Below are 51,924 nucleotides of genomic sequence, written 5' to 3' on the forward strand. Positions count from 1 at the left end.
ATGTACTCTGGATGAATATGTACATGGAAGTTAAAATCAAATATTTTGAAAGATCAGCTTATTATCTGACATTAAAGAGAAGGCGGAGATATTGAACTGACAGTTATGGACAAAGCTGCAAATCAAACCAAACTTTTGTTTCTGTGAGGAAAAGGTACAGTAGTTAAGGTTTTCCAGGCCTGACGGATAGAGGTAGGTAGCATTGGGCCCCAATCAGGGCCAGAAACCTGAGAAAACACGCACACACCGATTACCCTAACCCTCCAGAAAGCAAAATATATATGAATGTATAAACAAACCCATGTGCAGGCACATAAACAGTATACATCTATACAAAAACCATGCGTGGTTACCCAGCAACACAGTCTGTCTTGTGTGCTCTCTTACATTTGAATATCTGAGCTGATTTAACCAAAGCCAATCAGCCACTTAGGTGTCTGTCTGATCGCCAAACTCTCCAGTGACTAATATGCTACACTTCAGGTGTCTGCACTGCAGGTAAACAGTGGTTTTGATAGTAGAAAGTACTGAACAGTGTGTTTTGTGATAGCACTTTTTGTAAGAACCTGAATAACTGTGTTTTTTGTTTTAAAACTGTGTTTAAAGGCTGATAGGCCACAAAGCTGTGTGTTGCAAGTTAAGTCAGCACCAGAACAAACACGCTTTGGCTATTAGTGACTTTGCAGCCGTCAAACTGATGTTGACTACAAGTACACGGTGTTCTGGTACCTGGCTGGTTTTATGATGTTGAAAGTCACATTCAGTGTTGTGCAAACAGTGAGAGGCTTTTAAATCCAAGTAACTACTCCAGGATTCATGTTTATGTTAGTAAAAAGGTGAACGCTTTTGTGAGTGCGACGGTCACTGTGAGACATCAATGTGCTGCTTATGTCTACAACATTTAAAGTGAAGAAGCTAACTAGGTAGTGATCAAAACGTGATGATTGTAAATTTTATCATGTGCGAGGCTTCTTTCATCATATTGTGCAAAAACAGCTTAACATAACTGTGACAAGGAGGAAAAGTAGTGTTTTCTGTGATAAAGTCAAGAGTAAATAGGCAAGTAACAAGTCATAATGAATACTATTAACTGTTATAACTTTGACACCAGTGTCTGCGATCAAACTACAGATAAAAACTCACACAGTATTTATGCTGATAAATATTTCCATAATGCTTGTGCAATGACACCAACATCTGCTTGCTAGAGCAAACTAAGTGAGCCATTTCCTAAAAAAACAAAAGGCACGAAGGCGCTAGCTTCAAAAGTAGCTACAAGGCTCGCTCAGGTCCACCAAGATTACATCTAAACCTATGCTGCTACGTTTAGACAAATAGTTACAGAAAAGAGCCCAAGACACAAAGATCACCCAATAATTAATACACACACAATAATCTATAAACATAAACCTGGCAAAAGAGGAAGTGTAAGTGTAAGCTCGAAGGCGTTTCATGTTAAAACAATAAAGATTTAAAGTAGCTGCAGATTAACTTTGCAGCCAATTCCACTACAATAACAGCTGATCATAGCTGGCAATTAAAACCAGGTTAAATACAATTAACAGATACAGAGACTTTGGTATGTAGAGAAGACCTTTCACATACCAACCACTGAAGACCTTTGTATGTGGACACTAATATTCAGTGTCATGCTCTTGTGTGTACATTATACATGCCAACTCTAAATAGGCCAATCACTGGCAGAGAGAGACACATCCGACCTTCAGAAAAACGGTGTGGATTGTACTCCTTTACCCTGTCAATAAAACCTGCTCTTCCCAGAACATGCCAAAGGTTAAATAGATGCAGGTTCCTAATGCATCAACATACTCCGTCCCTCCTCAGAAGGTCAGTCTCTTAGCAGTGATGAACTCCTCCAGTTGAACCTTGCCGCTGCCCATGAGGCCAAAAGCTGGATACATTGTTCCTGAACAATCCACCTGCCTCTCATAAAGGCACCTCATGGTGTCGGCATCGTAAAAATACACCCGGCATGCGTCATAATCTAGACAGACACCCAAACGCTGTGGCATGGGAAGCACGCGGTTGCAAGGGTCAACGGACGCTGCATTTGCAGTCGAAGAGGATGAAGAAGCCTTGGGGATGAAGAGTTTGCCCATGCCCAGGGTGAGGAGGGTGAAGGGCTGGGAGAGCTCATAGCATGCGTCCTCGCTGCCGCTGTCATGCCCACTATCATGGTCATACCTGAGGAGGAGGAAGAGGAGGGGGTGAGAGTTTGCTAGTTTGTATCAGATGTTTTAAAACCACGTCAAATCCAAACAGAAAGCGACAGAAAGTGATAAACTGCCCCAATTCGACCAAAGTGTATGAGGAGTGAGTTTTGTTAATTCAGGCTACACCTAATGATTACTTTCATTATCTGCTGATTGTTTTCTACATTAATCATTAAGTTTATAAAATGTCAGAAAATAGAGAAAAGGGCCCATCATGTTGGAATTTGGAGAGTCAAGTTAACTTTCCAACATAAAAAAAACAGACTGACATTACTTATACTTAACTATTCCTCTCAAACAAGGATTTTTCAAGCATTTTCACATACTAAAACGTCAAATGACTAGTTGAATGTTGCCTGGTGCACCTTGCATGCATTGTGTAATTACCATAGAATTAAATTTATTTGTGTAATTAATGTGCTCCTTTACATGCTTTTCCATGAGCTGATCCAGTGAGAAAGGCAGGCTTTGTCTGTGAGTAAGCTCTTTACGAGTTTACACCGGCTCTCTTACATCACAGGATTAGGTATGACTCAAACACACTTATCGCTGCACTGAGATTGTTTGCGTCTGTGTGTGTGTGTGTTGCAGTCAGGTATGTAAAAGTAAAGATAAACAGATTGATTTTACAATTTAATTTCAGTTCCATCGAATATCTATTGAATATGGACAAAGTGTAAATGATAGCTGTGTGTTATGTACATAGACGTGTGCTTGCACTTACCTTGGGCTGCTGGTATCTCTGGGATTGTGAAACCATTCAAGCAGCTTTGAGTCAGAGGCCACTCCAACTTTAACCATGTAGGAGTATGGTTCCACCTTGAAAGCCCAATAGTGTCTGCAAAACAAATTCCAATGTTTTTAAATGCAGGACTGGAAATTATGATGACCCATTGATACTCAATTTCTGATTTGTCCCCCAACATCTCCTCATAGTGATTCACGAACTATCACTCTGTCTAAATGGAGGCTGATAAAGATGGAACAGAAATAATCCTACCAGCTTGTGCTCAAAAATAAAGTTCCATCTCTGCTCCCTCACTCTTGAATATTTTATATCCAGACAGCATGAGATATTGATAGTCTAATGAGTAAGATACCTGGAGGCTTCCACATTGTGTGCTACACTGCCTATGTTTTGTCATTTTCCCTAGATTTAACTCTAAATATCTAATGTGTGTACAGCTCATACCCCTTTCCTTTAGAGAAAATCTTACATTGAGGCTCACTTCCCAGCAATAATTTGCTATGTAGCAAATTATGTATGCTGCTGGATACAAACTCTTTGTACAAGGTCCAAGTGTTGTCAGTTTTTGGCATACCTTCCCTGAGAGATGCCCGTGTCCCCAATTATGTAGTCTAGTCCAATGTAGCTGCCTGTCTGCACACGTTCTGCTGCAAGCAGGAAGGCCATGCCTGCTACGTTCTCCACAGTGTCCCGCCGCTTGTTTAGAATGAGCCGCTCCGTACTGAAGCCACATTTGTCGCTGAACAGGAAGCCAAAAGCTGCATGTGAAGAGATTGGTGGGAGACAAAACAGAGGAAGGTGGAGGAGAGGAGGATAACAAGACAGGTTAAACAGATTAAGTTTAGAAGAAAACACATATTGTGAGCACACACATCTTGTACGAAAGGCAGCAGTTTATTCCCTAACAGAGGGAACAGGCATGGAACTGGGTAGGTGACAAGAGCTGACACATGAGGGCGCTATAGTACAATCTTAAAGCGCTACACAAAGACCTACTTGCTTTCATCATCACACCATTAAGTATAACAGCCGAATGAAATTTCTTATGTGCAGCTGCCATTCATATTCCTCATCTGCATGCAAGCAAATGCATTCTTTAAATAGTTTATAGGCCAAAGGCCACAATTACCATAATCCAGGATACATACAGGGTGACATGATTATGCCTGTTCACTCAACCATCCCATGCAAGCTGAGATCTACGCTGGGGAAGACCAGTTCATTTGCATGTGTCTGGGGAGGTCCTTCAAACTAGGCCATGATAATGATAATAGCATAAGCCTGCCTAAAGGGTGAACAGACAAGTTATGTAGTTATGTAGTAGGGATACAGTGCTGAAAGCTATCATATCATGCTAAATTGGAAGCCTAAAATCTAATACCAAACGAGGTGCCAAACAGGAGTCATTTTATTCATCTTGGCACATATAAGTTTGTATTCTCTAATGTGGAAATTTGGTTTTAATTGTTCTTGTTCAGAGATACCAGTTGTGTCCACTGTTCATCGAAAATAAATGGGTCTTCTCTTTGGAATTGGTTTCCTGTGACATTTGCTATGTACTGTGAATGAATGCAAGTAAAATTGACGCAGCAGTCTGCAACTGTGTCCCCTCATGCTTCGTCATGAGTAGCAGTGTGTGTATGTGCGCAAATGCATGTTTTGTCCTCTGCGTTTCATTCCGGCCTGAAATTTCACCCCATTACTGACGCACAGTGAATCCATCCACTCAGTCTTACACAAACCAGAGAGCACAGGAATGTGGAAGCTCCAATCACAACACAAATGACAAGGCTTGTGCAGGACACAAATCAAAGCACAGCCACATCAGATCAGGGGGTGACATGTCATGTATGCATGTGTCCAACAGACTGATTTTGATGCAGCCTCCTGCCATGGGAGGGGAAAGAAATAAGAGTGTCAAAATTAAGTGACACTGCAACGCCTCTGCAAAGCTCAGACTTGAGCTCAGACATGCAATACATATAATCAGCACAAGCAGTCCAAAGCTAAGAGAATGCAATGATTTCCAAGCAGAATATAAATCAAAGTGAGGAGGATACCGTTTGAATTCAAGTTCAGCAGATGGTTGGGGATGACGATCGTTTTTAATGAATTCCACCTTGTGTCTGTCAGGCAGGCTTAAAAAGCCAGCAACATATACAACTGCAGGTTTCTTTTCCAAGCTGTAAAAACACCCTCCACTCCCACGCACTAACAGACAAAAGCTATATTGGTTTCAGCCATCTGAAACATAAAAACCATTCCCATGGTGATGAACTTAAACACCATTTGTGCTACATTACCTTGATTGTACATACTACAAGAGAATTCAAAATTTAAAAAACAGTGAAGCATCTGTCATCTGATAATCTTCCTAAAAAAAAACAAATTTAGCCTTATGCAAAAAACTCAGACCTGCTCTGAGAAGTAAAAAGGGGATAGAGCTTAGCTGTTCCCTTGGACAAAAGAGGCCCAATAACTGGGGCTCTGATAGTCAGAAGCTTAATCCTGTACATAATAACAATTCAATTAATTAATGCACTGTGTGACAGCGTCACCACACTTCTCAGGCTTACCAGGTGCAGGTGGTGTGTGAAAGGTGACCTCAGGGCTGTGGGGGCTGAACATGGAGTTCCTGCAGCTTCGGACCCTGAAGGAGTACAGGCTGTTGGGCTCCAGGTCGCACACTACAGTGCTGGGACCATACACCCTGTCCGTAGCCCTCCAGACCCCACTGTCCTCACCGTCCTCCTGGGACGGGGACTGGCTCGGGCCCCCGAGTCTGGGGAAAAAAGAAGATTAAAGTCAAGCCAGTTTTTTCAGCACATACCTATAGCTGGTCTGTGGATCTCTTCTCTTGTCGTTATTTCTATGTACGTTTGCACCCACCTGCGGTATTCAAGCACATGGTGATCTGTGGGCAGGTGGTCATCAGACAGCCTCCAGCAGATCGAGGCCTCGTTATAGACTCTGCTGTTGGACAAGTCAATCAGAGGAGGGTCTGGAACTGGAGAGGAGTAAGAAGAATGAAGCATGAAGTAAAGAAAGCCAAGATAACAGGTTAGTAAAACATAAACCAGAGATGGCAAGACTGTCAACATAGGTCATCCTCAAATTTATTATCAGTTTTAATAAGTAAACAAGCAGACCTCGTCTTTTCAGTTGTGTGCGACAGTAAATTCCAGTAAAATCTCTTGTGCCTTAATAATGCTTAGCAAAGTACTTTAGCTCAATAACGTGGGTTTAAGCAAATGCGTAAGTGTGGCAAAGATTAGATTTGTCAGGATCAGGACTGTCCACTCGGGACAATGGACAAGACTGTCTTGCATAATGGAGCCTGTTAAGAGGTTTTACATAGACTCACTGCCAGGAAATGCACTTTGTAAAGCACCCCCACCACCCCCACCACCTCTCTCTTCCTCTCTCCCACTTTCAGCTTCATTTTCCCTTCTTCAAATCTCTTTACCATGGCCTCTTCTGACACCTTCACACAACTTTCTCAACACATTTGTCTCCTCTAGGTGGTTGTTAAGATTTCCTGTGAAGCATCAACGTGTCGATCTCTGACTTTACATTCATCTCCATGCCAAAAGCACCACTTCCCATCCATTCTCTCACTTATGTCAACAGCATCGACTCTGTATCGATTCTGTTCGCCTGCCTAAAGCTCATTTTTCTCCAGAAGCAGAATCACATTACTATAACCATGTAGGTCACTGACTTTTCTCTCTAAGATCAAGGAATTCTTCTCCACACTTGATTCACTCTCCCTGTGAGAATTCGCCTCCTGATCTCCTTTGTAATACTCCCCTCACTCTAGTTCTCTACCCTTTCTCAGGCTTTAGACATTCCCAATCTCTCTTTTCTAAAGTGCTTTTCCTGTATAGACGGATTCCCCTCGCTGACCAGTGTCACCGCTGCCGCCAAGCTTTCTGAGCCTCCAAAGTCACTTGGCTAATCAATCTCCAAAGTCTTTTTTCTCCCAGGCACAGCTCTCCTTCATGAGCTTGTGTCCTCTTACAGCCCTATGCCTTTTCATTTACAACTACATGTGCAGATACATTACAGAGAGTACATTATTAGATAATGCAGGATGGATGACCTTTCTGTTGCCATGCCTGAACTTTGCATCGTCATTTTTTTATGGTGCCTTTTAGCATTTTGCAAGGGAGAATGTCTTATAAACCAACTCTGGCATTCTTTCCTCCTTAACTGATGCAACAACACAATTACACCTACCCCTCATGTTAGAGTAGTAGTACATACAGGCATTCTTAATGAGAAGCCAACCAGCCGCTACACTGACTAAATAAGTTTTCATTTTTTCACCTGTTTCCAACAGATGGACCAACAGGCAAAAAACAAACGGGGCAGTCAGCCATCCAACACAGCAGGCAGCAGTCACCAGAGTTCAGCCACTCAGAGAAAAAAGAAGCACTATTGATCACGTACAGGAAAGCCTGCTGCCAGACAGACGGCAGCGAGGCCAAGTTACACTGCAGGGAACTGCTTTGTCTCATGTCCATTTTCATTCCACTACTCCTCTACAAATGTGAGAGGACTTTCAGCTCGTCATTTCCTTATAACAGCACAGGATGAAGTGTGTTTTAGCAGATTATATCTTGAAGAGGATGTTTATTAAATTAAAATTTTGGACTTCAAGTGAAAATAGTTGAGAAAGGTACTGTTCTCAGCCTGACATTTTGAGGAAACTCAAATTTGAAATGGAAGACAAATGAGCATTCACACTTGACAACACAGTCTTTCACAGTCTCTCGAGAAGCAGAGCATGAGGTCAAAACCCGCAGTAGGACCACAGCTGGGTTAACACAGGAGAGCACAAACAGGCCGTTATCCAAGAGGGGAAGATATGACTAGAAAAACATAGACAAGCTATAGGCAATGAGGAAAATCCAATACATATAGCAACAAGATGGCTGGCAATCATATTTCAAACTTGATATAAAAGGATATTATCGTTTTCTATAACTGTTGAGCAGACAAGTTACACAAGTTTTTTTTAAAACATCCTTATAACTAAACATAAATGCATTTTCAGTTTCCTGTATAATGGAGGGACAGTATCAGAGCTGAGGGGCACTATCCAGAGATACTATAGTGGTGCTTCACTGCTGCATCATCTGCCAAGACTTCAATTTAATTACTGCAGTATATAAATGCCCTTACAGCTTCTTTTCTCTCTCTGAGCTCAGACTAAGAGCATCATTAACTCCCACGGGCCACTTAGATTAAAGACACACATCAGTGACTGCCACCCAACTGCTGATTGCAGCACTTTCCCAAAAGGATGCAGCAGTGATTCGTTTAGGTTACATTTCTAGATGAAAAACCCATTTTCTCCAGTGTAGGGATTACAGGAGAGTCTAAAGAAGAAACACAATGAATGTTCAGTCATTTTAAAACTGTTCAGACTGAAAGCCTAAAATGAGGACTGAGTCAATTATCTTTTTGATATGTTTTTCTCAGGGTAATGTTTGTCACAGTGTAGTGTTTATCCAAAAAGAAAACTGCAGAATAGACAATGGAACTATAAAATGATTTGGGGATTTGGGACAAGCAGATTTATTTCCTCTGAAACATCTTCACAAAATAAAAGTGTTTGGTTTGCATTTAACATCTACATTAGTTCTTCTCATCTGCAGTATTTATGCCTCAAAACTGTTAATGACATAAACCAACACCACAAAAAAATGACGGAAACACTGCAATTCATTCATTTTCTTTTTTTTTTCCAGGTAAAAAGTGCAAGTCCTGTTCATAATATGAATCAGAATCAAATTGTTTGTTTTAAACCAAATTAGCAAAAACATCAAACTGTAAATGAACATCAAGGCACGAAAACATCAACAATAGTTATTTCTAATCATTTTATTTTTTTGCATTTCATCACAGATGGTGAAATCAGGATGATTCATCTCCTTCAATGTTTTTTCACAGCTTTCAAAATGGTTGCTCAATCTTTGTTTGTTTTAAACAATGTTATCTTTGCACAGCGTATGTTCAATTGTTGTGTCCTACTTTTTATTAAGTGTGCCCTGTGAATAGTTGCTGCTCCGATGACTGAATTTTCCCAGAAGGATCTTCAAAGACAAATGTTCACAACTACAGAACTCCTTCTGTAAAACGTGACTTCAAGTGAGGGCTTGCAACATAAACACATTTTATCCATTTGTAAGTATCCAATGTTGAACACACTAGTTTGAAAGCATTTCCTCCATCGAACTATCAACTTGACAGCATATTTAATGATTATCCAACTGTTTCTTCTTTTTGAGTCATACAGAAAGTGGTCCACTAGTCTAGACGGAGCCAACCGTAGCCTCTGAGATAAATCTCACATCACTGATTTTAAACAAGCCAACAGGGCTGCTCTCCAGCGCAGCAACAGAAGCCCACAGTCACAAACTTATGTCACTTGCAGCTTTGTTTGTCACCAACAGTCACTGAGACAACTGTCAGTTGTTTAGTTGCGTCCACTTAGAGGGATAATGGCTCCCTGCCAAGAGACCACAGCTTTGTCTACAATGTCACCAACGTTTAATCCCTCAATAATTTTAACATTTTTTGAAGGCTAAGCTCTGGAAGCACAGCTGCCACTCAGATCTAAACCATTTACTTTGTATTGACACTGACCAGCTTGTCATTTACACGGGGCTCCTTTTTCCAGGATGCCCCCAAACCTCAGACACCAGTCAACAGTCTCTGGCTAACTACGACTGAAAGAAATACCACAACTAACTGTCACTATCTGCAATAATGACGTCACTGACACACATAATGGTGTCAGGTTAGACACGAGCCACACTAAAGGCATTTGAAACAAGCCTCGGCCAGACGCAGCCAGATGTCACGATCCATCAGTCAGTTGTAACTTTGTCTCTCAATCCAATCATCCCGCAGTTAGGAAGGAATGTGAGTAAAGTGGATCCAATATAAACACCACACTCTGCTTCTGTTAATGCAACAACGAGCATAATTGCAGTAAGATATGTAGAATATATAAATGGACTTTTAGCCATATGAACTGACATTAATCTGACAATGATTATCCAAGTTTTGCAACACGCACATCAATCCAGCTGCTTTATGACTGACGTTGCCTCTAACTCAGTGACCCTCTTGTGATTATTTATACTTCTTTATTAGACATTTTTGCAACCTGCTCAACTATCTGCAGACTTTTGACCTTTGCTCTTGGAACCTTTCATTGATCATTTGTTGTTATGTTTGATAACATGTTTTGAACCTACTAAGTTCAGTTCTGTATAGCTCTTTGACATTTTCGAAGAAATGGTTGACAAGCTCTTTTTCAGCAAATCTTGGGAATGTAGAGCTGCAAAGGTTTGTGTTTTAAAAATAATTGCTTCTGCGCTTTGACAGTAAAGTGCTGCAATATAAAATCGGACACATGCATATTCCTGTTGGCCGGGAGTCTATATGTGTGTATCCTTTCATCCCTGGGAAACTTCTACCTGAGCAGTCCTCTATAGAAGAAGCCTTTGTAAATCAGCAGACTAGAAAAGCTTCACAGAGCAGTAAATTCCACCATGAGCATATCCAGGGTTGTTTATCCAATTTAGATTCCCACAGATGACCTCTGCCCTCAGCTCACAGGGCTGTACATGTACAGCTTACTCTGACCAGGTCTTGTTTTGAAGAAGCAGGTTATGTTGTTTGACTTTTTAAAGCGGCAAAGCTCTGCGTTGTAAAGAAAGTTTTGCCATGGATACATGAACAAAAGATCGACTTCATCTTCATATTTTGTTGACATGAACTAATGGTCACTTTTTCCAGCCACTTGTGGACAATGCTCTCATTGCAGCTTGTCCTTTAACACAGAGTATCTGTGAGTGATGCATGGAAACACTGCAGTGGAACAATGTATGAGAACAGAGAACCCCTTAAAAACAGGGCCGTCACAAAACAGCCTGAAAACATGTAAACATGTCATGATTCAAATTGCTCTTTCGCTCACTTTTAACTCACACCATTTAAAATACCATTGAAATAAATCGGTTGTACCTCCACCAAAGCACATCTCTTTGAGCAGAGTTTCTTCTCTGGATGTGTCCAGCACAAACTCATCGAAGCAGGGGTCAGCTGAAGGGTGGAAGGTCCTCAGAGACTCTGTGGCCTTCTGGATCCTGACAACATACAAGGCAGACATAATATTGAAATCTTTATTAATGGAGGTGTAGCTTGATTAGCATGAAGTTAGACAAAATAGGATCACTCTTCACTGCAGGCATTCATTTCTTCTCACTTAATCTATCTTGTACTCTGGGGTTATTTAGTTAGTTATATCTATATTTATATTGTTTCTTTCTTATGTTCATAAGTTAAAAAGAGGATTAAAAATCAAGTCTTTGTTGACAGTAGAAAACTGTACAGGCCACGGTATCATGCTCTCAAGAGTGAAAAGGTTTGCTGATTATCCAAAGCTGCTAATGGAGATCAATTAGTCGGCTCAGAGCAGAAGACACTCCAATACACAGCATTGACTGGACACTGGGGCATAAGACTCTCCTTAGCTGCCCTTGAGTGTGGTAACCTCTGTGCACGTGGCTTTGTGTGTTCCTGACACACTCCAGTCACCCAAACACATAATCAGATTGATGCTCTTAACACTAAAATAAACAGACCAAACCCCACTCCCGTAAAATGAGTCATAATAGACCTGAAGTCTGTGACTGCACAGATAATCAGGTTTAGTTCCGTTCTGTTATTTGTTACATGATTGATATCTGGTAATCATTACTAAAACTGCTTAATTATTAATTTCACAGTTTACAGGCAGGATGTTCGTGGTGAAAGCTGTGAATAACAATTCCTGTCAGGCCTGGAGCAGCATCCGGTTATTAGGTTGAAGGAGGACAACTTCAAGACACCAGAGAGATGCTTAAGTGCACTGTTCGACTATTCCACTCTAGATTATTGTGATTCCCATCACCACTGATGAGTACTTTGAGATTTGAAGTGTTATTTTACAGAAGTAGTAATGTATTTACAGATATCCTGGTATGTTTTTTGAAATCGGCCATCAATAATGTCTATGAAAGATACTGTACTGATGCTAGCCTTTAGCTTGTTTTTGCTTAGTTTCAAAAAGCTCTACCCTCTGTCACATGAACTTAAGCAGGTTGATTTATGTAGATCATTAATGCAGTGCCAGAAATGCCTACACATCGGAAATGACCAATTCATCAGCAAAGTATTAATTCAAGTGTAAATATTGTGAAAATGATTGTCAGTATCGCCCAGCTCTACCTGACGTGTAGCTGCTTTGCAGTCTGTACAAAGCAGGACTGATCCGTCTCTTTCAGCACCTCCTGAGCATAGCCCACTAGACCACTGTTCTCCAGCATGCCCTGGTACTCCTCCACCTGGGAAACATTTATAAAAAGTCAGGGTATCGTAGCAATTTGTAATTCCCATCATTAAAACTTTGTATTGAACAGCATCCTCAGAAAAACATAACATAAAGTTGTTCAATTGCTTTCACCTCTAATCAGACATATCAAGGAGCTGATTAAGGAAGTACTTAGTGCCAGTGTGGGTTATTTTTCTGCAAGTAAAAATATGATGAATAAAAGGAAGCACGCATTTATGTAGAGGATAGACATTAAATTCAGTGCTGGTATCTCATACCTGGGCCTTGAGGTGGTCCAGGCGGCGGTTTCGAGAATGTTCGATGGACTTCAGCATCTCTGATTTCCTCTCCTGCAGAGTCTCAAACAGACGCTCAAAGTGCTCATTGGCTCGACGCTCTGCAAGCTGGCCATTTTCCTTTAAGAAGAAGATACTTTTGTTATTAAATAGTACAAAGCAAATAAAAACGTTCTTTTCATAATTTCTGTCTCCTTGTTTTCCACCCTTACAAGAGTATTGAGGCAAGAGTCACAGTTTTATTGTATTCAACTATGATTTTGTTGCCTAAAACTTACTGTACGTCATCCCCATTTTTAGGTAGTAGAAGTTTAAAAGTTCACAATACACAACTTAAGTATATAGATAGAGAGAAAGAATAATGGACCAAAAAAAGTGTATAGAACATATAAAGACACACACACACACACACACACACACACACACACACACACACACACACACACACACACACACACACACACACACACACACACACACACACACACACACACACACACACACACACACACACACACCTCTTATAAAACACCAAACGCGTAGGCACGTTTGAACACTACCCACATAAGACCAGCATCAAAGTGGAGGGGAACAGGCTCAGAGGCTGAAACTCAGACATGCATGAGGGAAACTTGCAGGCAAATCTTGTGTTTCCTTGTTTGTGTGGTTTGCATGCTGTTTGTTTAGTGACCTTCCTTATTTGTACACAGACAATGTGCAATTGTTCCTGAACTTCACCGACTGGTTTCGTGAAAGCTATATAAATATTTGTATTCTGTATGAAAAGAGTTTGTACAGGAATTAACACATATGGTCATTTTGCTTACTGGAACAAACGAATCAACTATATTTCATGGGAGTTGTGATTTACCATTTTTCCCCACAGCATTAGGAAAGACTTTAGGAGCTGTTAATACAGGGAGTTAAATACCAGAAGGCGTGCGTCTAAAACTGGAAAATGAAAGTGAAAATAAATAAAAACATTTAAAAAGAAAATATGCAAGAGATTACTGAAGAAAATGGCTTCAAGATACACTAAATCCAGTCCTTTTGCCTGTTGACTGATGAGTTAAATGCTTAGTTAAATACAAGGTGTGAATTTTAATACTAAACATAAAGAAAACACAAAAATGACGATTAAAAAAAAAGGGGAGAAAGGACAATAAATGTGAAAATACAATGAAAACGCTGTAAAAGTTTTAGAGTAGAGTGAAAAAGGATGTTGGAGTTGCAGCAGCGTGAGCAGCTCTCTCACCTCGGTTTGATTGATGAGCAGATCAAGCTCAGTAATCTGAGTCCTGACCTGGTCCTCTTTGCTGATGAGGTAATGGATACTCTTGGCCAGCTTCTCCTGGTGAGAGAAAAGATCAGCAGCATTTACGGTCTGTTTCATGAGGTCTTGAAACACTGAAGCACGTCCACGTCGACACAGCACTAAGATGACAAATAAGATACAACTTGCACAACAGAAGGGATATCTGCCCTTAACACAACAACAAAATGTGCCACTTTAAGGAATAGCTTTATCATTTTATACTCATGTGCTCACATTCCCAAGCATCAGCTCTGACATGGATCACAAACTTTTCCTCTCATCTTATAATATCAACAACTGCAACCTAAAGTATTGATAAAAACATCTGGACATGTGCAGAGTGTACTGTGTGCCCCTCTGTGACGCAGCAGTGTGACGCAGTGTGTTTCAGTAGATGCAGCATGTCAAACAACATTCGCTATAGTATCACAACGATATGACAGCGCATTATTGTTCGAAGTAATTGAAACCCACACTACTTCCTGGCTGACGCAGGTTTCCGGGACCGTTCCGGATATCTGATACGTCTTCCAACAATTTGAAGATACAATGCACACAACATCATATGGAACAAATGGTCTCATTAAATATTAAAGCACTATAGTGTTTGTGTCAACACAGACCAGCAGATTGTATTTCACACAGATTCTGCCTCGACTTGCTGAATCACTTAGTATCATGTCCACTAAAGCTGGAGTGTTCATGCCAACAAGATTAAATTACTATTCGATATATTTCACATAAAACCTATTCTGTTTAAGGTTTGATGTTCTTTTGCGTTGCCTAGTGCTGCCATAACAACCAAACAGACCTAAAACAACATCTCCTGACATTTTTGTCTCCACATAAGCTTTTCCAAACACTCAAACTGATTGAAATTAATTCCACTGGGTGGCAAAAACCTGATGACCACACGCAAGACCAATTAGATTTAACCCAGCATGGGTTTCAGTTTCCAAACAAAGAGATCTGGAGCATGCCAGCACAGGTACAGGTCAGACATTAATATTACAGCAGGAGATGAGAGATTCAAGGATCAGTCAGTTGGTGGTACAGCACAACAAAAAACCTTCTCTAGATAGTGAATGGGAAGACATTACTCATCAAAAGGCTTTTACTCAGTTTCATGTTATTAAATGCAGTTCTGTAAATCTGGTGACATTAGGCTGAGCTTCTGAGAACCAATCTGCCTGGAAGGGATCCTTTTGTAACTAAAGATATTAATCAGATATTTTAAAAGAGGGGGTTTAGCATCATATGACGACAAAGCCTTGTATACTGTACATTTTAAAACCTCCTGAGTACCATAATAAAAAACAGTTGTTATTGGCCATTTCAGTGTAAAAACATCAATAATTGCTTGGCCATGACTTTATTTCAAGTCTTTGTGAATAGTGGCAATGTGTTTAAGCTCATTTTAATCCTTTGAATGTGGTACCTTGAGGATCTTGTAGGCACTGCTCATGGAAGTCACTTTGTGGTTGGCGTGAGATCCTCCCAGCTTGCACAAGTGACACACGGGTCGTCTGCAGACCTCACAGTACATGTTCACCTTCTCCATCTCGTGCTCTGGACACATGAGCACCTGAGATATTTAACAGAACAACAATGAGTTAAGAATCACGGACAAAATACACACACACACATACACACTGAATATCAACAGCCTTTTAACTGTACAGCGATCAAAAACAAGCTCAAGTGAAACAGGAAGATGACCTCAACTAAAAAAGCATCCAGACAGCTCTCTATGAGCCACTTCCTGAAGTGTCTGAGAATAGAATTTAAATCAGCACTTTTTTACTGCCAAGATCCTCATTAGAATTTATCCGAGACAGCATTTAGATGTTCGATCAACAAAAGGGATTGGAAAGAGCAATCCAACATATTAAAAAAAGCTAGTAACTAAAGTTTCCAACAAGACTTAGTACTATAAGATCAATGAATCAGATTTCCAATCAATTCAGCAAACACAGGACAAGATGTAGAGAAAAATGTAACATATAGTGTATATATCCCTCAAAGTGGGAACATCTGCGTGAATGTTTCTATTGAATGATTTAAGCTATTAAGTCGACTAATCAGAGGGACTACCATTAATGAGACAGCAATTTATAATCAGAAACACCAGATAGTGACAGATTTCCAGCTGCTTCCTTTCACCTTCAACATCTGATTCCTTGGCAAACATTTCAGCATTAAATCATTTAAAGACTGAGCCATCAGTAAAATCTATACATGCTAATGTTTATTTTTGACTCATGTGACAAGTTATCTCCTGACAGATGTTCATAGTCCAACTGAACTGAAAATTGTGTTTAGGTGTCTTTGAGTTTTTAAGAAATAAATAGAGAAAATGAAGCCTTCCCCAGGCAGAGCGGTACTTACCTTGGGCCTAAAATTCGTGGTGGGACCGACGTACTCATGCTGAGCTTTGGGCGTGCCCCAGGGATGGTGCAGCTTGAAGCACTCATTACAGTAGCTAGCCTTGCAGTCCATACAGCTCTTTGTGGCCTCCTGCAGCTGTGGAGGCTTACAGATGTTACACATAATTGCGACGGCTGCGCGGGCAGCCTGGCGGTAGCGCTCGACGATGTTCTCCAGGGTGAAGTTACGGAACAACATGCTGATGCCGCGCTCACCGAGGTCGATGTCATGCTGGCAGCCCGGGCACGGGATGGTGGTGACCCGGGGAGTCACAGACCCTCTGCGCCACCCCGGGGACGAGATGGAGCCTGGAGGAGAGCGAAAGAGGACAAGTGAGAAAAGATTGTGTGTAATGTAGATTCATGCCCTTGGGTCACCCAGTTTCCAGTCTTGTCTGAGGCCTTATTTTGACATGTGAACAACAATGTCCTTTAACTTCAGATTACACTGAAGGAATAGTTTCCCAGAGAGTCAAATAGGGGCTTTGAAAAATGTGAACCCCCGTTTGTGTTCGACAGATTCTGGGCCGACATTCACAAAAGCAGCATTACGTCATCTGCATGAGTTGCCAAGTATGATCTTTGATAACACACATGGAAATATAATCAAGCCTTCACAAATAGGGCCTCAGTACGTCACCCTTTGTGCTTTATTTCCACAATGACCACTACTCCATAAGGACATGGATATATGGAGCAAAACATCAATACAGGCAATGTATCGAGCAGTCGTCATACAGGGAAATAAAGAGAGACTTTCCAAGAGCACTGGGGCAGATTGAAGAGTGATGAGATATAGGATAGTCATGGGGAGGATGGCATCCTTGGAGAGAGCACATTGTCTGTATGAGAGATCAATTTTACACTGCAAGTCAGTCAACATTTACCACGGGAGTGAAGAGTATTTAAGTGCTAACAATGATCGGGACGAAAGGAAATAATTGTAATTATAATAATTAAATGATAAATCAAGCAATGTAACTGAATTACACAGGGTGAAGTAGAACTTAACCAAAGTTTGAAATAAAAATGTCCTGCAATTGAACTTTAATATCACATGTCCAGTTCAATGCATCAGCACTTATTTTCAAGACAACAAAACTCCTCTTAAAGCAACACTGCTTTCAAGAGTTTCTCACAACATTGTGCTGGTTACTGATGCAGCAGCATCGTAACAAGGCAGCAACATGAGGAGGAATAGTTACATCACAGGTCACATCACAAACGCAAGCAATGGGGACCGCAAAACACTGTCATCACACACTAAAAACAAAGCCAGCAAACTGAAGTCACTACACAGCAAAATAAATGACAAATATTGCTTCACGTTTTTGGGGAACAGGGGAAGCGAGGAGTGCTGGATTTATCTCAGTGTGAAAGCCAGAATTTCCACTTCGTTTCCGAGGACCTGAAAATTAAATCAAACACTCCTCAGGTAAGCGAAATACAGGAAAACTGTTTAACTGAACTTTTGCAACAACAACAAAAAAAAAGGTGCAGCTGAGGGAAAAGCAGTGGCAGGACAGCGAACATATAAACTGTGTGATATGTGTAGCCATGTGCATGCCGTGTGACGTGAGCAGAGCTGAAGACTGTGACAGTGCAGGGACAGTTTAATACCTGGAGGCTGAATCCGTCTGTGATCTGACAACAAACTGAACTACTGAGCTTTGTTTGCCACACTTCAATGACCCTTCCTACCTGAATTCATATGACAAAAAGGTAAACTTAACATTGTGGTGTGATGTTGTGATGAAAAACTGATGATGGTGATGAAGGTGACGTGGTCTTGTTAGGACTTCATATTTAAAGTAATGAATGACACAGAAGGCCAGACGGTGAGTCCTTGCAGGGTTGACTCAGGTTTTCTAGTCAGGACGGCAGGTGTGAGCGCACAAGCAGCAAACAGGAGATGCCTGCAGCAAAGTGTGTACGTGTGCATTTGTGTGTTGTTTTGTGGATCTGCAGAGGGTGGCAGAGTCGAGGGCACAAACTGACGAGTCATTGCAGAGCAAAAGGGGTGTGTTTTTTTCTCCCTGCACAAACCTGCAGACATAGTTTGATGCTTAAACTAATGTAGCATTTTTATGTTTCAGTCAGTCATGACATAAAATAAAGTTATACTGTAGATGTGATCATTTCTGCACATTTAAATGAATATTTTAAAAAAACTAAATATGGTCACACAGTTGAGGCAATCTTGTGTAGTATTCAGGGACAGTTTATCATATTAATATTTTATTTCTAATGCAAATGCAAATACGCAGAGTCCTGTTTAGTTAGGTTTGAGTGTTATTTTACTATCCAAACATTTGTATTAGCATTTTGTCCTGTCAGTGGCTGCCCGAGGGGGATTTGTATGACTGTAATTTGTATAAAAATCAAACAATAGGAAAAGTTTAATTTCTTATTTCCAAATATAAAATCTGAATCCAATGTTAACCCATCCTCTGAAAGGCTGAAGAAAAACAGATCACTTAAGGTTTGATTTCACGTCTTATTTTATCCTGTTTTTCTTTTTGAAAGATTATTTTTTACATCTTCATTGTTTGCTGCTATTATTTTATTTCCAGGTAGCTCCTATTATTGTCTATTCTTTGAAAGGATTAGTATAAAGAGGCTATTTCTTAAGAGAGAATTATTTTCTTAAAAACATCCACTGAGCATGTCTAATAAATGCATTACTTGGCCAACAAAACTAGTATGCAGTCTTGTTTTACTTGGCTGGCAACCTGACACTTCGTCATGCCCAAAATGATTAGAGGTAGGCTGAAACAGGTCTGCATTCTTATAAACTGTTTCTCAAACATTAATGATTGTCAAGTGAAGCATAAACAGTGCCCTAAAGGTACAAAGATATCAGTCAGTAAAAGCCAGTTAAGAATCTTAGCAAGCCCAAACATATTGTATGTTTTGCCTCAGAGTGTGTGTGTGTGTGTGTGTGTGCATGTGTGTGTTTTTAACTCAGAAACAACAGAGACTAATAGTTCTCCATCTCAATAAAGCGGCTTTACTTGCCACCATGTTTTACGAAATAAATGCAGAGCTTAGCTCGTGTACAGAGAGACACACACACTGGGGCGTCCAGGGACACACACACACATTCCTGCCCCACTTCAGCTCCTAGGAAACATCCTCACCCCTTTCTCACTAATTTTAGTCTTTGCTCCTTTCAATTCCTTTTTGTCACTTGACAACCTCCCATCGATTCTCATCTCTACTTGTCTCTCCCCTTTTAGTCGGCCTCCTCGTATGCTTACTCATCATCGCTTTAAGGTTCCCACTGTTCCCATTTCCTTTGCTTTCACTCATCGTTTTCTAAGCTACTTTTAAAATTAAATAAAGTAGTTTGAAAGATTGAAAAAAAAAAAGACAAACAAGAATAACCTGAAGCATCTTTAAATGCCTCTTTAATCTGGATTTAAAAAATAAGATCACTTTTATGCTCAGTGGACATTTTCAAAAAGGGGCATATGCCTTTTCTACTGTTATTACCTAGCATAGTGTGTCTAACAGTGTGAGTCTGTATGGTCGTGTTGACAGGGCTAAAGTAGACTAAGTAAGTAGAGAAAAGGTAGAACCAAACTAGGGTTTCACAGGGGTTCTAGTAACACTGTACTCACTACTACAGTTACTCAAAACACGGAGCCCGCGTCTACCTCGACTTCCAAACGACCTTCGCACTGTGGCTGCAAGCAATGAACAGAGAAGTGAGGTGAGACCAACAAGAAAAATGAAACAATACATAATGTGAAGTGATGTGTGAAACCAGTTATTCTTTCTAAACATCATGACATTGGAAAAACAAAGCCAACTTAAAAAGTAAACTGAAGGAAGACTTGTAGTAAAGTAAAAATCTAATAATGCAGTTCAGAGTGAAATACAAAACAGAGCATTTAAAATACAAAATATATAGAGGATGTGAACAGTTATTAAAGCACAATTAACGCTTGTGTGTGCACACATACATGGTCTATGTTTGAGCACAAATCCATTCAACTTAAAACAGGACTGTTTTAGAAAAAAAAAAAAATCATATTGCTTACATCTTCTATCAGGCTCTACAAATTACATTAAAAAGGAATAGTTTGGCATTTTGGTAAATATGCTTATTCGCTTACTTGCTGTGAGTTAGCTGAGAAGAAAACCGATCTCATGCCTGTATGCTAAATATGAAGCTAGACCCAGGAGACAGCTAGCTTAGCTCAATTAGCATTAAGACTGAAAACAGGGGGAGACTGCATGGCTCTGTCCAAAAGGTACAATCATCCTCCTATCAGAACTACCACCAGCCTTCTACACTTCAGTTTTTGTACAGATTAAACAAACTAGATGCAACATGTTGTCATGTTATCATTAGAAACTGTATATGTGCCGTGTGAGCTTGAAAAAGGCGTAGCAACCGCAACTAAGGGGGGGGCGAGACTTCCAGTCTTTATGCTAAGCTAAGCTAACATCTCCTGGCTGTAGCTGAGTATTTAGCATACATAGCTGAACTGTTGGCAAGAAAGGGAATGGGAATATACGCCAAACTATTCCTTAAAAGTGCACTTGTCAAGAGTTAGCTGTTGAACATAAATGCATCATGCTCCGTTTGAGCCCCAGTAACATAAAATAAGATGAGGTTGAGAGACAATGTTGATGAAGTTTTAGTAACCGCCTTCCTGTGTCCAAGCACAGCCAGGCTTGTCCAAGCTGCACACTGATAAATATAGCCTTAAGTCTTTTCTTTCTCTCCCTTCACCTAATCCCTCATTCATTCCTTACAGGCAGGTTGCGTCACCATGACTACCCATGATCTGATCTCCCAGTGTTGGAGGCGGTCTGCAGCATTACTTGGTTGTTCTGTTTGGGAGTTAATGTGCTCATAACATACTTCGAGGTTTCCTAAATATTCTTGAGAATGTGTGTTTTGTAATCTGCTGATTAAATGCACTTAACACGGGAACAACCTTATTGAATAATCCCCAAGGGAATTCCAATTGTACAAAACCCGTGAATAGTTCATGAACTTACTGTTTCTTTATGAGAGATGCTGCTCAATAAACTTTAAATGAAATGCTGTTTTAACTGACTGACAACAGTGTGCATCAATACACAATCAGTCAGAATGAGAATCCAGAAACGACGAGACTGGATATGTCCTTGTGCATAAACCGGCTCTCAGCAAGGCGTGAGATTTGTTTACTCAAAAGCAGGATTTGATTATTCCCTGCGTAAACAGAGGCAGTCTTGCCAGTGAAGAATGAACTCATTCAGGTTGAGGGGGGAGTCTGAATGAGGGAGGCTGTGTTGGAGAGCCAGGTCTCGGTGGTTTTGAATCGTGAATGGCTGAATAGCTCCCAAAAGTTGTTCCCCTCACTGTACTCTGGGGATCTTTTTAGCTCTGGTCCTCTGGCTTGGACTTTCAGTGATGCTCTGAGGCTACTTTGCATATTTGATATCAACTGTGGTGGAAATTCCATATTTACTGCTTATAAATATTCCTATTTTTATATTTTATACATTAAGTATACAAGTTTGGGTCTCTCTTTCTCCTCGATGTGTGCAGGTCAGTTTGACCTTCGGTACGCAAGGCCTCAAAACAAGCATCCTCCCTTCTTCCTGTGAGAAGCTCCTATCTTTTCTCTCTCAGAGATAAATTAGAAGACTGTCTCTGGAGGAAGGATAAGACAGCCAGGTGTACGTGTTACAAGTGCTAGTATTGTTTGAGGACAAAGGATCTTTGCTAAGACAACTGCATAATGTATGAACTACATACTAGCCTTTGTAGTATACTATTTTTTAAGTCAGCATACAAGAAAGCAATATACTTAACACAAACTGCTACTAAACTTCCTAAACCTGGAGCTGTTTTACCATCATCCACAATTTGCATCAACACACACTCAAAAATCAAAGTGTTTTTAGTATGCATAGCGACTGAACACACCACATACTCAAAACCTGCTTAGAAATAAGTGTGTAGTAGTGGATTTGGGACTAAATGTGTTTATCTTCAGCACCAAACCTAAATATTTAAAATCTTAAAGCACAAACAAAACATTTAATGCCAGTTATATAGTGGCTATTTATATCCACCCCTAACCCTAACCCAATTCCACATTACATGCTAATTATATAAAGTATGAACTATAAACCAGTTCTCATACTAGACAGATTTTGCAGTTAGTACAAAATGGTAAAGTATGTTAATTATTTTGTATACTAACATAAGCACCTCCATTTCCTTTATGCATTACAATGGTGTCTATCGAGTTTTTAATATGCATACCTGGCTATACTTTATTTTGTCACTTTTCCGGTATTAACACGCTACATACCCAAAGCCTGCATAGAATTAGTATGTAGTATGGAAGTCAGACACAACTCTGGTTTTGTCAACAGGAGTGGACAAGAGTACAAATGAGATGACATCTTTATGGACCTGGCCTGTAGCCCAGCGCTCTCAGAGGACAGAAAGGCAGCCTTGTGTCCCACCACGCTGTTTTCAAGGCTTAGACATTGACCCGCTCAAGCTTGGCTGCAGCAGTGCCATGTGTTTAGCAGAGAACTTATTAGAAAATATTGTGACAGGTTAACTTAGCTACCTGCTTGCTCTCCCCACACTCAACCACAGTTTTTCCTTCCTCCAGCTCAGCTTGGTTTTAAGAGTTTAAAATACCTCAAAGGAGCTTACAGATGTGCTTTGTTCACTTGTGTACATAACACACACACACACACACACACACACACACACACACACACACACACACACACACACACACACACACACACACACACACACACACACACACACACACACACACACACACACACCGATTAAAAGGTGGAGTGAAAATGATAGCTACTCTGCTCTCTGTTCCTAAAACATTTGCAAATGAATACACGAGGCCTTGCATGATTGAAGGGGATGTTTGATGCCCCTGGGCCATGAGAGGCAGACAGTGAAGACATTAGGGCTCGAGAGCGCTTGTCAACATTTCTTTTCTCTCTGTAGACAAAACTACAGCTTGTCAAGATCCTCTGCTGTCTCTTTAATGAAGTCTGTAAAAGCAGACGGGATTAGAGGAAGAGGTGATGACTGACGAGGTTATAGCTGAGCGGGAAAATTACTAAATAATTTTTATGTTTGTTCTTGTTTATCTAGAACAAGAGAGGGAGGAGCCGCGGTGTCTGCGCCGCAATAAAAGCCAGATATCATGCAATAATGCTTGGCCCATTGTTTTGTCTTGCTCAGAGTTTCCATAAGCTTGCTCGCTCTCAACCTTAAATTTGCATTGGCTAAAGGTTAGCTTATTGGTTCATGAACTCCTCTTCAGAGTGGCACTACCCTTTTTGTTTGTTAGGTAATCAAAACATGCCCTTCAGTTTCCATCTGTCACCACATATTTCCTTAGATATTTCTAAGCCCTTTGTCTTTTCTATAGAGGTAAATCTCAGGCTCCAGCCATTGAAACCCGTTGAATGCAGCCACTGAGAAGTTAAGGGTATTGGGAAGAAGACAATGCAACAGGAAGTTGGCATTACTCATACAAAACTCATATTGCCTTGCTTGAAAGCTATCACAGATGGCCTGAGATGCATTCGATACTTGCATTTCCTGTATAACGATCGCCTGATTATTAGCTCCCATAAAAACTCACATCAGGCAACAAAAGCACAAGCACCATTTCTACTAATGCCTTGGAGAAATGCAAGATCCACCTCCCTGCATGTAATAAAATCCTCCCTGTAAAGAAGTCATTTATTCAATCTACAGAAAAATAAATATTTTTGGTTTCTTACCCCGAGACCCACCTGATCTCACAAGCCTGTCCAGCCTCTCCATGGAGGGGGAGGGCACCCTGGACCTGGGGCTGCCCGGCAGGGAGCACTCTGAGCCGGCGTCAAAAGAGTCCTCATGGTTCAGCATCAGCAGCTCTCTGACACACTTGTGGCAGACGCTGTGCTGGCAGGGCAGGATCAGCGGATGGGTGAAGAGCTCCTTACAGATCGGGCAGATCAGCTCCCTCTCAATGTTCTTGATCGGGACCTGGTGATGGAGACATGATCACTCACAACTGCCATACATACATATAGACACTGATTAAATTGTACTTTTACGTGTAGGATCTTTGCACAACGCATCACAACAGCTGTCACTTGAACAAGAGCTGAAGATGACTTTGAAACAAAAGAACAGAAGGCATCACAGATCAGACTGAAATAAGCGTAGTGACTTCATATTTCGGAGGATACAGCTGCCTTTGATACTTGGAACAATAACCTATTATTAGGACATTTTAGATGCAGCTAAAATAGGCCTATTGTCTGCACTTTAAGCTGTGAAAACAAAAATTTTTGCTGTGTCAGTGAGGTGGATAAACTGGCCTTTTTAGGTGGTAGACTCAGGTAGAGTGATTCCTGAGCATACCTTCAACTTTACTTTGAAAAGCACTGATAGAGACACAATAACCGCCAGCCACGGTGTCTTTACCATGTTTCTGATACATTACATAAGACAGGATTAAACCCGGCTAAATATAGACAAAACAGTGAAACGCAGGATTCCAGCAGCTCACGTTTTAACATTTAAAAGAAGATTACTACGAGCTCCGCACACCGAAAACTGTTCTCCCATATTCAGCGACTGATTAGTTCATGTATTTCAGGTGGTGTGATAAAAAAAAATAACATCCCAATAAAAGTCTTTCCTCCTTCTGCTTGAGCAAACAATCATTTAGGAGAAAACGCCTCCGCACGTGTTAAAGGACAATACCCAGAAGGATAGAGGAAGTTTAAACAGAAAACAGTGCATGTCCCCCACAGCCTGCTCAAAGCGAACTGTTTCATACGAAATGAAACAAGGACCCGAATCACTAATGAATGGACGCACACTGGCAGGCAGTTCATAAAAGCTCTGCTAAACGTGGTTAACTTTTTACTAAGTCCGGTCTCTTTATATGCACGGCAGAGAAGCTACAGGCTGCTAAACAATGACGAGTCGAAAATACGTTTTATCATCCTCCCAGCTCCCATAAATCCTCTCCAACTTACCGCAGTTGTGCTGCTACGCCTCATCTCTGTAGACATGATGAGGGAGGAGATGTAAGCCTGTATGTGTGAGTTTAAAAAAAACAACCTTATCCGGCGTTATTTTGTTGTTGTTGTTGTTGTTCGGGCTGAAAACAAGTTGTCGGACGCGGGCAGAAGATGCCGACAGCGACGGCTGAGTGAATTTAAATAGAGTGACGCTGCTGAGAGAGGCAGCGCTGTGGTGAATCAGCAGCCAATTCACTGCTGCAGTGCACGCGGGCGGGCCGACACACGGGGGGAGGAGAGAGAGAGAGAGAGGGGGGGGAAGTGTGAGAGAGAGAGAGAGAGAGAGAGGGGGAAGTGTGAGAGAGAGAGAGAGAGAGAGAGAGGGGGGGAAGTGTGAGAGAGAGAGAGAGAGAGAGAGAGAGAGAGAGAGAGAGAGAGGGGGGGGGTATGAAAGAGACAAGGAGAGGAGGGGGGAGTGTGAGAGAGAGAGAGAGAGAGAGAGAGAGGGGGGGGGTATGAAAGAGAAAAGGAGAGGAGGGGGGAGTGTGAGAGAGAGAGAGAGAGGGGGGGGGGGGTGAGAGAGAGAGAGAGAGAGAGAGGAGGGGGAAGTGTGAGAGAGAGGGGGCGAGGAGGGGGTTGAATCTCCACAGGAACTACTGCTGCCTTCATGTGCTCCTCGTAAACTTTATTTAAGTCATCAATCCAACTGTAGGTGAGAGGCAGCACTATTTTGCATGCAGCCGATTCTGCATTATCTTCCTTATTTCAATCACAGTGGGCTCTATGGAAGATAACACAAGATAAAATAGTTTACAACTTTATTGTACTTAAGCACAGTGTGATTTGAGCTAAATGCTAACATGAGCATGCAAACACCAGAACCAGCTTTATTGGCCGAGTAGTCCATGTGTACATACAGAGAGTTTGACTCCGAAATTAAGTTGCTGTCAATGCACTAACCACTGGTGGACCCCCGTGAAAATGCTGCCCTCTTGCATGCCCTTGTGAGATATAATGCATGATAAAGTGCTCTCTAAGGTGGCCTAGTGTGAAGTGCTGTATAGGCTGCCCTAACATTTGCTAATTAGCACTAAATAAACAAAATACAGCTGATGTTTATGAGAGTTACTAGTTTCGCATATATTTGGTTATAAACCAAAGTATTCAATAAATAAAAATGTGACCTGATGGTGGCGCTAGAGGAAACGTTGAGGGATCACCAAAGTCAGCGTGCATCATCCTCTGGGGGTAACATGAATGTATGTACAAAATGTCATGGAAATCCATCTGATGGTTGTTGAGATATTTCACACTGAACCAAAAATGTCGCCCCACTGGTGGAACTAGAGCAGACGACAGGGGAACACGAAAGTTATCACAATTCATCCTGAGGCAAACCATTCCAACTAGTGAAATGTCAAGATATTTCACTGAACAAGGGACAACTTTCATCTGCTGTTGATACTAGAGAATAAGTGAGGGGCTCACCAAAGTCACTAGAATTTATCCTCTAGGGAGTGTGAATATCTGTAGAAAATGTCACGGCAATCCATCAAATGGTTGTTGAGATATTCAAGTATTTATATATTTCAACCGGACCGACCAATACTACCACCCATAGTGCGACGCTGCTAACATGGCTAATAACTTAAACACTGGATACTCCATTAGCTCCTCTTATTCACAAAATGAATCAGAAATATGACGTGAAGGCACAAGGAAGTTGAAATACAAAGATTTCAAAAAAATGAAATACAATATTGTACTTGAGAGAATGGAACTGGGTGGTGGGTAAAGTGTTAGCATGAAATACCGTTGTTGCACTTGTAGCAGCGAAAAACAAGGTGTGTGCAGTGTGTGTTTAATAGCGCAAAGACAGGAGTGCAGGAGGTTGGCAGTTTGACTTATAGTCCAGTAGTTGGCCAGCTGACAAAAGTGGTGACTGAAGAGTCTATATGTGCCTATATATCAGTAATTCAAATTAAAACAAGTTAAAAAACAAGTTAAAACAAAAGCTCTCAAGTTCAACACACAATCTTACTCAGCGTTTATATAAAATAGGTTACGTAGGTTTACAGAGTCTCTGGTCTGACAGTAGGCTGCTGTACTGCCCTCACATAAGGTTTCTATACTTTATAAAAGGGGCCTGTGTAAGCTACTGTTAACTTTACAGTGTCTATTAATGTCAAGGTCCCTCCCATTATTTCAGTGGATTTATGATCTGCTAATCGCTTGCTGCAGTGGCTTCATTTTATTGTACACTGGGGCCCCTTAGCAGATGAACCCAACAATGTTTTGGTTACAGAACAAAATGGACCATGTAACAGCTCTTTTTGGGGGGTTTGGGAGAATTTATTTTGTGAAGTGTAGCATAGACAACTTCAGCTGCAGCAGCACAGAATGAAATGTTGGAATTGATCTACTGGCCAAAGTGTGCACAGTCATTGAAGCCACTGCAGCCATCTTTAGGACTCTGTTGAGTCATTCACTTTTCCAACAGCATTTGTTGGCAGCAAACCATACAGACAGTTTCAGTAGGGCCCTTTCAGCTCCGCAGAATCGATCTCATGGAGGAAACGGAGGTTCCATCCATGACTAGATTTCTGTCTAAACATAACATCCACTTTCTGCCAGTTTTTTAACATCTTTACATGAATGGGTGCAGCCTTTAGGATCCAGGGGAGTCAAAACACAGGGGAGAGGATAAGTGCATGTCTGCCCGCTAAAATATCCAAATAGCTCTTTAAAATTCTGGATCGTTTTCAAAATATGTGAAACCTTGTCGCTAACTGAAGAAGACAGGCCTGATTAAATTTTTAAATATCACTGAATTCAGCAAGTGTAGCTGTCCAGTGAGTCAATCGCATGTACAATCTGCTCTTTTTTTCTCCATCAGACACATTAAACACACACAGCACATGCATGCATGGATGAATGTCAGAGACGGTGTAAGCAGAAGAGATGCATTTCAACACATTCTGCCGGTCTGAAATGGGTGAAATGGGTACAGACGCCTCTCCCTGTGCAGGCATATACACACCTCAGTAACCCGGTGCCCCGTCTCAACACACAGCTGCTGCCAAGTGTCCCACATATTGACAGGAGTCTGTGATCTGCCTGCAGCACTATCTAACTACCAACACACTCAGCCACTCAAGCCTCTAATTAAACCCTTTATGTTCACGTTTTTTTTCTCTAAGAATAGATGAGAAGCCCATGCCTTAAAGCCACAAAGCCTTTACATAGAATAGAATAGAATAGAATAGAGGTTAGGTTATTCAGTTTTTGTTAACAGAAAAGGGTCTACTACTAATACCTCAGATCTTCTTCCAATATCAGAATAGAGTTATGGGGGTATATCACTACTTAATAATATAATGTAAAATACTACTACAGGGCAGACTAATATATACAATTATATTGATACTTTTGAACTGCATAGTGTTGGCATTAATATGATTAGAGTAGCAGAGGCACACACCTGACATATTAGATAGATAGATAGATAGATAGATAGATAGATAGATAGAATATAATATATCAATAGTTAATAGAATTTAATTGAAGTGAATAGGTTTGATATTAGTATGATTACAGTAGCAGAGGCACACACCTCAAATATTTTACAGGAAAAGAATAGAATAGAATAGAATACTGTATGTGTGGGTCTATCAATAGACTATCCAATTAATAGTACAGATTAGGGTCTATACTCATGACAATAGAGTGTAGAATAGAATTATTGGGGTACCTCATTACTAATACAAGATAATATCAATATATCAGTGGTTAATGGAATTGAACTGAATAGGTTTGGTATTAATATGATTACAGTAGCAGAGACATAGGCTCACCTGAAATCGTGTTACAGATATAGAACAGAGTAGAATAGAATAGAATAGAATAGAATAGAATAGGTGTGGGTCTCACTACAGGCAATTCAATTAATAGAAGAGACGAGAACCTGTAAATACCTCAGATCATGTTATAATATCAGAATAGAGTAGTGTAGATAGTGGTATGATAATGCGGTATCAATAGAAAGTGTCGGTATTAATGTGATTAAAATAGAATAGAGTAGAATATGCAGTGGTCTGGGTTTGTCAGCATCCCTCTCCATCCCCTGGCAGTCCTGCAGGCCGACCCTGCGCTGCTGCTGCCGGAGCATGTTGACAGACAGACAGACCGCTGCTGTCAGAGGGACCATAAATCATCCGGAGGAGACTCACCTCGCCCCGCTCGATCCGCTCCACGATGCTGGCGAACTCCGTCATGTCCTCAGAGTCCGACATGGCTACACAGATGATGATGATGATGATGGATGTACAGTAGATAGACCGGTCAGCAAACAGTGGTATTAAAACGTAGAAAAACACACACACACAAACAGCAGCTGCGGCTTAAAGAAACGGAATGAAAAGCTCCACAGCTTCACAGGGTAGCTGAGATAAGATCAAGAGAGAAGAGCCGCTCCTCAGACCTCCATCATCATCCTCTCTCCTCCCTCCCTCTCTGTGCTGGCTTATGTGTTTGTCTACATGCGCCGGCTGCGAGAAGCCAATTTTTCTTTTAGTTTGCCTCATCTTGGAGGGAAAACCCCGCCCTCGCCTCTTCGGTAGCCTACTGTACCACCTCCCTCCTTCTCCCTCTACATCATCCCTCAGCGGCGACGTCTCGACTCACAGAGCTCTTTGTATCCTCCTGTCCTTTATCAACCCGCAGTGAATCCGTTTTTATCCACCAATCACCAGAAATAATCATAATAATCTCAGTCTGAAGATTAAAGGGGTGAGGGTGGCGGGGAGGGGCTCTTAAATCTGTTAGTGCTGCATTCAGTCAAGTTGGACATTTACGCATGGCTGGCAGCGCGCTCATGTGCGCATATGTTGCTTTAAATGGGCTGATTTCTGCTCATTGCGACCCAAATATGTGACTGCGGCTCTTCGCTCTCATAGTGGTTTGTTTTATCCGCTGTTGAGGGCAGGTTTTTGGAGGAGGAGTTGCCTCATGTATGTGACCGATTCAAATAGAGACCTGTTTCATGCATGAGCCGGAATGCGAGGCGACTGCGTGAGGCCGGATTAAGTTCGTGTTTTTAATTTTTTTGGCAATGCCACTTGTTCCGCGTCACCAGATGGCCTCACGGCTTCATGCAGACATATTCCACCCCATTGAGCATGTGGAGGGGGACAAACGGGCAGACTGCCCTGACGGAGCAAACGGTGCATGACAAACTTAATAACTCATCTACTAACTGACTGACAACTGTTTCCAACAGCACCGAGATAATCACTGTGTACTGCTGTGGAGTCAGATGGAGAATCTGAAAATGAACATTGTTATTTCCTTGAAATTGGGATAACTTCATAGCTACCACTTTCTAATAAGGCATCTCTTATTTTAAGTTATAAGTTGTAACTAATGGCTTTAAATAATTGACTAATGCTTTATAGATCAGTTATAAGTTGTTACAAGAACAACTTTTGGGTTGCCAGGTTGTGAACAAGACTGAGTCTACATGCTAGCAGCACTGTGAGGCTGCAGCTCTGTGGATGCTTTGAGCTAAGCGCTACCATGCTCACAATGCTGATGTATATCATGTTCACCACCTTAGCTTAGCATGTTAGCATGTTGACATTTGTAAATTAGCAATAAATAAATCAGGAATGCATTATTTATAATATAAACCAAATATTGGACAAATAAAAACGATTAATCCTGAGGGGAACATGAACGTCTGCACCACATTTCATGGGAATCCATCCAATAGTTGTGGAGAAATTTCACTCCCAGACCAAATGTGATTGTCACGGTGGCACTAGAGGAAAAGTCGAGGGATCACACCAAAGTCATTAGGATTCATCGTCTGGGAACCATAAATGCCAAATTTCATGAACAATAAACCTCTCCTTATTAACGGCTTATAACTTATTTATAAGCATTAGTAAATGAACTATTGTTAATTGTACCAATTTGGCTCACTGGTCAAGTGCAGCATCTGCACTGGCCACATGCAGCCTTTCATGACCTCTTCAATAGACTCTTGGGGTCAAGATGAGCCCAGTGCTCATGTATTTAATATCTGTGGAGATGACACTTGACGGCCCCATAAAGAGCCACGTAACTGAGCCACAGTGCACTCCGCTTGACTGAATAATCAATAGAATGCATTGATTAGTGTGTTTTACTAAGCAGAGTAAGTTAAATAACTACAGAGAAAGCAGCTGTTGTATAAGCACATATACAGTAAGTCAACCCAGGGGCCTGTGGATCATTGAAAATTAGTCATTCCTATCACATGAGGCAGAGCAGTAAACACTGCATTTGTATACTTGTGTGGTAGCAACAGCTCCATTCAAGAAACATCAAAACAGAGTATGAAACATCAAGTCCTCTGTCCCCTGAGTTTGCATGTGCTCAACAAATAAACTAACTTGACCTTAGTGTCAGTTTTGTCTGCAATGGATGGCAGAAAATCTGAGTCATCAAAGTTCGCCAAACCAGATTTTAACTTGAGCTTTCCTCCTCTCAGCCTCTCCTACTTGGGGGCAATATAGGGTTACATGTCTCATAGTGAAGTCCGGTGCCACACAGGTGTACGTTGCACAGGGGACCGACCACACCCAAACTACAGCTGCAGCTGGCTGTCAAGGGAGCATCTCCAGACAGTTTTAATCTGGGCTGGGCTGCATTCACAGGGGAAGAAGATACATTTCAAACCTTATTTTTCCTCTAGTTTTAATTGCTTTCTAAACCTGAATAAAATGTGTGCTCAAGTGCGGTTTAAATTTTCATAACCCTCTACATCCACGTTGGATATCTCAGTGAAACTAGGCCACATTTGTCTGGGTCGAATTACCTCATCAGTGCCAACAGTGAAGTCTGTGACTGTGCTATGCAGCTCCCAGGTGGGACTCTGTGTGTTTGCATGTGTGCCCCGTATCCAGTGAAACTCCCCTTCCCCCAAGGCTTTTAATTATGCCTGAGTCACTGACCTTACAAAGAACAGAAAAAAATCATCATCAGACTGTGCTACTCTAAAACACAACTCATCCACGTTGAAATGAAAGGCAATTGAGGCAAATTAGGAAAAATGCTGACCAGTTGTCATCTTTGAAGTTAAAAATAGAGCAGCAAGAGTTCTGAGTCATCCAGCCACACAGTCTGCCGTGAAAGGAAATAAAGACTTGGTCTTTTATACAGAAACTCAGCTGTTGTAGGTAATAATGCAACACCCAAATTAGTGATTTCCTTTTTTCCTCTTTTCCTGAAGAAAAGAAAAAGTATTTCGCCTTAAGCTACTTACATCTTGAATGGGTACAGGAGAGGATAACCCCACCTCAGCCTGAAAAGAAATGGAGACATGATGCACACGTCATGTTTGAGCCAGGACAGACATGTTAGACACTTTTTGGATGCAAAATGTGAACTTGTTGATTTGAAAGCAAACTGAAATCTTATCTGATTGTTATATTTTTGCTGTTCGTGGCCCAGTTTTTGTCACTGAACACTTTTGTACAGAGCAAGAAAAACTCAATAACTACTGTCAAAATAGCTAAGACATTTTATAGGGATATTGATGGTTCCCTGAGGTTTATTACCTACATGAAGCATGGGAATTTCTGGTCCCATTTGTTGTTTTATTTAGAAGAATATCAAAAAAAGGTGACAAATTTCAATGAAATATGTTGAAAGAACATGGGCTAAAGATTGTTGTGGTGCAGATCTGGATTGAGATTTTGGTATTAATTTCGTTAGGGCTCTTGAATGATTTTGGTGACCCCATGACCCCTTTTGTTGGGAGACACCATCAGGTGACTACTGCACTGCACACTTTGGGTGATTCTCATTGTCCTTAGGTAATAAATGATTCAATGACCTTTCCTCCAAAACAGGATTCATTAAAAAAAAACACTAAGACAGGTTGCTTTGTACCAACCCTCTCTTAGCGCCCCTTCAGGACAAAATGTCAACTTTGCACAAGACGTCACAAACTACTAGGTGAATTGCCATTAAAGTTTCTGAGCACATTCATGCTCCCGAGGGGATGAAATGACCTTTAGTCTTGGTACCAAAAGCGATCCTGAGATCTTGCATACAAAAACATGTAAGTCACGCACAAACAAACACACTGAGACCAGAACAGTTGTAAAAGTTAGTACGTGTTTTTATTCACCATAAATACAGTATGCACCGCCAAGCTAGAATCAAAATCACTGTCCTCATATTCAAAGCCGAAGTACTATATTATACATTACATATCAACATTTGCATATCCAGTTCCACTAACCGTCTCACTGATGTAGTTGTAAACATTTTTTTCATCTTGAGCACTTGCACAATAGAAGTCACATATTTATAGTCATTTACATATTTATCTACACTCAATATCCCTACAAAGCATAGAAAAAATAAATTCCATTACATTTATTGTTACATAATTTATTATTACATTATGTATATTAGTTGACGACAGAGCAAGGGTTCATGATTCACCATGTGGGACATTTTGGCCGCATCTCAAAAGACTTTAACAATTCTTTCACATCTCTGGACCGTCCAAACGCAGCTTTCATTGCAGCCGTCTTAAAAGCCTTGGTCACCTCTTTTCATGCAGTGGGACTGAGAGAAGCGACTGCAGTGTGACGTAGCAAAAATCAGACGCAATATAACAACTGCCGAGATGCAGCCCTTCAGCGGCGGTCAGCTGCAGATCCATCCATCCATCCAATCTTTCATCCTTTTTAAAGTTGAGTAAGCATTTATGAATTTTTCCCTCCGTCTGGAAATACATTATCAATCAGACATGAAGGGGACAGAGATTCTGGTAAAACGACCTCTACCAGTCAGCTCACGTCTGATTGGATAAGTGAGCTCTACAAAGATGGATGGAGGACAAAAATGTTTACAGAGTAGGTGTTCCACTTCCTAAATGTTTACAAGGATTTGGGATAAGCTTTTCCTCCATCCCCTCAAGAGAACACTTATATTTAGTGCCTTTCTTGATAGGAACAGCCAGGCTAAATCCAATTTAAGCATGCTGTCCATGTATAGAGCCGTAACCTAGAACAATGCAATGTGAGGCACATTTCAGAATCAAGTTTGAGGGAGTGGTCTTGTGGTGTGACTGGGCTTATGTACGCTAAAGGACAGAACCCGGCTGAAGCAGGTTGTATAAGTCACTTCAGAGGATGCAATATAGACATGGTCGTCTTCCTTTAGGACATTTCATACCAAAGTAACAAAAAAGTTTGATACCAGACGATGGATAATTCAAAAGCTAAATTTTGTTGAGGTTTTATTATCTTATTATCACATTATTTGTGTGTCCGAGGCTCAAATCAGCAGCTGCAATGAAAGTCATATCTAACTTTGAAATTATTAAAAATATTTTGAGGTAACAAAACAAAATGTGAAAAAAATGGCAGAAGAGAAGTCGGCAAAATCAGCAAGAGTGACTGTATCAAAACAGTCTTAGGCAAAACAGTAACATAAAACAATGCAGCACTATAGGAAAAGCAATTGTTTTTGCACACAAAACAAGGCTTCATAACACTGGGGGTTTGGTCTGGGTTCAGAGAGGAGATTCCAGCCTCCGACAGTTCACTTTTAATAATAGATGCATCAGATGATTTATTTATTCACCTCTCCTCTCCTTCCCTCTGTCTGCCTGCTCTGATCTGAAAACGAGGGCAACTTGGCGGGAAGGGAGACGAGGCCAGGTACAGCTTCATTTCTAGACTGAGGAAGGAAAACCATAGAGGCGATATTATCTTTATATCCAGTCAGAACTGGTGCTACACACAGTAGACTCCCGCAGGTAACATGTTGCAGACAGGCCACTGTATTTCTGCTGTGATATTGTCTCCTCCTCACTCGTCATCTCAGGACGCAGGTGTTTGTCTTACAATGAAAGGGTGTAGCTTCAGCAGGGGGCTGGAGGAACCTGTGAAGCTGGAAATGTTGCATGCTGGGAATCAGAGTACTGGGAACAGGTTGAGCTCAACTCAGAATTTCAGTGCCTGCCTGTCACCATGTTAGGATCTTATTAGGATTTATAACTATACATTTCCAATTTACAGCTCAGCTGAAGAGCAAGAAGGCTGAAAGGTCGCTTGTATGAGCATCTGTGCAGACGATGAGTCGTGGTTCAGTGATGCAGAGTCCAGGGGTGCGTGGCTTTTAGGACGTTGGATAACAGTTGTTTCCGTAACCTGACTCTGTGGCACATTCTGCTCATGTGCATTGTTCTCTGTTTTTGCCCTGCGTCTTTTCTGTTCTGAAAATAACAAGTCAATTCCCAGTGCTTTTCAAAAGAATATATTTCCCCAAGTTATGATGCCACTGCTTCATCTTTCTCCTATTGATTTCAGGCTGGCTAGTGCCTTGCAGGGAGTATGGAAGCTGGTGAAGGGGGGTAGCTCAGATCAGTTCAGGGTTCAGGAGTCAGGGGATGTCAGGATGGGATCTGCAAAAATTGACGGCTACTACCTACCAGAAAAAGAAGGGATTTTCTCCTTTTTACCAAGTTCCCTTAAGACACCCAATCTATGTTCTGTTAGCCTCGGGAAAGACGTGAACAATAAATTATATTTTACTGTGATCTGAAGTCTGATTTTTTTTTTCCAGTCACAGATTTGCCCCTTAGGATGGTTGTTGGCTCTTAGCTGACTTTCAATGAATCTCACCCCAGCAGTTCTATTATCATTTAAAAATCAGTGAACAAAGCCTGCAGTGGTGAAACTGTAGAGAGCTGAAGTGAGAGACACAGGAGGCTGGTATCACCTTTGGGACTGGAGAGCTTGAGGCTTTGAAGAGGTTCAAGAGCAACGTAAGGATGGAGATGTTAGGGGGGCAGAGAAGCAAAAAATACTGTATAGGCTGGATAGCGCCTTGGGAGTGATAATGAGGAACGTATTTGTTATATAGGGACATTATTCAGCTATAGCAAACGCTTAGCTAGTCAATTGGGTCCCCCTCTCAGATTGTGAATAATGTTTACTTTGAGGATATTTCTCATGTCCATGTCAGTAGTGTTCATCCTTGGCTTGGAAGGTTTACATCAGATTGTGTTATTGACTACCATGATGAGGCTATGGAGCAAGGAAGCTTCCAAACCTTCATTATCTAAAAAGGTTTGCAAAATTGAGGCATCTGGAATTTTCTTCAAGTCTCCAGTGACTCAAATTTGACTTTCTGGCACATCATTTTATTCCCACAAACCACAATGCACATTGTTATTTACTACTGTCTACTAATAAAAAGGCAGCAAAAAAAAGTGTGGCGTATATTGCTCAACAGAAAAGTTGTTTTAGATGAACTCCCCGAAGTTACTACTGTGTAACTGGAGTCTTAAAAAAATCCTCCCGATTCCTGAAATGAGGAGGTGTCTCATGAATGGCCAAATGTCTTTGAGACACACAGCAGCAGTCCAGTTGCCTTTGACTGACTACTGTTAGATGCTCCTGATTACTGAACCTGTTCAGAGACAAGGCTGCGGATCATCCTGCTGTCAATGCTGTCTGCTGCAGCTGCCAGTGCTGTCCCTCCACGTCTGCTGCAGCTGCTGGAGGTGCTGAAAGGCTCTCTGGGTGATGTTAAGAGCTGGGTGGACCTTCCTCAGACTGGGCTCTCCGATCAGAGACAGACCACACAGCCCTAAGTAGGCATGGAGAGGGTCTGCGGGGCAGGAAATGGAGAGAAAGGGGTAGAGGGTAAGAAAAGAGGGGAGCACAGTGAGCGATGAAAGAGTGAGAAAAAGGAGGGGACAAGGGACAGGTCAGAGATGGTAACGTGTCACAGCAGAAGCACCTGCATGTGACAGGTCTGTAAACTCGATCACAAACTAGACGGTGATGGTGTTTGTCACCTCCATTACTGAAACAATACAACAATAACCTAATTTCCCATAAAAACCACCATTATGCAGGAGCATTGTTTCTTTTGTACTGCTCCTTTAAGGAGATATAAATAATGCACATATGTTGGCCCCATGGTCCTTTCCCTCCCCTGGGACCAGAGTAAAAGCTGCACAGGCCAGTAAAAGGAGCAGTAATTGAATTATAATGAAATGACAGATCATTGGACACAGACCTCAGAATCAATCAAAGCACCATTAGCTACATCAATCAGGACTCATAAGGACTCAGGGCTGTACAGAAGGCAGGTCTGGATTAGTCCAAGGTTTGAGGTGAGATTCGATTAATAATGGATGTTTTTCAATTTAGGTTCATATCACAAATTGTGATTTTTGTTTTGACAGCTAGTTCAGAATAATTCATTTGAACTACAGAACAGTAACAAGGTAAGACTACAATATTATTCCCCTGAAAGCTGTTAACAATAATATTGGATTATCGCCAAGCAGCACTTTGGTCATTTGTCTTCTGACGTTGATTAGAATAATATATCTTAAGACACGTGCAGAACTTGTCGTTGTCGGATAAACAGAGTCAATCACTCCAGTGGAGGGGGGTGTGAGAGATAAACAGTAAGGGGCTAGTGCCCCCCTGTGGCCATCAGATCCGCTGGACTTAAGATCACGGATATGTTGAGTTTTTCTTAACTCTGCATCGAAACAACCCGCCAGTATAACTATGGTTCATATTTGCGATAATTGTTATTGATGATTATAAAGTGACAATCTTTTTCTTTAAACCAGCAATAATGGATTTTTTTAACCACATGGGGGCAGCGTAAAACAAGTTGTGGACACAACACTGCTTGTTACAACGCAACTTGTTAGCAAACACTTGCTTTTTTACACATCCAGCAGTTACAGAGCAACATTATCATTCACTTGTCGTGGAGTCGTGTTTCTCACCACCAGGTGAATGTAAGGCCAATATTCACGCTCTTTCAGCTCTGTTTTTGGTCTCTACCAACTCCTGAGGGAAATATCCGTCTCTTTAGCTGCTAAATGATCCACTGAGTTCACCAGCTAGTTTCTAACTTTGTCTGCCATTTGGTGCTGAGCAGGTAGTGTAGTGTTTTTCGGAGCTGACTGCTGCGGCCAAAAAACGATGCTACGAGGGCAGTAAGCATGAGCCGGGCAGAGATACCCGGATACAGCAAAGACTAGGCTTTCCTCCGTGTTGTTTTGGTGGTTCGGTCCAACTCTGTCAAGCAAAGAGGTCTGTTGTGCTGTTCAGCCGGCAGGGATTGCTACAACAAAATCTGTGCTCCATCACTTGGGCATCTGTTCAAACATTTTTATAGCCATGAAGTCAGGGAATGAAAGGAGCTGCGGATTGGTTTCTTGGGTTCATGACAACAGACATTTTTATTGAGACTCAATTCAATCAATTTGGACTGAAACCACCTGTAAGACCAACTGTTTCTAACATGAAACCGGATAGTGATGACCTGAACTCCTTCTTTAAGGGCAACTGTGGACAGAACCAGGTTGTGTCAAATGATCAAAGTACATTTGTCTTTATTTGGTGAGGATCTGCATGACAAACACACAGCACCCTCTTTTGTTCTATGTTATTGTTACCTTCCAATCTTCCCAGACCAGTTACCCGGACATCAGTTGCTTTGCATGACAGCACTGCTCAAGTCCAATGCTATCTGTACCCATACTGCAAGAGAGTCCCTTTCATTTCCTAAAACTCTCTTTTGTTCAGTAATATTTACAAGGCTTTGTGAATACAGCATCTGTTTTGCCTCATTGTTTCTTCCAGCCTATCTTCCCTGCCTTGTTCTGTAACGTGAGGAGCTCGATCTCCTGTGTCCTCGGGCTACCTGTGAACAATCGCCTCATCAATTACACATTATAAGGGCACACACAGGCATGTGCACCATTGAAGTTTAGGGTTACAAGAGCTTTTCCATTGATCTCAAGGAAAACTGCCAACCACAACTCCACCCTGACCTCTCGGCACCTGTGGAGGGCAGGGTAGAAACTGTTCAGCCGAAAGAGGGAAAGAGAAAAGAAAAAGAAATTGAAACTGCTTAGTTCCACCATCTTTTTGTCCTTGATGCTAGATCAGTGAAGCTACTGAAAAATAAACGGCAACAATATGTTGAACAGCAACCTCTACATGGTCTGTTTGTGTGGTGTTTGTTTCCACCTCATGGACATTAAACATGTCATTCAACCTCACTCCAATCCTGTGGCCTTTACAGCTGTATAAGGTAGCAGGTATAAGGATTTGTGTCACTATTACTTTGACAGAAATCCCCCTACAGATACAAAAAACAGCAACTCTGACACAAGACCAATGTCAACAACCATGGCATTCTGCATTTGTCTTTCCAGTCTTTTTATTTGAACTCTATCTGATGACTGTTAGCGTCTACTGCGAGATGTTCCTGTAATAGACCCCTCTGCAAGCCTTTACCTGGGTGGCTGTCCGGCCACTTGGCGAACCCCCCCACCAACCGATCCTGCGTGGACAGGATGAAGCTCCTGTTCTTGTCAAAGTTCGTATACTGGAACACATCTAACAACTGGGACAGGAGAGAGAGAGGGGGGCGAGAGTGAGAGAAAAGAAGGGGAACGAGGGAGAAGTTTTACCATGACATCAGGGAGCAAACATAAAAACTAAACATATATATCTAATCTAATCAGAGTTGTTAATCATTTTCAACTGGTTGTTTTCACAGTTTAAAACACATTTTCAATTCCAAAGATGCTGAGCATGTTGTGTTCAGAGAGTGAGATAATGCTCATATCATGGCATTTAATTTCACAAAGGTGTGTTACAGCAATCAATGATCAAACACTTGATATTTTCCATCTATACAGATGCAGATACTAGTGAAGAAAACATCAAGCCTCAATGTCTGCACTTTTGCCATTTACAAATATTTTGTTTGAGTGTGTGCATTTGTCCCTCTGGCATAGTTTTGACCCAAAAATTCAGTTTTCCTGCATTGTGTTTGTTCATGTGTGTGTGTGTGTGTGTGTGTGTGTGTGTGTGTGTGTGTGTATCCCTGGCTTACTCATAGCGGTTTGCAGTTTAGCTCAGATTTCTGGATCATGTGTGTGCATGCATGTACCTCTGGCATAGTTATGACCCACATGCTGAAAGGTTTACTCACAAGTTTTTTGGGGTTGTGTGTATGTGGGTGTGGGGGATTAGCCCAGTTGTTCAGACAGTGCGTGCATGTTGGTGCACTTTTCAAAACTTCTCTTGTCTCTTTGAGAAAAATTGTGCAAAAGTGCAGAAAATCAGAGGTGAAATACTTAAATCCACTAAGCATGTTAACGCATGCATGTGGTGGGTGTGCGAATATGTCTGCGTCTGTTACACCAGTCTGTACCTCTAGCGTAGCCCCCACCCAAAAGGAGTAGCATGTGTCTACAGGTTTGTTGGGGCGCCCGTGGAAGCCGGTCTGCTGCCTCATGATGCACCAGCGCCGGATCCTGTCCAGCTCCCGCTGACTCAGCGCCTCCTCCAGTCGACCCATCAGACACAGAGAGGCTATGGCACAGTACGTCCATCCACCTGGACACACAGACAGATTCAGAAAGCGGATATGGACAATTCATTACCACAAATGAATCCCATTAAATGAGACTACTGATTTCTGACAATGTACTAAAATCAAACAATTGGTTCACCCCTGACATGTTATCGTGACAGACAACTAGATGATTACAGGGCACTGCAGAAAAAACAGAGGGTGTGTCTGCGTGTGGGCCCTTTTACTGCCAAATATTGGATAGCATGCTGCTCCTCTCACTTTCCACCTTTTCTTGGAAGTTATCACAATGTGGAGCAACCTTATGTTTCGTATGAATATAAATAAATGTGTGCTAGTTAGGAAAATGGCTGTATTTTCATACATTTCTGCACACTAATTGAAGACATTTGAGTGGAATAAAGATGCTTTAGGCAGTTCTTTTGACATCTGAGTGGGAGTTGTTTCACCAGGATTTTAAGTACTGAATGCAGAGCATCTTAACAGCTAGCCATACAGACCTTTGTGTGTGTTCTTTGATTGATGACAGGCTGTTATCAGTACAGCCACAAGCAGCAGCTATCCATCACCTACTACAACCCAACTGTCAAGTGCTTTCATTATCACCGTGCCTTTAATTCATCCCGAAAAATCAACACCATCCCTTGCTGCTTATCTGCTCGTGTGAGTGTTCATGTGTGAGGGAGAGAAACAAAGACAAGGTGGGTTGAAGTGTGCGGGGTCAGGGGTGTAAATCTGCTGACGTGTTACATCCGTCTCTAATCAACCATGTCTGGCTCACTATCTGCTGAAGGGGCAGGAAGATCAGAGGGGATAGATATAAATCACAAACACAACAAAACCATTTACTCGAACAGTTGCTTTGGGACGATATATGCTTAATAACAGAATGAAAATAAATTTGAAATAATAATTTTAAAAAAAGAAAAAAGAACGGACTAAAAATCAGCTGATGATGACACACATTCACACCTGAATGTAACTTTTCCTCACAGGCCAAAATACATTATTCATGGAAACCAACAATTGGAAATGTTTTAAGTGCATTTAATGGGGAAAAAAGCACTTTGTCTTCAGAAAACAAGAGTACACAGCCTAAAGAAGAAGAAAATGCTGGAAATATAGAGGAAGCAGTGAGATAAAAGCCAACCACACTGAACACAAACATAGAGAAAGTTAATTTCTTACCCTGTCACACACTTTCTGTGACAACACATTTCACATATTGAAGTACACAGTGGCTCAAACACAGTTATCTAAGAAAACAGTGTAAGAGTGAGTACTTGTTTAAAGCACACGGTGTGGGAGGTCTTTGTGCTGAACAAACACACATTTCAAGGGTGGATGGGTAATGGGCATCTACTGTATATCGCTACTGATGTGTAATCAGCCCTCTGACAGAGAGTTGGCTGGCTTGCAGAAGAGAGCAGAATCTCAGTGAAGCCTGTAATCATAGAAGTTGAATTTATCACAAGGAGGGAAATTACCAAGATGCACCAGGATCTGCCCCTTCAAGCAGTTTTAATTCTATAGATTTAATTTATGCATTCAGTCTGTCGCAAAGTTAACAGAAAATGATACCTTCATTGTGTCAAAAAGGTGACTATGGATATGTTCCAAAGTAGTGGTTTGAAGTGTGAGTGTGTGTGTGTGTGTGTGTGTGTGTGTGTGTGTGTGTGTGTGTAGGAGGAAGGCTTTTGTATCAGAATAATAATGTTTAATTCGATGCGGGGGAGGGATTAATGAGGACAATGTATCTACAGAGATGGATTTTAATGGCTAATCCTTTAAACCAGTTACTCCCATCAGCCACTTTCATGCCCTCTACCACGACACCACCAACGCACCCACAATCCTTTTGATCCAATGTGAATCTTTTGGCTTCAAAATCTAAAAATATATTCATAAATCTAATGTTTTCATCTGGACTGCCAAGTGTTTACATTTTTACTCTTCTTCTGCTCTGACCTACCAGACCATCCACCCTGATGTGCAAACTAACATTTCTGATATCTGTAACTAAGTATCAACCATTACAGGATGATTATACTCACCATGTGACTCTCGCCCAGCTCCTTGCCCAAACCCATTGTCGTAGGACTGTGTAGAGAACAAAGAAAAAGCCATTCAATTACAAACAATATTTCATCTGGAAAGAAAGGATTATGAAAGAAATGAGTGTCAGAAGAGACTGAACTGCATTCATTTACTCCATCTATTTATTCATAGTCTTTTATAAATATAAAAATGTATTTGAGAGCCATAATTTAAAACTAATGTAAATATCGTCACCATGAACAAACACCAATACGACTCCTGAGCTGTTTTAACTGGCTTTGCAGGCTACAGCCCAGCTCAAATGTGTCATTCTCAAAATGAGTCTTGAGGGTTCCCATTTGTTCTTACTGGTCAAGTCACAACTGGATGCATCATCAGCTGACATGCTAACTTGTTCCGTTTTTATCTACCTGCTTTCTTGAATTTAGTTGTGTTGCAATCAAGTGTCAGCAGTTAAGAAAAAGCATTATATATATATCATTAAGGACACAAGAACAACGTACACCAAGCAGAGCTCTGGGTCCTGAGGAGCAGGATAGAAAACCACTTCTTTAAATATATGAGTAAGATGGTTTAAAATAACCCAGTCTAAGTTAAAAGACGTGATTTGCCATTGTTTAGCTAAATGTTCCACTTTTCCATTTTTTTATCCAACAACTACAGTATGCTCTTTTTGTTCAGACTTTACGACCTTTCAGAGCCGTTTTCTAAAATTTTGAGCATCAGTCTTTAATTTAACTAAAACATGTGGAAAAAGTGGTAATGATCCCAGATTTGTTTTACTTTTGTTTGTTTTTTGTTAACAATTTTTATTATGGAACAGAGCAGCTAAAAATGAACACACTCTACACCCTTTTGGGACTCCTACTGGTTCTTACAAAAATACACAAGTTCAACAACAGATGGCAGTCACTTGGGAAAAAACTAACAAGGCTGAGAGCTTGTCTGCTTGTGTGTCTGGTCGGATCAGACCGTAACAATAAGGTTGGGAATTGATACCTGGCGCCATCAAAATGGAAGTGAAACTTCAGTGTGGCTGGTAAGCTTGTCTACTGTTCCAGGGCTTTTCCACACAAAACCACTCATCATCTGGTGGTTTCTGTATACTTACATTCACCAACAACTAACTTGCATTGCCAAAGACATTTTTGGAATCCACCCACCAGCATGTGGCCAGTGGATAAATATACTTTTCAGACGTGATTCACAGTTATCTGTTAAGTAATTAACAGTGTGCCCTACCTCTCTCCAAACTATGTAATAAAACAATCTTGTGTTAAATGTCAAACTTAAAATAAGCTAAAGTTCAGAGATGAATGGGACCATCTCTCTGCTCTAGGGACTTGAGTTGTAAAAGACACTGAGATGACTGCATGAAGAAGAATACCTCACACAGACCACTTTGATGATCTGACGGAAAAACAAACACTGAGGCTAAAGTAAGGGTTGAGTTAAACATCAGTCAACAATCAGACAAAAATAGCACTCAAGTGCCACATCAAAAACTTGGAACATCTTGTTTTTCTCCTGGTGGGGGTGGAAAAACCTCTTCTACAGCTTTAAGACCATAATGCACTGCTCAACCACCCCCCTCCCTTATTATAAATGAAATATTTCTAGGCAGAGTGCCACCTACTGAAGGTGGGTGGCCTATTCTGCCCATTCAAGTGCTTTGAATGGTGCAGAAACAGAGGTTGCACCACTAAGGGGCTGTCCTGTTGGCCTTATTCATCCATTCATTCATTAGGGTTGTAGCAAAAACTTCATATTCTCCCCACAGTTTAATGCCTCATTCTACATTTTTAACATCTACTCACCAAACTTCCTCTAATGTACTCAATGGCCTTTTGGATGTCCATGCCTGACCAGTCATCCAGCATGTAACAGATACTGGCTGCACAGTAGATAAAGCGTATATCATTTTCACTTCCCTCTGGCACTGCGTAGAAACTGGAAGCATGAAGACACAGAGACACAGAAAGGCACAAAGACAGGAGAGTTACACAAACTGTTGAAAATGAGCAGAGTGTCTATATTCAGAATCTGTAGCATTTAAGTTATATCATGTCAAATGCAATAAAAAAAAGCCTGTCAGCTGAAATTGCGTCAAGTGTTAACTCAGGCATATTTATGTCTGAAGATAGTGTTATCTGCCAGACATGATATACACAATGTGTGCGTCTGCGTGTTTGTGCGTGTGGACAAACTACTGTTGGACGACCAAACGTGAGTTAATGTCAGTCCACATTACGACTGCTAGTGTTAACATGACCTCAGGTGTATTTGAGTCAGAGTGAAAGTGCCAGTACAAATGTGTGTGTTTACACCGACCTGCCGTCCTCCAGCTGCAGTGCTCTGAGACCAGCCAGACAGGCCTGTTTGTTAACCCGGCTCAGGTCGTCTCCCAGTATTAGCAGTGAGCACAGCCCAGTGTAGGTCATGGCTACGTGGCCACTGTCATATGGATGGAGCACGCCTGGACCCTGAAGAAAACGTCAAAATGAGATATTATTCATGCAACTGCAGTGGACAAACAACAAGAGATTACAGTAGCTATTAAAACCAACATCAGGAGAAAAAAATTTTTTTTAAAACGATAACAGATTTAGTATTTAGCCATCTACAGACAGCTAAAATAGACCTTTCAGGAAAATGACGCGGGTTGGCAGTGCTGTTACATCCACAACTATGTCTCCATGGGGATAGAGAAGTAATGCCAAATGTGAAAAATACATCTATTACAATGACTGGGAATATTACAGCAGTTGGGTTGATGCTAAAAAGCCCCAGACCCCCTGATGTGAGAGAACAGATTGGTACAATGATTTAAACGGCTTAAAATCGAAATATTTTGAGATGGATTAATGCAAATGGAAAAATAGAGAACACATGGGATCACAGAAGTGACTACATTGACTCAAAATATATCTTTAGACTAATGCAAGACATAATGTTTGATCAAACTTGGGATCAGGTCTAAAAACAGTGCGGGGGTAAGGAGGGAGTACCTTAGTGCTATAAGGAATTCCAATATGTGACGATCCTCGAAACCCACAACGACTTACGTTAGATTCTGGAAGAGAATAAAAGGAAAAGGGCAGGTAGAGATATGACAATTACTCAGTATTAATAATATACTGGTACATATCAAGAGAAACTGGAACAAGACAGCCCTACTCTGTCTCATTCTGTTTGGATTGACCTTCAGCAAGGTGCTGCAAAGATGCTCCACTAGCTACACAAGTGGACTGCTGCCATCTGCTGGCCATGATAAAAATATTACTTACAGCTGAACCCAACTAACAAAATGTCATCATACTGCAAAGAGCACACAACAAGCTGCAGAGACAATTTCAACACATGACAACCAAACTATACAACTTTTTTTTGTTTTTTTTACACACATCACAATTTGTGACTGACAGGCTTATAATACATTGATCATGTTGCGCTACATGACAGTAAGGGTTTTGCTCACTCATTCTTAGGTTTTCAAATTAGTATTCAGTCAAACCAGAAAAGGTCTACAATATCCATGTATTTTCAGCATACAAATGTCGTAAACAAAACTGTGTGATAACCAATTTTTGATTTGAAAATGGTCCCTACAATAACATCAGGGACAGATGTATTCTGGCACAGATGCAGACACATTTTACATAGATTAACTTGACATATACAGATTCATTCAGTAAGCACACCTGCGCTCAACTGGAGGGGAACAACACGCCCATCAACAACTGTTAAAAGTCTCAACAGCTTCAATCAAAAAATGTATTTCCATACTGATGACACATTAGGAAATCTGCCTCCCAAGCTGCATTTTCACGTCTAATGACAAGAAACCAGCCACACACCAAACATATGGCAGTGGCAAAAATTAGACCAATCAAGCACAACTATCCCGACAGGATCTCTGTTGATGTCTTGAATAATTAACTAACTGGGCATCTAAACAGATGGCTTGTTAGATGGCTTGTTAGAGACAGAAAAAACAAGTCATTAAATATTTAGGGTCCAACTTTCCCTGACACCTGGTGGCCGATAACTGTTTCAAAATCCAAAAAGGATAAAAATATTTCTCACACTTTAAAGTTGGACAAGAAAGTCTTATATTAGCAGTAACCTAAACTTGGCCTGAGCCCCCTTCTCTCCCACCCTGATGATGACAGACCCTTAAACACACACACACACACTCCACAACATTAGCAGAATAATTAACCTGAAATGTTTCAGTACACGTTTCAGCTTCTGTCATTTCCACATGAAAGTCCTTAAAGTTGTGTTTTTCTTGATGTGACCATTCACACACCACAAACATAAGAAACCATCTAATGCATGTCAGAGCGTCTGTGTGTCCGCTACGCTCTGTACCACTAGTCTCCATTCCTCAAAGTACTTTCTCTCAGACTACTTCTTTCTTCCATCTCTCTCGAAATCCTTGCTATTTTGACGAAAACAAAACAATAATTTTATTTCCCATGAGGCTTTGACAGGCTTACACTCTTTTCAATTTGTTTTCTTCCTTAACTTTATGTTTTAAACTGGTCAAAATTATCGCGCAGAAGATAACACCAGGGAAACTGATATGTACGTACACAGGCTATGCCTACTTCATTTGCTCAACAATACACTCAAGAAGTATTTTTAAACTGAGGGTTTGTTGTTAGCATAGCTGATTATTACAGCACCTGTTTTTGAAGCCCTGTGTGTCAGAAGTAACTACACTTCATTCAGCCTACTCATGATGTAGTTAGTTGCCTTGACAACAGCCTTTTGAGTTGCTGCTTCATGTTAACCTTTGTTATGTCATTCTTATTGACAATGAATACTTCTACTGCAAACATTTTTAAAATTAACGAGACTTACGATCCTCTGTGGGCAAAACCTGTAGCGAGTAGATCCACTCAATCATCAAGTTCCTGTCAATCACATCCAGAGCGTCCAGCACATCGAGACCAGACAGGGCAAAAAATATGATAGTTAACCTGGAAAAAAGTCAGATAGCAATCTTATCATTTTTTACCAATTTAATATTGATGGACAGAAAGATCCACATATATATATAAGCAACAAGAACGAACGAGCGGTCAGAGCTTTGCGACAAATCAGAGGCAATGTAAAAAAAAAGTGGCACTGAACTGTCCTATTAGAATACTGGATGATAAAACGCAACTCAAAACAATGGTTAAAAAAAGCATGACTAGCTAATAACGTTACTCAATTAGCTGTTGGTTCTCCAACCAACAGGAGAGATATTTAAATTCACAAATGAAGAACCTGACCAACTTTACAGTCCATTTAGAATGAAGTTCACTCTCAAATGCGCCTTCTTACTATAATGTGACCAACTAACGTTGACTAATAAATTTCGCAAGGCGTCGTGCCGCGCTGTGCCGTTTGTTTCCTGTTTTACCACAGCCAATCTGTCATAACTTCACTAACCATAGCTGATGTTAGCAAGCACGCTAAGCTAACTAGCACTAGCCTCCATTCAAAGTGGTGGAACCACTGCTAGCTTGGATGCTAGTCAAGTTCTTCTACAAAACATATAAACTACAGCAATATTTTTCTTTCCAGTAAACTAACCTGGTTGTTTCCAGCGAGGCGTATCTCTCAGGTAACACCTGAAGTGTTCTCTGGAAGAATCGTACATGTCGATCTCTTAAAAAGTCTATTTGCTCAAATTCTTCAAACTGGCTCTCCTCTTCCGCCATCTTTGCATCCGCACCTATGAGGAATCTTTTCCGGTACGTCTGTTTTTCAAAATAAAAGCTCACACTAAAGCGCAATGTACAAAAAGGGTAATTCAGAAATGTAATCTCTATTGAAGAAACAAACAGTGCACATTACACAGATTGTCTTTTTGGATATTACTTTGAATTACATTCCACAATAAATCTTGCTGGAAAGCTATGAATACCCAATAACACTGACTGTTACTAGTCCACAATGTTGACAGAGCAAAAATAGATAAGAAGTTGAGAAATTTACACAAAACTGTAATGAAAATCTTTTATTTAAAATAACAGATTTGTTAAATGTCAATTCATAAATTGTACAAAACCTAAAACAGCAGCACACAGTGGTTTCAAATAAAGGCACAATCTTGTGTTGAGGTCCCATTGTGTACATTTCGGCATTTCAGGACTGTTCAGCTGGTTTCCATTGTTGCTCATCACAGGCCTTGTCTCCAAGTGGGAACAGCTCTGCAACAAAATGACAGAAGAGTTCAGTGATTCAGTAAGCAATCACCTATTATTATGCAAAACATTCCTTAATAGAAATCTGACCTAGTGACTGTAAAAAAGGTAGAGACAATCAGACCTATGAAACATCTGTAGCACAGGTCCTCCTCCTGAAGAGCCAATGTGTTTCATTCGCTCCTCCCATCCTTTAGTGGGGCGGGTAAGCCTGGAGGGGTCTCTGCTGACGTGACCATCCACCTGAATGAGGAACAAATAAACATCAGCCTGTTTATTTAATATTTCAAAGATTTTCTGATTTCAAAACGTTTTTCTTTTTGTTGATCATTTTGAGATCTTGTGATGTGTGACTGACCCTTACCTTCTCCTTCAACTTAGCAGCGATTCTCCTCTGTCTTTCCTCTTCCCCTTTTTCCCTCAGCTGTTTCTCCTGAAGCTTTGCCTCCACCTTGTGAAGATCCTGCAGAAAGACAGAGATGAGCTTTGTGTTTTACACAGTATGGTGACTTCACCATTTATCTACTAACATTAGCCTTTAAAACCTCACATCCCTAAAACACATCGCATCATTACGAACTCACATAACAAAAACTCTGCTCTAATGCCTGATGTCAGCGTAACGACAGCACCCATGTAGACTTGCTGTTTAACATCTGCAATCAAGTGAGAAAGCCACCAGGCACTCTGGATTAAACACCTGGTCTTGTGTTTCTCTGTGTCTCTGTGATTCTTAGACTTCATACCCTTTCATTAAAGCATTTGATGCCCTTTGCTGCCTCCCTTCTCCTCTCATCCACCTCCCTCTGTTGCTCTTCTCTCCTCCTTCTCCCTTCTTCCTCCTCCTCCTCTCTCCTCAGTCGTAGCTGCTCCTCAACAGTCAGCTTCACTTCCAGCTGGCGGCGACGCTCTTCCTGATTAATAGAAATCAATTTGATTGGTAACAGATAAGTATATACCTATACAGAATGTCTGATGACAAATAACCACAACTACAGTAAAATTACTTTTCATGCACACCTTTTCCCTTCTCCTCTTTTTTATCTCTTCAGTCTGTCTCTGCTCGTCTTCCTGTTCCCCGTTCCTTCTCTTCTCTTCCCTCCAGTCCTCTAGTCGTTGTGCCGCCTCCCTCTTCTCCTCCTCAATCCTAAAACAGAAGATAGAACAAACTAAAACAAACATGACACCAAAGTGACATTAAGAAAGACTATGAGCAAATAAAGCCCCCAAATTCACCTTTATTTAAGATGACCAATCAAACACTTCGGTACTCATCAGATCTGGTGGGATCTTATGACTCCGTGGTGCATTTCACTGCTTTAGTCATGGAATCAATGTCTGCTCCACCTCGTCTTTCTGGTTTTCATTGTGTTCTATTCTACTTCTGACTCACTTGTGTCGGTGGGCCTGGCTCTTGGCCTCCTTCTCCCTCCTTTCCGCCTCCTCTGCCTCCTCCTGGCTCTGTATCCTGGTCTGGCGTTCCCGATGTTTGCTGGCTTTCCACCTCTGAATAGCCTGGGTACGGTATGAAGACAAGCGGTAACAATGGAAACAACAAAATATTTAGAAGATGGTACCACAGCTTCCAAAAAGGGTCTTCCTGAGCTCCTGGTTATGTCACGTTTACACAGAATAAAGATGATTCTAATTGAGGTTAATAGAATAAAAGTGTATAAGCACTGTTTGCATACTATTGGAAACCAATCTATTCACACTAAAGGTTGAACTATATTATAACCTGGGGGAGTAAAGATGACTCTGCTCCTTTAACTGTGTTTATGTGTGGAAATTCATCACTTTTCAGCTATTCAGGTGAAAAAAGCAAATGTGTCCTCCACCCACAACTAAGTAGGCATTCTCTGAGCCTATCACAGGCAAGACACAATATCAAAATTGTAGTGGTGGTGAAACAGTTTATGGTTATTAGTTATCCTCCTCTCTGACTCAAGGGGAGTTAATAAGTAAAAACACAAATTTGTACCCAAACATTTAGTGGCCCCCACCAGAGAGCATAATTTAGGTGTACATTCAATTAGAACATATTACACCTGACAACTGAATTTTGAAGAAGTTACATTGATATCTTATATTTCTCATGATGCTCACAGCTTGTTGAGGACTGTTGTGTTTTCCATGTATCTATCCAAATGAGATTTGCTTTCCTATTGAGCTCATACATGTTTTGTCACAGTTCTCTACCTCTCTCTTTCTGTCCTGTAGGTAGATCAGCTCCCCATGCCAGTCCTCATGTTGCTCTATATCCTCCAGTGTTTTACCAGGTAGGTACAGTTTGGCCTCTCTCCTGTAGGCCGGTTGCCCACTGTGCTTTGTCCAGACCTGTAAATTTAGAGTAAGTCAGATAGGATGAGGCCATAAACCTTTGACTTGACATCTGCTAAAGTCGCCTGAAGCAAAACATTGAACACTATTAGTTTAAGAAGTGGTGCTCAGTGACTTAAGTGCAATGATCTGCAAGTGGAAGGTGGCAAAATAAATGAGTAATCGAGACCGAATGGCAATAAAGTCTTACTTTAAGGAAGGCTTGGTGGTCATATTGGTCCCAGCCACCATAAGGGCCTCCTGTCTGCTGCAGGAAAGCCTCCACTGCTCTGACCTCTGCAGGGAGGTCTCTGTCCGGGAGTTTGGTCTTAAGGAAAAGATAATGCTGTGAATGAAGTGCTGCATCGGTCAGGATTCTAGATGCATTTTTAAGAAAGTCACAATATATATATTTTATTTACTATATTATATTTTATTATACAGAATATTGTGAGCTCAAAAGCTCAAATATATTGTG

At 41.1% G+C, this 51,924-nt stretch overlaps 3 protein-coding genes across 5 annotated transcripts in view; all 3 read right to left on the reverse strand.

The window, feature by feature from the left end:
* Positions 1-1,841: 1,841 nt before the first annotated feature.
* On the reverse strand, positions 1,842-29,726 carry trim36 (tripartite motif containing 36). Of its 3 annotated transcripts, none has more exons than XM_070904346.1 (13): positions 29,664-29,726; positions 24,199-24,445; positions 16,373-16,719; positions 15,423-15,569; positions 13,925-14,020; positions 12,652-12,789; positions 12,271-12,386; positions 11,026-11,147; positions 5,872-5,989; positions 5,559-5,764; positions 3,557-3,740; positions 2,959-3,072; positions 1,842-2,205 (listed from the first exon to the last, which is right to left on the reverse strand). In XM_070904346.1, the coding sequence occupies exons 1-13, from the start codon at positions 29,724-29,726 to the stop codon at positions 1,842-1,844; spliced, it is 2,262 nt and encodes a 753-aa protein (XP_070760447.1). The 3 variants fall into 3 exon arrangements, with proteins under 3 accessions (XP_070760447.1, XP_070760449.1, XP_070760448.1); XM_070904348.1 differs by lacking the exon at positions 29,664-29,726 and adding an exon at positions 25,450-25,485 and having other exon boundaries at positions 24,211-24,445; XM_070904347.1 differs by lacking the exon at positions 29,664-29,726 and adding an exon at positions 25,450-25,485.
* A 7,220-nt stretch (positions 29,727-36,946) lies between these two features.
* pggt1b (protein geranylgeranyltransferase type I, beta subunit) lies at positions 36,947-48,641 on the reverse strand. Its single transcript, XM_070904842.1, has 9 exons — positions 48,514-48,641; positions 47,794-47,912; positions 45,933-45,997; positions 45,256-45,407; positions 44,742-44,874; positions 42,921-42,966; positions 40,705-40,889; positions 39,780-39,888; positions 36,947-37,113 (listed from the first exon to the last, which is right to left on the reverse strand). The coding sequence occupies exons 1-9, from the start codon at positions 48,639-48,641 to the stop codon at positions 36,947-36,949; spliced, it is 1,104 nt and encodes a 367-aa protein (XP_070760943.1).
* Positions 48,642-48,999: 358 nt separating this feature from the next.
* The window catches only part of LOC139284599 (coiled-coil domain-containing protein 112), a 5,466-nt gene continuing 2,541 nt past the window's right edge, over positions 49,000-51,924 (reverse strand). Inside the window, exons 7-14 of the mRNA XM_070904934.1 lie at positions 51,658-51,774; positions 51,327-51,464; positions 50,521-50,642; positions 50,148-50,274; positions 49,874-50,041; positions 49,492-49,590; positions 49,252-49,370; positions 49,000-49,133 (exon numbers count right to left, since the gene is read on the reverse strand). Of these exons, the coding sequence (XP_070761035.1) occupies positions 49,103-49,133; positions 49,252-49,370; positions 49,492-49,590; positions 49,874-50,041; positions 50,148-50,274; positions 50,521-50,642; positions 51,327-51,464; positions 51,658-51,774 (921 nt within the window). The 3' untranslated portion in view covers positions 49,000-49,102. The remainder of the gene's footprint in view (positions 49,134-49,251; positions 49,371-49,491; positions 49,591-49,873; positions 50,042-50,147; positions 50,275-50,520; positions 50,643-51,326; positions 51,465-51,657; positions 51,775-51,924) is intronic.

Source organism: Enoplosus armatus, chromosome 4, assembly GCF_043641665.1.
Source record: "Enoplosus armatus isolate fEnoArm2 chromosome 4, fEnoArm2.hap1, whole genome shotgun sequence".
NCBI classification, from domain to species: domain Eukaryota; kingdom Metazoa; phylum Chordata; class Actinopteri; order Centrarchiformes; family Enoplosidae; genus Enoplosus; species Enoplosus armatus.

Bases quoted from the DNA above. Each gene is read 5' to 3' on its own strand.
- trim36 (XM_070904346.1), bottom strand. From the start codon at position 29,726: ATGTCGGACTCTGAGGACATGACGGAGTTCGCCAGCATCGTGGAGCGG. The intron at 15,570-16,372 runs GTAAGTACCGCT...TAAATATCTCAG, and splicing joins CCACGAATTTTAGGCCCAAG to GTGCTCATGTGTCCAGAGCA. The intron at 12,387-12,651 runs GTATGAGATACC...AATGTTTCCCAG, and splicing joins TGGACCACCTCAAGGCCCAG to GTGGAGGAGTACCAGGGCAT.
- pggt1b (XM_070904842.1), bottom strand. From the start codon at position 48,641: ATGGCGGAAGAGGAGAGCCAGTTTGAAGAATTTGAGCAAATAGACTTT. The intron at 45,408-45,932 runs GTACTCCCTCCT...CGTTTTCTTCAG, and splicing joins GAATTCCTTATAGCACTAAG to GGTCCAGGCGTGCTCCATCC. The intron at 37,114-39,779 runs GTAAAGGCTTGC...CCTGCCCCGCAG, and splicing joins GTGGCCGGACAGCCACCCAG to ACCCTCTCCATGCCTACTTA.